We start from the raw sequence: 58522 nt of genomic DNA, 5'->3' as shown, positions 1-58522 counted from the left end.
CAATTTGGCTGAGATTATTTATTGCTCGCCGAACGAGCCCCGAGCCGAGTACGTGTACTCCGCGCGCGACAAAAAGTCAACGCAATCTATTTCGCTCTCGGCCGGCTAATCTTTTTTTTTTGCCTCGGCTCGCTCCCTTATATAGCTATTGTTCGGCGCACGTGTGCGTATGTACAACGCAAAGATTTAAAGCGTGATAATTTACTTGTAGTTATATGAGAGAGAGAGAGAGAGAGAGCCTGCCATAGCGACATCGACTTTTTTATCATCCATAAGTTGCAATTTTTCCCTTGGAACCGATAAATTTCTGGGATTAAATATTTTACAGTGTACAACTTTTTTCATTTCAATTATTTTGAATACGAGTGAAAAATGAATAATGAAAAATAATGCTCTCAGATGTGGTGACTATTTCTATTTTTATGAATTAAAATGAGAAATAACTTGAGCAGTTTGTAACAAAAAAATTGTGCGCCAGAAAATTCTCAAATATTCTAAATTTCATTCTTAAATTCATTCAATGATTTTCAAATAATTCTTTTAATTTAATTTTGATTGAAATAAATGTTTTTAGCAAAAGAGACTGTGTTGGGAAAAATGTTAATAAAATCATTTTTCATGCAGATAATCTCGCTAAATGGCTATTGCTCGTTGCATATAATTTGATTACAATAAATAAATTATTGTGCATGGTGTATATTAAAATTTTGAGGTTCAGCGTGTTTTTGACTTTTAATCTATTATTTATTTTCACAGCTCGAAAATCCAAATAAAAATAAATGAAAATTGTAAATACCAAATTCATCGTTGTATTTCGTTTGAGCTAGAATGTTTTAACGATTGTACTTTCAGTCAAAATTGGAGCGTACTGGCTATTCTAAAAGACATATTTTCTAAAATTACTCTATCCATAATGTTATTCTGAAAATTGTAGTATTATTTACGAAATAAAAATGACAAAAAAATACATTATTGATCGATTGCGAACGATTATTTCTTTTATTAACTGGCTTTTTTATTATATCTTACATTATTATACAATCACGAGCTTTCGTTCGCAGCCACCAAGTAAACATTGTACAAATCTTTGTTCGTGAATGATTCATCGATGATCATTTCACAGCACAGAATTGGCAGTCGGTAGCGCGTCAACTCCAATAACGAATCCAGCGCCAATTGCCGGAAAAATTTTCTGTGAACAATCAAGGTCATCCTCGTCTCCACTACCTTGCGAGATTTTTTTTATTCATCAAGCAATGGACGCACGATCGTGTAGTGCATTTGCGTGAATTTGTTGGCCGCTTCGTCGATTCGTATCCGCATGAGGTCGTAGAGCGACAGCTTCAACGTTACCATTATATCCGTTGCTTTCTCCGTAAAAATCTCGTCGTCGAACCATCGTTTGTCGAAATCCTCCGATATCTCGAACAATCCGTGCTTGTTGAAAAGTGTCAAGATCGTTAGGGTGGCGCGTCGATCGAGTATGTATCCTCTATTCTGTAGATGCCGGACGATGCCAAAAACGTCTGACATTAATTCCAATTCGAATCTTCTTGTGTATCTACAATCAGCGACTTTTAATTTATATAATTTGTATGATTCCATGTTCTTGTCGAAGTCACTCTCGGTGAGAAAAACGAAGCCAGATGGGTCAGCACCATTACTCAAAAGTGCGAAGACGGCGCGAGGCAAAATATGCACTACGGCCGTTTGCAGCGGTGTCCGACCCTTCTTGTCTCGGACATCGACCTGTACCACCCGATCAAATTGTTTATTGATCTGGAAAAATCGCTCCACTTTGTAATCATTCTCGTAATAAAGTTCGTAATTCTTGCAAATGATGTGCAGAGGAGTCGATCCCTTGGCATTGGCTAAATCCAAATGGACGCCATTTGTCAGCAGCAGCTCGATTGCCTTCTTGTTGTTGACCATCAGAGCCGAGTAATGTGGCGGGTTGCCCTGCTTGTCCTGGGCGTTAACCGGCAACGGCCGATATTTTTCGTAGCAGTTCTGGAACAATATCTCCGCGAAGTCACTCATGGAGGCTGCCCGACAAATAACTTGCAGAGGAGTCAATCCACCAACGACTGCATTCGGATCGGCGCCGTTCTTCAGCAGTAATTTGAAAACCGTCTTGTTTTTGTGCATAAGAGCCAAGTGCAGAGGCGTTAACTACCCAACTTGTCGCGGGCGTCGACCTGTATCCTCTTCTGAATATCGCTCTTGATCTCGAAGAATAGCTTCGCAAATTCTTTATCTTGAATATCGCAAATAATTCCCACAGGAGTCAATCCTTCCTTGTTGAACGAGTTCGGAGCAGCACCTGCTCTCAACAGCAATTCTACCATATTCCTTTTGTGATCCTTCAGAGCCAAATGCAGCAATGATTCACCCTTTCCTGGTAAGATGCAATTGGGATCTTGCCCAAGCTCGAGAAATTTTTCGATAACGTCATAAATGTAGTTCTCGCAGGCCACGTGGAAGTGCGAGAGGCCAGACTTGTCGGTGTAAATTCATGTTGAAGAATCTGTAGCATCTGGCCGCATGATGCAGCGGTGTGGTGCGACATGTAACTGGCTTGCCGTCTTCATCAATTGCAGGCTCGTCTGCGTAGCCGCTGCTAACCACAAACTCGACGAATTTTTCTCCTAGATGAGAATTCTCGTCTTTATACTTGTTATTTACGGAATCCAAAAGAAGACGCTCGATCTCTTGAGAGGAAAAAATGTCTCGAAGATCTGGGTACTGTTCATTCCAATCTTTGCACAATAAGTCTAGCTCTCTGATAAAGTTTAATCGCTGTTGTTCTTTTTTCCAATCGACCCTTCTTCGGATTAACTTCATCTTTACGAAAGATTTCTTGTTATCGGCCATTCTTTTATACACTAACGCACAAAAACACGACCGTTTATAATTTATCAAGATACTTTTTAATTTTTTTCACTAAACTACACGTGTTGCGATGAATGCGATCGTCCAACGTTGCGCCGTAACGTACACTGACGATACATGCACCATACGATATGTGTGAAAAGTGAAAAGCTGTACTAAATGCAAGTAATGTAGCTTGAGTACTATGAAAATTAGTAGTTCAACTCGATATAACCGTACGAAAAATCCTAAATCCAGCGTAGTAGGGCCTAGACGCAGACGTTGCTTCCGCCTCGCTTTACTTTCACTTTTTAATTGCTGCCAAATCAAGAGACTCCAACTGTTACACGTAGGTGTCGTTTTACGGCAACCAACATGCACAGACGTGCGCAATAATGCGTTAGAAACGTAAAAATATACGAAACTACAGATGCGTAGCAATGTGGCAGCTTTCATCAAACTTAGAAGGAAGGAATCAAATACGATAGCTATCAAAACTATTTTCACATTCACGCTTTGACTTATACAATTATTTTTAATTTGCCACTTGCAGATTTACAAATAAAGGTACTCGCCATCTAGTGGTAGAGGCTTAAAAAGGTAAAGTGATTGAAAACTGGTCTAAATTGTTGGGAACAATGAAATTGTCATTTTTAACTCGAATAATTTCCAAAAACAAGTCAATTAATGATCATCTATTTTAAAGTATTTCAAATTGACATTATTTGATCACGAAGCCATCATTAATATTGAAAATTTCTACCAGGGATTTTCCAAGTGAATTTTTTGTAGTTATTACGAATTCGATTCCAATTCAAGAGATGCAAAATATTATTTATTCATTGTATGCTATTAATAAAATATCATACCGTTTCAAAATATGCGCGTAGCACATGTTTGTAAAGTTTTACATGAGAAAAATTTAGCTTTTCTCTTTGACTTTAGTGAAGTAATCAATATATGTGATTCAATGAGACAATTTATTACCAACCACAAAGATCAGAATATTCAGAATATTTATTTTCTGCGGAATACATTTAGATAGCACATAGTTTTCTGCTTGCTATGACCTAAAGTATTTTCCAAAAATATCATTATTTGTTTCACGTTCATAATAAATAAAATCTGAAATCGTATATATTTTTGTTAAGAGTTGAAAAGAAGCTTTTCAAAGAGTTATGAGTTCAGTGTAACCATATTTTAGTAGCTTTACATTTCACAACTTTTCAAAATCAATACTACACTCTTACAACTTTGCTTCAAGTATAAGTATTGATTTATTGAATATACGTTAAAAGAAAGCAAGAGAGCAAAAGAGAGCCATTAAAGATTTTGTGGTTGCAGGAATGCAACATCGACAGGTTAAATCAACCAAAACAAAGTTACAGCGGAAGACAAATAATATATAAAATTGTTGTACCAGGAGATTACTGATGAAATAATTCAAATTATTGAAACTGAAAAAAAGTAATATCGTGGATTTTTAGTATTACTATAAAAATGATGATCATAAGAACTTCTTAACGACTGATTTTTGATAGTTGATCGAATATCATGCTAGAGACAAATGTATAATAACAGTCGCAGCTACGAAGCGAGCAACAACAAAAAAATTCAATCGAAATTCGATGAATCAGTTCCGCAATTTAAGAGCACTCGAGATCTGCGATGTGCTTGCTACTGGCTCGCTTTCTTTCAAATATTTTATGTGTGTGTGCGTGTGTAGTCCGTGCACTCTGTAGATGATACATGGCACAAAAAAATACTATTCTCAAGTACGAGTAACCCTTTCTTATAGCCTGAAAACAATATCCTAGGCCAATTTCCTCGACGTATATCTCTACTTTCTTTTGTAACTACCTCCTGCTCGCTTTATTTTTTTTATATTGGCTAGCTGTAAAGCTTCCTGGTTTTGAATGTGCACTACTTCCCCAAAATTTTTGCACTAATAATTTCTCGCGATTCGAACGTATTGTTAGTATCTATAATTGATTTACAAAAAAGTAGCTTACACTACGTGTTCACGTGACGACGAACCTCAAATTACTTTAATGAAATGACATGAAGAATTGTTTTCTCAAATAAAAAGCTTAGCAATTACGCCTAATAATGCTGTTATATTTAGTAATTTACCTCCAGTTTCATTTAAAATAAAATATCTACTGTATGTTAGAGATGTAATGTTTCCTCTACTGAGCATGCAATCATAATGATGCCTTCAAGACTTTTCATGCCAAGCTTTGAAAATAGTAAAAAAATACCTATATTTTTAACATTTATTAAAATAGACATTACCATTTGCTTACTCACTATCTACTTCTCACACGCTTGATTATTCGCACGAATTGTTTTGACAGGACTTTAATATAAGGAACAATAGCGTAGTGTACCGCACCATGAACTATCTTCGTTTATTGTTTCACCTTCGCACAATGAAATTTCATCGTTATTCAATGGTTAAACTTTCAATGCTTAAATGTTATGCATGCGTCCACCTAATTTCGACAAAGCGACGGCAAGTTTTAATGGACTTTACAATCTCCCAACCCTTCTCTCGCACTCCTCTCCCGCCTCTCGCTCTCCTCTCTCTCTTTCTCTTTCGTACGCAGTATCGCACATGAATATTTTTCTTTATTTTTTCGTTTTATTTATTACCTAAAATATATTCTTGAGGATTTTTTGTTTATTAATTTTGCTTTGATCTATTTTGTATCTATTACATTTCTAGGATTTCAATGCACAAAAGATTGTAAAATGCTTGGAACAGTTATATTATTACAGATTACATTTTAAGGTGATCGACCTTTGACTCTAAGCAAATTTGCGACTTTGTACACAGTGTATCGTTATAATTATCTTTACACTTGGTTACACATCTTAATACAGTATTCAAATTGTGATGTCAAGTGTTGGTATAGAAATTTTTTATCTATTTGCGAGAAATTTGGGTTGATTAAAAGCGGTGCAGCTTAAATAATTGCAGAAATAATCCTAAATCCCATGTAAATAAGATATATTAGACGGCGGAGTAATTAATTTTATTCTGAGACCATTATGACTCAAAGAAGTCTATGTCTTGTCCATCATAGTTCAATTGTGGATTTGTCACAAGAGTTAAAGTATATCAGACTCGTGGTTAACAATTTAGCTATATTCAGGCGTGAATTTCCGTACTCGCAACTCCTTTACCAATTCACTATTGAAATAACTTCGAAACTTTTCTACCTCAACTATCAACTTCTGCTTCTCTCTTCATAATCACTTTTATCAATTATCATTTTAACTTAATGATTTATTGTTATCTTTTTTGCTTTCAAAAAATAGTACCCCATAAATTTCCTTGTAAACCAGATTGCTGCTACTATGAGTTCAGAACCAAGATTAATGTTACTATACCGTTCAAATATTTATATTAAAATTTATATTAAATTGAAATTAACGTAAGTGGAGGAAGTTTTTTTTTCTTCTTTTCACTTTACTACTTGAAGATTTACAGATTAAAGTACTCACCATCTAGTGGTGGTTTGGTTGGTGGTGAAATTTGAGTTTTTTAAACAATGTATATTAAAAAAATTTAATTCTTTCATTACCACAATTAATTATCTCAATTTATCAACTTTACTTTTCCTATTGCTAATTAATATTTATTTCCATTTACCTACTTCTTATCGAACCACACAAAATATGACCCTTGACCCTTGACTCCTTGAGTTCTTACTTAAAAAAATTAAAGTAACTTAAATCCGGCATTTGAATTCCTATTTCTAATGCAAAAGTTTATCTTGAGTTTCATCATTCCCACCTGCTAAACTGATAAGTATTATTTTGATAAATTTTTTAAAAGAAATATTGAAAGAATTATAAACTTCCGCAGGAAAAAAGGCGAACGCCTAAAGTGAAAAAACGCGTTACGCGCAACATGGAAGTCAAATTAACATATTTGCATAATAATGACTTTCGCAAGCTAATGGCTCGCAAGCGCGCGCATACACACACACACTTTTATAGGATTTTTAGGAATGAATCACGCGCCGCTCGCTCACAAGCGCGCGTTCCATAAAAACTCAGTTTTCGAACTTTTCATTTGGTGCTTGGGAGAGGAATTGAATTATTTCAGACAAATGCGATTTAACTTTTTAACGTTTAACTTTCGAGAGTTTGATCATACCGCGATGCAGTTAATTTCAATGTTATCATTTCTGCGCGCAAAAGTACACAGACTTTCGATCGACTCGACAAATAATTTTTCAACAGCCAATGATTCGAAAGGTTGAAAAGTCAACCGCAGTAAACAATTGCCCGTCGGCCCTTAAGTAGATTACATCAATGGGCCGATTGAAAATTTCGATCGAGTCCAGGTATTGGCAAGTTCTGGTCGAATAGCCAGCCCCCCCGCGTGCGAGGCGCAGCATTACAAAAGCATCAAAAGAAGTCTATTGCTATTCTCTCGTCTCCCTCTCTCATGGAGCCTCGTGAAAAGCGTCACTCACTGAAAATGCACACACACATACCAAGTCGTTAACAGCTCCGAACAACGCGGCGCGGTCCTTTGACACGTCGTTTTTCTCGCTTACCTTTGAGCAAACTGCAGTGTACGTACTGCAGCAGCAGCAGCTCGGTAGTATATAAGCTTTACTCGCCCATTGACTCGCGTACAGCTATAAAAAGCTGCGCACAAAAAAAAGCTGCTGCCGAATATAGTAAATGCAAAAGAAGTCGAATCAGCATCGAGGCCCTTTATGATGCTAAAACATCGATCAGTCCCTTCGAATATATACTACCCAACTACTGCTGTTATATACGCTCTCGCAACTGATGAAAAAGAGCGAAGAAAAGAAGTAGAAAGGGAAGCGTGTGAAATATAATTTGCGCGATAAAGAGAGAAAATGTAGCGTATACCCGCGCAAAGTTTCAGTGCATACGCCATTTATATTTATATTGGAGCGCGCAGCGAGTCTATATTCTGTGTATGTATGTGAATGTGTGGCAGCTTCACTCGCTCTGTATATTGCAAAATGTCTGCTGCGCGTTGGAATCGAACGAGAGAACGAGCGAGAGAACTCCGACACCGATCAACCGTGCGCTACCCTCTACACATACGAGGAATTCCGAAGAAGACGGCAGAACTGAAGTTGCATTCGAGCATCTGGCTTTGCCGAGCTTGATTTCATCCTTCATCGATCCGCGCCGCTCGAAGCTCGAAGTAAGACGTTTTTTCTACCCCTTTCCTTCGAGCTTCGCTCCTAAGTATGTGTGTCGATGTATTAAATTCGCGTTTCGTTTGTAATTTTTTTTTGGCCATACCAAAAACGAAGAGTCGCAAAAATTTGGCAGTCAGCAAAGAAAATGCCTTGAGCGAGCTTGCGCAAGCACGACGAAAGCTTCGTCATTTTGTCGACGCTGCCTGCGCCTAGCGCGCCTTGACGAGCGAGGAACAAAGACATTCCCTTGGAATCGAATGAGTGAAAAAAAAGCTTAAGCCTTTCGCGAAATCGCGTAAGATTTCTCTCTCTCTCTATGACGTCGTAAAAATTAAAGCCCTTTTGAGATCTTTCACGGTGGGATCCGGCAATAATTTTTCAATGTAATCCGCGCCGTGCGTTAAAGAAGGCAAGAGTACGTAGGTATAGGATGGTCGCGAGCCTCGAGCGATGGAAATATAATTAAAGCCGCGAGTGTGTCGGCGGCGAGAGAAAGAAACGAGAAGAAAATCAAAGTTATGGCGTGGTAGTAGTCGTAAGAAGAAGCTGTGCGCTGCGCGTCGTTTTAAACGAGAGAGAGAGCGAAAGAGCTTAACGTCAGGCTCGAGCTTTCAGCTCCTCCTCCATCTCTTCCGACTAGATATCACAAAAAAAAAACACGAGTCTTGCGCTCGACGTTGACGCGGGGCGCGCGTTGTTCTTTGTTGCTTGCCCTTTGACTCGTATCATCATCATCATCATCCTCATCCATGGCAGTAGGCGGGAGGAGGGCATCACAAAGAGCGCGTCGGACTAAAAGAGAGAGAGAGAGAAAGATTTTAGCGTGTGCTCGCTCGCGTGTGTATTCACCTATCTACCTACCTAGCTACGTGCAGCAGGCAGGCAGGTAGGCAGGCAACGGAGCACTGCGCGCGATTTCAGCGCACCACTATACGTACGTCTCATTTGCAATATTTAACGAAGGCAAAGACTCACCCGTACGAAGCCGACTGTCGCGTACAGGCAAAAGGTGCAAACGGGCAAACGACTCTTTATGGCCATATAGCCAAAGTCATCATAGCGAAAAGAGACTATTTTATAACGATCTTTTTTTTTGGTTTTTTTCCCCGCGTACCTTTTCTTTTCGAAATTTGACGAAAAACCCATGGACGCGAAGCCCTTCTCATCATTATTTTTGTTACCCAACCGTTGTTCAACTGATTCGAGTGTAATACATCCTCCAAATGCAATCTAACGGGAGCACAATTAATCATTGGCAGCCTCGCAATGACTCGGTTGTGTCGACGCTTCTCGAAGGTCCTCCGTCTACGTGGAAAGAAATTTTTTAAGCAACGTCGAGTCGAATACCCTTTGATCGTTGCTCAGTTATCTATTACAAGGCAAGTGTTGGCTACAAGAGACATAACGTGCCATCGAAAGTAGGCTGCGGCCGTTGGGCGATGGCTCGCTTCTGATTAAATATATTCTTAATCAGGGGGCTTGTCGCACGAACACAGAAAAAAAAAGATACGGTCGTCGTTGGCTAGGCGCGTTAATAAATTCGCTCGAAATGAATGTCTCTCCTCGTCGTCGTCGTCGTATAAGGAGTAAAAGCGTGCTAAAAGTACGCAGGCGAAGCCATCAATCTCTGCTTACACGTGTAGCACCAACTAGAGAGAGAAGTGCCTTGGTATATACGCGCGCACGCTGTACTCGGGGGCGAGGAAGAAGTATCGAGGCTGTGAGCTGCACTAGACTCGCAATATAAGGGACTCTGTAGTACTACTCTCGGGGAGCGACGTCGACAGTGACTAACATCGGGTTGCTGCGGCCGAGTACCCGTTACGTCAGCGGCGACGCGACGAGGCCAAAAGAGAGAGAGACTGACTGCCGCAGCAGCACCACCATATAGATACGCAGTAGTAGTAGTAGTAGTAGTAGTTACTGCGAAGGGGTGTGAGGTGGCTGTCGCGCAGCCCGTCGAGCTCCGCTGCTCTCTCTCTGTGTGGTATGCAATTATACTGGCCGATCGAGCTAGCTAGCTAGCTAGCTAGACCAAGACGAAGCCAGCCAGCCAGCCGACAGTCGTGTACGGCGCCGGCGGATGCGAAATTCGCAGGCAGCCCTCGACGAGCAACTTACCCTCACTCTCGCTCTCTCTCTCTCTCTCTCTCTCTCTATCAATAATCACGAGGATAATGCATTTTCAAGCTTTCAACGCGCTAACTCGATTGCGGTGCTACTCCCTTGCAGTGAGTCGAAGAGCTTACATCTTGCGAGAAACGTCGTAAGTTTTCACTCGCGGTAGTTCCGGAGCTGGCACTTCCACGGCAAAGGAAAAGCTCCGGTGATGGGCACAAAAATGAGCTTTTAAACGCCCAGTAAACTAGCTCGAATTCTTCAATTTTATCAATTCTTTTTTTTCAACGTGAGATAATTATGCAAGTCGTTGCAAAAAGAAATTTCGAAAGTCTTGAATAAAATCTCAGGTAGTGGGGCGCAGCTCATGTCGCAGAGCATTCGAGCTGCGCCGGCGTTGTTGAATTAATCAATGCCTCGTTAAGCGCAACCAGCACCCAAAAAGCGAGAAGAGCTGCTGCTGCTGCTACTGCTGGCCATGGTATATACAACCGATATAATTTACGATTGAAATCGAGCGTATAGCTCTGGCAGCACAAGCTCCTTCCTCGCTCGACAAAAAGCTCGCTTGGAAAATCGAAAAAAGCTTATTCACAAGTGCAGCGGCACGGCTGTATATAGATATAAATATATATTTATATGAACCGGAGGAAGCAACTCGTTAGAAAGCGATCGATCTTGTGCTTGCTCTCGCTCGCGCGCGCACCACCGGTACGGCTTGCTTCGTCGTAGTCGTCGTCGTCGTTGTCGTCTGTGAAACGCTAGGCTTTGAAGCCGAAGGAAATGTCGTCGTCGTCGGCGTCTTTCTAGACTCGCTAAAATAGATTAAATCTGTCAGTAAAGTTGCGCACGGGGGAGGAATTTTCACGGCAGCCCCGGCCGCCGGATGAATGCAACTCGACGTACACGTATACCTACCTATCCTACCTTATACTAGCCTCGATGCTGCTGCACCGCTACACTCACTGCAGTATCTTCTTCTTCTTCTTCCTATACTACTTTTTCTTGCGGTTGCTGCTAACTCTGCTTCGGCTCTGAAGGATTTCTCTTGGCTCAAAAGACGAGCTTGCTTTACTATTACTTACGAGCTTTGATGGAGCGTAAGGTATACAATGTGTGTGTGTGTATCTGTGTGCTGAACGTCAGAGGCCGTGCGGTTGAAGCTGCAGCACCTATGTATTTCTTGAGTAAACGAATTCTCTACGCGCTTCCATCGATTATTTTCATGTTCGATGGGATTTCCTATCAAGCAAAATGTCTCTTAAGTGATTCGAGGCTGACGTTGGAAAATAGACAAAAAAAAGGATCTTTGATCCATCCCAGCAGGTAATGGGATTTGTTACATTTTGTTGTTGAGTTGGAGTTTATTTTTAATTAGTTAGAGCATCTGTCGATGTATTTTACTTTTCGATTTGAAAAAATGAGGACGATATTTTAAGTTTCTTTAATTTAGCCAAGAGTGAATAAAATTGAAACTCATTGAAAGGAAGCGAATACAAACGCATCGTAGTAATTTTAATACCTATTCCAAATGGAACGAGTAATGAGTATTTTCCATGGCGCGTGGCTGCTTAGTTTCGCACAAAGTACAATTGTCATTGATTCACGGAAAAAGATAAACGACGCTGATTCCGGCCGAAGGGAGAGAAAAGTCGCAATCTCCTCCGGCAATTAATTCGTGGAATGACAAGTGAATGCGAGCCACTTTTACTGCTCCGAGTGCTAACACGTGTGTGATGCTGCAGATGTATGTCATAATTATTAATTGCTGCTGCACGTGTCGAGAGCTGCTATCGGAACAAAAGACATTTCCATATTTACAACTTGTTACAAGTTATTCGAATTCGAGGGGTGATGTTTTTGCAAAATAATCAACAGATAAACTTTTTGTGTATCGAAAAAAGAAAACTATTTATTCCTTCGTTAAAATTCACAATTTCGCTCTTTGAGCCATTCGCGTACGAAATTTTCTAAAAATATTTTATCCTATATAAACACAGTTTTTTCGTCGATGCTCGAGCTGTGAAAGCCGACAATGTTCATACTCGAGAGTTTGATCGTCTCCTTTCAAGCAAACGAGAAACAAATTATTCACAATTATTAAGGAAGATAAATTATCAAGCGCTAAAACATTGCACATTTGTCCATCTCAAACTTCGTTTCGATTTACAAAGAAACAACCACACTTATACTTTACATCCTTGTAGGTGCGTATTCAACTATATAATATCTAGACGTAACTATACTCGAAAACTACACACTGCTTGTAATTCATAAAACTGTCAGATTGGATAAAATAGAAAATTTAGCTAAATAAGGCTAGTTTTTTTATATATACAAGTAAATATAGTGTATATCAACCTGCTATTAATCTGAAACTTACATATGGACAACAGAGCTTTAAGAAATCCTAATGTCTCGTTGTTGATATGTATTGGATTTAATCCTTTCAGAGCAGGCTATATTCACTGTATATTTAAAATAAATACTGATATGTACAATTTTTTAACAAGTTTTTAAATGAAATTTAAAATCAAGTCTTTTGGCTCTCATCGAAAGTATATATATATACAATTATATATATCACAGCTTGTTGTAGACGAGTTGTCTGACGTCAGTAGCCCATAAAAAGTCGAAGTGATTGAACTTCGGGTCGTCAACTTTGTTAACATCTATAACATTTGGTAATTCTTTGGCCAAACTGAAGACATTCTGCAACAAGAACAAAAAAATTAATTAATTCTTCAATTCTTGATCTCTTAGTCATTTAACATTTTCATTGTAAATACTTACGTCTGGGTAGGCGATGTCGTCGTTATCGGCATACCAAATGGTAACTGGTACCTTAACCTTGGACAAATCATATTTTGGCGGCTTGGCCGTACCATACTTTTTAAGATTTATTCCCACGCCGTAGTCATATGCCGCAAATTTATCTGAAGTAAATAATAATGCAACGTATTTATAAGAAATCATTAAAATGATAATCAAGATAGTAAACATTAATTTAATATCAACTCACGAGTATTATAATTCTGATTATAATGATAGACGGTATACTTGGAAACTCCAGCTGGGAAATGCTTCATTACATGAGGTAGCAGTGTCTGAAATCAGAAACGAATCATTTATTAATTTTTATTTTGTCGAAAAGAAAAAAAATTATTTGAAAAAAAATGTATTACCTGATTGAATCTACTTTTATCGAGTCCAATAGTTGAAAACAATGTAAAGCAGATTGGTTGAAAGAAGCTACTCTCGTCGCACTGTTTTTTACCCAGTTCAGCCGCCATCGCTGATTGGGGTAGCAATTGTTGAAATTTAAAGAACGTAATAAATTCCTGTCGACAGAGGCAAAAATTTGATTTATTTGACCGAATTAACGAGGAATAAAAATTGTGCAACGATCGTAAAATGTGTAAAAACCTTCAGCGCGTCGAATATCACATCCATGACTTTGAGCATGCTTTTCAGAGTCGAGCCCCACTTCGCTACCGGAGCTATGTGGTACATTTTGCTGATTTTCTGATTGTATTCCGGGCGCTGGGACAACAATACGTAACTTATCGTCGTGCCCATCGAGTAGCCGTAATACTCGAGCTTTTGCGAGTCAGTCATGTCGAGTATCGTGTCAATTATGGCTGGTAAGTCGTAGATACCCATCTCGTGATAGCTGTAATCGGGGAAAAAAATTTTCAAATGATTGTTTAATTTAATTTTTCCCATCATGAGTTATAACGACTGTTTGGTCGTTTTTTCGTTACAATGAAATTAATAACTGTAATGTTTCTAATAACGAGACTGATATCCAAACGAAATAAATAGAATTACATCTCAATGTCTAGACCTTAAATATTTCGTTGGTTTTTAAATTTATGTGGCAAAACGATATCGATTCAATTGCTCGTCAGGCTTTGAAAATAGTTTTGCTTTTTCGAATTAAAATTTGATGCATATTAAATTGGCGAGGATAATTTTATGGCAATATTCGTTCACTGACCTGAATTCCCAAAATTGCTCTTCGGCCGGGTCCAGTTTGACATGAGCCCGAGAATACGTATTTCCACGAGTATTTCCAAGCCACACGTCCTTGCCTTGGTCAGCGAGTAAAAATGCTTTAACAAAAAAAAAAAAAAAATCGATCGAAGGTCAGCCTCTCTAAGTTCTACACGAGGAGTAGTGAAAATAAAAGAGAAAAGAGGGAAAGGTCCCAAAACTTACCAAGATCCTTTTCGGGACCCATGAGGATCCAACTGTCGGACGACAGCAGAATGCCGTGCTGCAAATAGACGGCCGGTTTCCCGGGAGCTTTGGGGCTCGATGGGCTGCCGCTGATTCTGTGCAGCGTCAATATATAGCCATCTTTCGTCGTCACTTTGTACTCCTCGGCCGTGTAACCATAATTTTCCGCCAAGCCGATCTGCAAATTTTCCCCGATTTCGAAGGGTTCAAAATTAAAGATAATAATCGTAATATCGACGATCGTTATACAAAGTATACGCGCTTCATCTTGAAGTAATCTGTTGACTTCTTTGCGACTCGAACGGGGCCGATAATTATTTGCTTCGTACTTTTACCAAAAACGCCAGATCCGTATCGTTATTATTGGCTTAAATATAAACTGGACATCATTGTGTCTCGGTCGGCGCGATAAGTCATCTGCGAACGTAATTCGCGCGCGTGGACTATGGAAACTTATTTAAACCCATAAATAACACCAAGAGAGTCTCGGTCCGTTTTAGCATACGAGACGAATTAACAGTTACATGTAACGCAATGCTCGCAGACGGAGATCATTTAAATGTCGACACGTGTAGCCCAGTTCTCGCGCTCTTTACGCGCGAGGCGATGGCTCGAAATTTAAAAAATTCAAAAAATTCGGGGAAGCTTGATTCAGCATAAAAAAAGCAAAAAATGTTGATGAAAATATGTAACTCACAAAATTGATCATTTGATAGGTGTCGGAGTCCCAATCCTGAGGATCCATCATCTCGGTCACGTGCTCGATGGGCATGTCGGCGCAATAAAAGTGGTTGAAAATCGGCACGGTCATCGACCACACTAGTCCCATCGCGGGAAACACGAACCAATTCAATACAGTGAGTTTCATGTTGATTTGCGGATCGGCCCACGCAAGCGATCAATTTTTGTCAAAAAAGTAATAAAATTTTCCTCCTTGGGGTGGGACGACTACGACGACGACGACGACGACGACGGCTATGGACACGACTTACTCGCACGCGGCTGACTGACTGACTGACCGATCTCGGCGGCGAGAGGCAATGTTTTGATTTTCGGACGTGTTTTGGTCACGGCACGCCGAAGCACACAGCACAGAAGCAGAAAGATAGAGAGAGAGAGAGAGCACCCCAGCAGCACAGCTGACACTCTTAAATACTATTGAAAATTTATACAACACGTCGAGTCGTTATAAAGTCGGAACTTGTTGCCACTGCCCCGCGCGCGCGATCCGTAACGATCATAATATTTTGTATTATAATGTATCTCTCTCTCTCTCTATGCTCTTCACTCTCCCTCTTGACGTGCGTGTGAGTGTGCGTTAATACATATTTAATGTGTGCGTCGATATTTACATAGATGTGTGTATGTTATAAAGTCACACAGTGGTGTATAGTACCAACGTGCTGCTGCTGGCGGCGCGTGTGGATGAGAGATATACACACGCGTGCGAACGCATTACCCCCTCTCAAATGTTTGTCTCTCTCTCTCTTTGCCCTCCTCTCTCTCTCTCTCTCATTCTCGTATGTGCTTTCGCGACGGTCTATCCGGTCTTTGCCGTTTGGCTCCTTTTCTCGAGTCCACGTGCGGCTGCCACGGCAGAAAACAGAGACTCGCAAAGATAAGAAAAAAAAAAGAAAAGAAAAAAAGTTCATTATCGCCCGCGCGCGTTCCTATATCGAAGAGAATCGGTATAAGAGAAGGTAGGCCCGTTCGCTAAACGAACTTAAAATATCATATAGGTGTCACTCCGAGCCGAGAGCAGTACGAGCCGGTATCGAATGTGGATAATTATATGCGGGTCTACGTTAGTGCAATTCGAGCGGCTCGCCGATATCGTTACTTTGATATACTTTAATAGCTGTGGACACTGCACACGAGGCATTTTTTTTTTTAATAATAATAATTATCTATAGGTCGAGCCGGGGTAAACTCGCCAATGTGTCTCATTACTGTTTTTGCTACTGCCTCGCGCGCCACGAGGTCTTGCGTAATTTCGTAATTATAACGCCACACGCAGCAGTAAGTAAGTAAGTAAGTAAGTAAGTAAGTAAGTAAGTAATCGGCGATCAGTGTCAGTAATTTTTCCGTTTGATGTTTTGCCTCGACATATAATATAATGCGTAATGCAGTAAGTAATCGGCCACGCGAGAGGAGATGCCTCGACTGCAAAAATATCGTCCTATCTCTGTCCGCGATGCGCACTCGTACATAATGCGCTTGTGCGAATCTATCTCATTCATATTATATAGGCGATGTCGTCGCTCCTGAGCGATGTGCCGCGGCACGTGCGCATCTATACGCGAACGATCTCGACATCCGCCAATCGATCCGCTGCTGCTACCAGTGCACATGGAGAGAATGTGTGTGAGAAAATACAATGTAAATCGAGGCGCGCGTGCGACCTCGATCGTCGATGTGCCTCGATGATGATGACGAAGACGACGACGATAACAGCTGCTGTTACTGCGCTAATCATCGTCATCAATCGCGACTCGACTCGACGACTGCATGTGCGCCTCTTCTCCGGCTGAACTTTATTATTATTTATAGTGTCAACGACTGGTATATCTCGGCTGCTACTGCCGACGCGCATATAAACAGCCTCCTTTACTTTCCACCGAGTATAGATCCTATACGCTCTTTCTTTGCGGCGTCTGTCCGGCCCCGGCGCACGCGTCCATTTTAATTTATTCAAAATGAAAAAAATTTTTTTTGCTCCCCACTGCTTCTTAAGGAATCTGCTTATACAACGTCCGACCAGACAAGACTAACAATACATTTCGTATCCGATACATCATTCTTATTTTAAGATGAGGAACGTCGCGTGTTCTCTCCTCTATACCTCGTAAATAAACATCAAAAGGATATTTTGACCGAAACTTTGTCGCCCGCATCGATGTACGCTGTAATTGCTCCGTTTTTTCACCTATACACTCGAATGCGCGAGTACTTGCGCGCCAAGAAGGTGCGAACGGGTCAATAAACTATATAAACTTTGAGAGAAAAAACCTCTCGCTATATCGACTCACCACACGTGTTATCTCCGAATTACGAGATTTTTCGTCTCGAATCGCGCGGCAGCTCTATTGCCATATTAACGCGTGTGACTCACGTGGAGGCAAGTGTATAGTGTAATTTTTATCGGCACAGCACAAAATGACGTAGGAGCTACTGCGGAGAGTTGAAAAAAAAACTAGTAATAATCGGTTTTCGTCAATATCGCTGACATTTTTTTTTCTTCAAGTCGCTCTTGGGTGAAAATGAGGAAAAATGCTCGAGAGAAGTTACTATACACGTGCTCTCTCGCTGGTATCGAGATACACGTGTTGAGGCGCCCAATACTCGATAGAATGTAGTAAAACATCTATTACGAGCAATTTTTCATTCACAGTCGAAGAGAAAATAACAACGTTCTTTTTATTGCTTACTCTCGTACAATCGCACGTAATCACTCAAGAGTTTTTCAGTTACATTATCATTTATCAAGTGCATGAATGACAGTTAACGATCGTATTTATTCGAAATATCGCGCGAGTGCATCTTTCTTTCCCGAGAGTGGACGTATTTTCAAAACGTAGCATTTGCATTACGGCCACACACACACATTCAAAAGTTCCGTAATACGGAATAAAGTTTTCGGTGCTTATTATCAATTAAAATTCATTTATTACATAACACCGTGGGCGCTCTTAATGCTCTTTTGATGTAACTGCAAAATTTCCGCGCGTACAGTTCGAGTCCGCACGAACGAGCGCTCCATTTAATTAGACTTTGGGTCAGAATTACGCTCGTTCGAGAGTGTGTTCGAAAAAAATTCTATGTAATAAAATTGTACGAAACGTATGAGTTTTTTTTTCACCGAGCACACATACAATAATTGTCAAAATTGATACGATCTTCGTTCGCGGTTGAATTAAAAATAAAATTAAACAAAAACCCGATGATGCAGATTAAATTCCCATTACATTCTGCGCGAAATAATAATTGTGTATGTGAATTTATCAACGAAGATAAGAAAGTAAACATTTCAAACATTGTCGAGAGCTAATTATCCTGAAATAAATCGCTTGATATAAATAACGAAAATAATTCGTTTTTCTTCTGCCGAAAAGAAAAAAAAAAATTTATAACCGATAAAAAAGTGCAACAACAAGAATGACAATTGAAGATCGTGTGTAGCTGTCGCACGCGGCTGCTACTATAATTTGTGAATTTTTTTTTTATTTCGTATCGAAGATAATACGATTTTCGGGCGGCGCGGGTCATTAGCGATAGCTTTTTCGATAAAAGTTTATATTTTGACTGCATTTCGGTAGCCTAGCGTGAAGAGAGACTATTTTTATCGTGAATCACGTTCTAAAATTGCCTTACATCACAGACGGTCAGCAACGCTCGAAATTCAATAAATTTCTCATCCGACGAGATCGAGTGGAAGTTTTGATTTAGACTGTCGATTTTATTTTAATCGAGATGAATATTAATTTCTCACTTGCTCGTTATTGCCCGGTCAACCGCACAAAATCGCAACCGATACAAAGTAGCTTTTTTTTTCAATAACGAGAAAAAAAATGCAAAGTAATTCGAACACCTATTCTTACAAGTTTGTGGAGGAGCTATTTTCAGTTGAAGTTGCATTTTATCGAACCGTTTCTTCTTTTCTTTTTATGCCGCGCGTGAGTTCATCGTGCAAATTATCGTGTATCGCGCAGAGAAGAACTGGGGGAAAAGAGTAACGAACGCTGCGGTGTGTGCGGTTCATTCGTTTCTTTTTTATATTTATATAACCATTATATTAGCATTTCGTGCAAAACAAATATTTGACACATGATATCATTACAATTTTTCTTCTTCCTGAATGAGCTTGTTGAGGCCTTGGCTCATTTCCATGAGCACGTCGAATTCGGTCAGGCCCAGGCGCCTGATGTTGCTGACGTCGTAGACGCCGCCGACGCTCTCGGTGTGCTCGCCCCCGGTGCCTCGTACCTTTGAAAATAAAAAAAGAAGAAGAAGGGGGTCAATTTTTTTTTAGCCTTTCCTTGGATGACAGAGTGGCCGCGATTTTTTAAACCCGAGCGCGCGCGCATGGCATGAGGGAGCTTAATAGCAATGGATGAATTGACGCAAATCGATCACGCACGAGAATGTGTAATGTAGCCGCGATTATGACTTTTTTTATTAATTTTATCGACTTTAATGTTAGAATTATGCCCATTATGTAAAGCAACGTAATGACGATTAAAGTTTATTGCGCAATCGTAGAGATTCACTAGCTCGTAAAGAAAAAAATAATTAATGATTATAAATAATCGGGGAAAAAGTCCAATATCATCGCGCGCAAGTTTCTTAGGCAATCGTCGTCGAGCATCTTTGTCGAAAATACTCGGCTTACTTGTAAACTGTATTGTTTGGCGATGTTCTTGAAGTTGTCCATGTCCTTGGCGAGCTTGGGCAGCTTGATGTGCACCGAGGCTCGGATGGTCGTGCCGAGATTCGTCGGGCAAAAGGTCAGATAGCCGAGGCGATCGTCGTGGCTGAACTGCACCTGCGACTCGAGCACGCCAATGGCGTTCTTGAGGCGGCCGTAGACGCCGCGCAGATCGTTGCCCTTCTCCATCGATATGAGCCTCAGATGGTCCTCCTCGCAGCACCAAGCCAGCAGCTTCTTTTCGGGATTATGAAAGATTCCTCGACCTGAGAGAGTACGACGAAAAAAAAACATAAGAACGCAACACAACTATGAGATATTTAAGCAAAATGATAATGTGCTGCTCTTCCAGAGTTAGAGAGAGAGAGAGAGAGAGAGAGTTTAATGAAACAAAGTGCACGTGACGGAATGCTCTTGGACGAAGAAGAGACTTGGCAATCAATGTTGCGTTTCAGTTTATCGTATCGCGCTGCTGCTCGTGTACGCGCGCGCGCCCGCCTGCCTGCCCTCGGATATTCACCAAGAGCCAAGAGAGAGAGAGAGAACACTGGCACCTACTCAGCTTGATTGAATATTTAAAAATTTAAGATAAAAAAAAAATGAGAGCGATTAAGATTGAAGAGAATGGAAGCCGAGTTTCCCCAGAAAGAGACCAAAAAGGAGGAAACTGTCGGGATGAATAGAGCTAGCTACGAAATCGCTGCTGCTTTGGGAAAATTCACTAATGACACGGCCTGGCGATGATGATTACTCGCGTTTTTTAGGCGGAGAGATGTTCAAATATTTGCTTTTAAACTTGTATGGGGATAAATTAGAAAAAGTCTCGGTTGTGAAAAATAATCAATTTGCTTTTAAAACAGACGATATCGATTAATTATAAGAAAATAATATTGATGCATTAAAATTAATCAAGCGCGAGACGAAAATAGAAATAATCGCTTAAAAATAATCGAAATTTAAATTAAAACTTTATTTTTAAATAATCACTTTTGCACTCTTTAAATAAACATACGCAACTTTTCAAATACAAATTAAAATTTAATTCATTTTACGGGTCAAAATCACCCAATACGCATAAATCACTAGAAGAGATTTTGCGGCTGCCGCACAAAAGCTTTACGTCTCTGTGTTTTTGCCTTTATGCTTTTTTGATAAGCGTGTGCGCGCGCGCGCGTACGCTCGGCGGTGATTCTCCTTGTATGTATGAAGCTTTCGAATCCAATTACTCGTAGCGATTTGCCGATTTTCCGGTTAGTGGATGCTTTTTTCTCTCTCTCTCTCTCTCTCTCTCTCTTGTAATCGAGAGAAAAGAAAAGTCGACCGGAGCTCTCTCTCGAGGAGCGGAAAAGAGACAGTGAAGCGATGATCGGATAATGGATACGATCGTATAGTTATATACAGAGTTTCATAAGAAAAACTCGTGGATTTTTTCCTCGTCGCGCGGAAAAGCTTCGATCGCTTCCAGAATGATAGATCTTCTTTGAAAAGAAATACACGTTGGGCGCTTTAACTTTTAAATATTTGTCCCTCTCACTGATATTTTTCACGAACGATTTTATAAATAAAAATAGCACGATTACGGAGATGACAACAGAATTAAAGCAAATCAAAGGCATTCTCCGCGCGAGATAGCGAAAATCGCTCGTCGAGTTTTCTTCCTTCGATGACCTTGGAGGGTAAGCTTTGCCAACGTTTAGTTTGTTAAGTATTATGAATTATCAGTTGCCGAGGAATAATCTTATCCATTAAAACGTAGAGAAAGAGAGAATTTCTTACCCCCGAGTTTAATCTACCTTATCAGCATCAGAAAGGAAACGCACTTTAAAAGTAATTAGAGATATTAATTTACGAAACAGCCGTGGCCAAAGCACAAACAATACAAAAAGTTTATAGCTTTCTTCGGCTGGGGGGCGGACGGCGAAAGAGAGAGAGAGAGTTAAGCCGGGAGCAAAAGTTTTACATCTTTCCGTTCAATTAAGTCGAGCTATATACGCTTGGCTTAAGCTCGTTATTATCTGCATCCCCGTTGCGTCTCTCTCTCTCTCTCTCTGAAACCCTTTGATACATCTATCGATGGAAAACAACAAATTTATACAAAAGAAAACGTTCGCGTTATTGCGTGAGGTCTTTTTATCATTCAGCTGCTCAATTTAACGACCGTCGTTTCAAAAAATCGTTGAAGAAAGTTTAGATTGCAAAAACGAATGAATGAAACAATCAATTTTTTTCTTAATTGCCATACGCGCAAAGCGGAAAAGATAAATAATAAAAAGTCAGTCATTATTCAGCGAGCCCAAAGTTTCGCGAGAGAGCATTAGAGAGAGAGAGAGAAATCTAAAATTTATTGCTACTTCAGTTGAATATAAAAGCGCGAGGAGTTAAGAGACGATAATGTCTCCGGAGACCTTTGCACTCGATACAACGAAATATCGTGGAGATTCACGTAAGCGATGATTTATTGCCTCTCGCGATAGGAGCGCGGCCAATTAATACTCGCGAGAATTTCATCGCGTTTATAAACAAAAGAAAAAAAAATAAACGCATGCGTAGGCCCCCCTAGTTTTTATACCTTTCGGCCAGAACTGATAGGCGTTGGCGTCCTCGAGGATCTTGTCGTCGTTCCTAAAGAGGAAGTGATCGGCGACCAGCTGCTGGCGCTGCTCCTCGGTCATCTTGTCCAGGCCGTAGTACTCGCAATTCAGCTCGGCCTGCTTCGTTCTGAAGGCGCACTTGAGCTTCTCCTGTATCTCCAGGTAGTCCTGCTCGGTCATGAGCGGACAGAAGGGATAGCCGCAGACGGACCTGGCGCAGCGCACCCTCGTCGAGATGACGTACTTGGACTCGGGGTCGATGCTGGGCAGCTTGGCCGGGTCGCCCCAGTTGCTCGGCGGGTGGACGTCGTTCTTGCAGAAGCCCACGTGATAGTCCGAGATGACGGCGTCGAAGAGCTCGGCGAACACCTTGTAGGCGTGCTGGTCGCAGGCGTAGAGGCCCACGTTGGACTCGGGATGGGTCAGGCCCGACTGGGCGCAGTCGAGCAGGGTGCCGTTCAAACGGGTGAAGTTTTCCTGTGATGCACATGCACACAACGCGATTATAGACAAAAAGTCGGGCGTCGTTTTTCATTGTAGTCGATGTACCTTGATGCGCTCGTAAAGGTCGCGAGTCAGGTATTTTTTCAGCAGCGACTTGCTGTCCTTCGTGAGGAATTTCTCGTACTCGCAGGCCATCTTCTTCATCTTCTGATTGCGGACTTTTTCCTGGTCCTGTCCCTTGTCCTTGGTGCATTTGCACTTTCTCTTCTCGCATCTCGACAAAGCTCCGTTGCGACTCATGATTCTAACGATAAGGTTTCAAAATTTTTTCAGTAAGTTTTAATCTTTTGAGGTTACGAGGAGACTTGAAAATTTAGGATGTTATGCGGCCGAAAGGTTAGCACGAAATGCGTACGCGACCGCCGCTGCCGTCCCTGTGTGTCTCCCCTCGTAGAGGCTCGCGTGTTTTTCGATCGATGTATTTTTTTTTCGATAAAAACAGACGAACGCCGAAAAGTCGCTCGACTCGCTCGAACTGTATATAAAAAAAAAAAAAAAAATTCATCCGACTTTTCGCGCATCGATTCGAACGATGTTTTTGCAAATATCGCATGGGGTCTCGAGCGACTGTCCACAAAACTTGCACGAAATAGAAATACAAGTAAATTTGTATTTTTTTCACAGTTATGCTCTTCGATCGATAGAACTTCTCTGTGTGCGGCTCTTTGAATAAAGAAAGCTTATTTTATGGTGTATTTGTATACCCACGTATCAACCCACGTATACATTTAATGTCGTTCGATTCACGAGCGCGTTCATCTCATTACACACGAGGTGACACTTTTTTTTCCTTCTCCCCCACACGCCTATATTTGAAACAATAATGACGTGAAAAAAGGAAATCATTTTTCTCTTGTGCATCCCTACGTAAATAATGTGTGCACGTGCAGACGCACTCACACACACATACATATTAGCTCGAACGAGGCAGCCAACCGGAAGTTACAATACATCATCTAGGCGACATACTGCGCGTCTTTTTTCTTTCTCGTTTGTATATTCTTTTGAAATATTCGCACGCGCGCACTGCTTTAGATGCAATCGAAGACACAGCTGTCATCAGTCTTACACCAGTCGAACCCGTATATAATGCAGTGGAAAAACATCGCAATTATGAAATTACACTCGAATTAAAGCTCGAATATAAAAAGCTCGACTGAAAAAAAGCACGAGACAAGATGAAGCGGTGTCGAATTTCTACCGAGCAAAGTCACATCGAGTTTTTACAGGTGTACGTAAAAATTGTCGCGTGCTTGTGTCGGATGCCGCGCTATTTTTCTCGTGCGCACTTTCGATGTAAAACGTTGTAAGATCGATCGAGCTGTCGTTAGATAAAAAAAAAGCCAGAAAAAAACTCGTGCATCGTGTACATTCGATGTACACGACGATTCTTGTCAACTTTGACGACAGTAGATTCATAATAATACATTATTTTTATTTTTGCACTTAATCGCCCGAGTCAATTCCAATAAATACGGTTAAAAAATGTCACACGTGCGAGCACTCGTCATAAAAGTTCGTAAGCTTATTTATTTTCATATACATATTTTTTTCGTCATAAACGCGTGTGCTCTCTTCTCTGTCAAAATTGATTAATATATACGAGATATATGAAAATAATGGATTCCGTAAAGACACAATACATACGTAAAATTAATTGGATATCAATCATTAACATATCGCGAATAAACGTCGACTAAATCCCGAAATCAAGTTATTAATTGCCGAGGCGAGACGAGAGTTTTGCGCTTGATGTAGCAGCCAATATTGGGTATAATAACAATTAGCGTAGGGCTATATAAACGACGATGGACCGTCATAACCTTCAACGTCTATTTGTTTATTTATAACAGACGCGTCATGACGTGAGTACGCGATAATAAATTATTCCCACAGGCTAGAAAAGAGTTCAAAATTTTTCGTTAAAAAAAATTATATCACATCGACGAGATCTCGCGCCGTGAGTCAAGTATCATGGACGACAACCGTTTGCACAAATATTACCGGAATCAGGGCTTCAGTTGGCGAACATTGGTGAGATATATTTCGCGAGATCGCAAGCTCGCAAAAGCACTCGTAAATAACGATACGCGAGGGTCAGAGGCTTTCGAGTGCGCACGAGTGAAATTAATTTTCGCTCGGCATCGTCGTCGTGCACTGCAAAGCGACAACTTTTGAGATGAAACGATGTTTTTGCCTCAGGTTTACAACTACCTGCTGACGGATCGATACTTCCGAGAGATATTCCATTTCGGGCCGTACTGCGGCCCGCTGACGGCCATCACCTGTCTGCTCGTTCTTCTGGTTCTCGTGTACACGACGACAGTAAGTATAGCTACGGAAGAATCATGAAAATCGATCGGTAAACGACGTCGTCATCGTCGCTCTTGCGGAAGGCCCAACGTGCATCGGAGCCCAGCACCCTTTTGTGTGTCAATTAAATGTGACGTGCAGAACAGCAAATGACCTAGGAGACACTTTGCAACCTGCACACAGAGCCCCTCGTTTTCTTCTTGCTTCTTTTTATTTATTTTTTTTTTTTTTTGTTGTCGTTGCACAACCAGCGAACGTGAGGAGGGCGAGGAAAAAAAAGAAGCGACAAAATACTCGAAACTCTAATTAATATACACAAGCGAATGCAGTATCTCGTTTTGCGATAAAACTAGGTCGACTTGTGTGCACATCTCGTGCGCTCGGATGCAACGACGACGACGACGACAATTTTTTTCTTCATCTTGCGCTGTACATACATACAACGTGTGTAATACACGCGATACTTTGTCGATACTCGTACTACTGCCTCTCGCACGCGCGGGATAGTTTTCTTTGTTCGAGTATATGTATGCGTGTGCACAGAGAAAGAGAGAGAGATCGATATCGAGCACGCTTTCTTGAATTCTCCGCAATCTTCAAAAAAGGTTCTCTTTTTTTCCGCTGCTGCAAAAGCTCTCTTCCGCAATCGCACAGAGGAGTAGGAGGAGTAGGAGGAGTAGGAGGAGGAGAGTAATGAAAAACTATTATTCCAAGTTTCCACAATGGCAATTAGAGAAATAAAGAAATTTTGCAAATATTGCGCTCGCGCTGATAAAAACTTGAAATTCTAACGAGCTCGCCACTGCCCCCCTTTTCTCTCTCGCATGAGAATAAGAGATCTTGATTAAACTTTAGAGAATAGTTTTATTTTGGAAAAGAAAGAGAGAGAGAAAAAAAAGCAAAATCGTATCGCCTTGGTCCAAAGTGGCGAAACTCATATAATTGGATCTTTCGAGAGACTGCAAAAAACACACACATTGTGCATTCGCAGACACAGGAGTCGTTAAATTGAAAACATCGGCTCACAAAAGTCAGCGCAGCAACAATTATGGAAAATTGAAGGCAGTAAAAGACACAGTTTTTTTATCTGTCATTGCAAAATATTAGATTTACAAAGCGTTCGAATAACACTTGGCCTGCTGTTGCAAACGCAAACACACGTATAATCCCTCTCGTGGTAGCGTGGTAGTGGTATAGACAACGGGAGCAACAGCAGCGGCGCGCGAGTTTAACCGTGCGTGCGGCGATGCACACGAGGCCGGGCGACGTTTATAAGCTATTCAGTGTTCAGCAAAATCATCAAGCCGCGCTGAATGAACTCTGGGGGCTGCTGCTGCTGTATATATGGATGAACAACAAAGAAAAGCCGGTGGCAGCAGCAGCAGCAGCAGCAGCAGCAAGCACACCTCGACGAAAAAATTGAGGCAAGTTTAAAAAAAGAAGAGTTTCATACATCACGAGAGAGAGAGAGAGAAAGAGAGAGAGGCAGAGCAATGGAAACTTTAATACGCCAGCCCTTTTATATGCTGCTGTTGCGACTGCTGCTGCTTGCATCGCTGCTGTAGACGTATGCAACACAGCAGCATATGTGTGTCAACAACTACCTGGTCTGTGCTGCTGCTGCTATGAAAAGGCCGCAGCACTGCACACATACACGTATAACCGCACCTGCACACGTGTGCAATGTTGCGGGGGTGGAAGGCCGATGTTATATTGCGCGCGCGGTGAGAGATTTTTCTTCTTTTTCTTCTTCGTCTTTTTTTCCAAAAAACTCGGCCTTTTTATATACGGCCTCTTATCGCGCCATCGCCGTGTGTCGGTGTGCGCATCGCCTCTTCGTATATATGTACGCAGTATGCAAAATTGCGTATGCGAGGGGGCAGAGAGAGAGAGAGATTTCTTCTCTCGTCTATGTATACGTGAATGTGTCAGACTGCATTTTTAAAAAGTAATATAGCACATGATCTCGTGCGACTAGCCTGGAATTGCCTCTCTTCGCTGGAAAATCTTTCGGGATTAATTCACGCTTCTCTGTGTCTCGCTCGAGTGCAATATACCTTTTTTTAACGATTAGCTATTTAAAAGTAAATGAGAAAAATTTCATCCTTTCGATCGAGTTTTCTTATTCAGTTGCTGCTTTGCTTTGTATTGCAGAGCTGGTCGATCTTCTTGGTCAACGTCAAGAGGTACAACGATCTTCGTGGCAGCGTAGAGAAGGTAATATCGTTACGATCGAGTTTTTTTTTGTCTAAACGTTACAAGCATGAAAGTCTGTCGTTGTCAGAAGGTCCCCACTCAAGACAGTGTGCAGCAGTTGAAACCTGGATACGTTTGTATCAACAAACACGTGAGTATTTTCCAAGCGACGATTGAAAATTAATTGAAATGATAATCGAATTATCGTTGCTAACTTTGCAGCTCATGCAGGCGGGCGTATTTCTCGACAAAACGCAAAAAGTCGTAAGTGAACAACTAAATCGACATTTTTCTAATCGACTAATTGAATTTCGAATCGTTTTTTTACGTCGATACTTTTTATCCAATAACACAGCTACTGAAGGAACAAATGGAAATTGACATGTTGAATAGCCGAATGAACAGCATTTTCGAGCTTCTGCAACCATCGGTAAAAATTTCCCTCCACTTCTTTTTAAAAATAACTCAATGATTTCTAGTAACCCAAATTTTGCATTTTATTCAATTTAATTTATTTTCAAGGAAAAATCCGGCTCAAAATCACACAGAGATATTTATAATTTCGATTCGTCTCTACAAAAAACGGAGTTCATCTAGGTAATGCTGCGAATTAGTAACGATTATATTGTTTTCAAAATGTTTCAACCTTTTTTATCAGAAAAATTAATGAAATTAAAAAAATAAATCATTGAGAAATGCCAAACCTAGATAGACATCGTAAATTTTCCGGAAAGTCTTAGTTTATATTCCCGTACGTTTTCGAAAAACAATAAAACGAAGACCTTTAAATATACTTAAAAAATCACTCAAATTTTAAAATTAATTTTATTTTGCGTAAGTGAAATAATTAGCAAACATATAGGAATAATAAATAATGGAAAAATGTCAGTGGTCAAATTATCATTTTAATGTTACTTTATAATTACAAACGAACAACTTTTTTCCCTTGATTCTTTCAAAGTTGAAATTAAAAAAAACTGAAAATATTAAATCATACTGAAAAAATGCTTATCGACATTGAGAACTCTGATCCTTTGCCGCCAAGAAAATATACCATAAATCTTTGTTCTTGAACGATTCGTCGATGATCAGTCTGCAGCAGAGAATCGGCAACTTGTAGCGCGTCAGCTTCAAGAAAGAATCCAGTGCCCATCGTCGAAAAAAATCTCTGGACAATTTCTCGCACAGATGATCTTCTTCGCGCCAATGTTCTGAGTTCTCAAACAATTTATGCTTAGCAAATAATGTCATGATCGTCGCGGCATCGCTTCGTTTCAGCTGGTATCCATTTTTCTCCAGATACCCGACGACGGCCAGGAGGCAAGACGTTAGGTTCAATTTAAAATCCATCGCATGATCAATTTCGTGAAGTTTCGATACCTCGAAGAGGTGACTCGCCCTGGGGACAACGAATTCAGACAGATCAGCCCCATGATCCACGAGTACATCGATCGCGACCGGCAAGAGATTCGCCACAGCCCATTGAATCGGTGTTAGACCCAATTGGTTCTTCGCATCGACCTGCACCGGCTGATGTCTTTCGTCGTTGATCGTGAAAAATAGATTCATCAACTCAACAGCTTCACTTTCACATTCGAATTGATTCTTTTTAGAATTCTGGCAAATGAAGTGCAGAGGAGTTAGTCCCTCGTCGTTAGCCAAATTGGGATTGGCGCCATTTCTCAACAATAATTCCGTCACTTTTTTGTGGCCATGTTTCAGTGCCAAGTGCAGCGGCGAATCGCCCGTTAGGTAGTCGAGGCAATTCGGATCCTGTCCGACTTCGAGAAATCTCTTCACGACTTGGTCGCAGCCAGTCATGCAGGCCACGTGGAAGTGCGTCAAGCCCATATCATCGAAATAATTCAAGTCGTATCTGTCGTATACTCGAAATAGATCAGCAACGAGGCTGTAATACTCGCGTTTAGCCGCGAGATGCACCGCTGTGGTACGATGTAATAGTGGTTTGCCGTCGCCACCAACGTCGGACTCGCCCCTGTAACCGTTTTCAATCACAAAATCTATGAACGATGAACTTCTGGGCCTACAATGCATCCTTGGGTTGGACTCCATACTTTTGACCATCTCATACTCCTCGATGAGAAGCCTGTCAATTTCTTCCTTTTTAAAAACATCTCGAAGATCTGGAAATTGTCCCTCCCAAGATTTGATCAAGTCGTCGAACTTATAGAGAAGGTTAACTCGTTCATGTGGAATCTCCCAATTGACACTTTTTCGTAGTTTCCTAAATGTTTCTAATTTTGATGGTGGATTTTCCATGATCGTGCTAGCTTGGCTGCGAGTTATGGGCACCTTTCTGCGCACTCACACGCAACAAACAATCGCTTGTAATCTGAGATATTTTTTACTCTTTCACGTAAATCACTCGTTGCCAATAGATGTGATCTCACTTTGTCGTTTGTACTGCGGCGTCGTAACGTGTACTGATCAATGTAATATGCGACTCGCACGAACACGCACAGCGCTACGATGAAACAGGCGAGCGAGAGAGAGACAGACGTATAGTATAGTACGGCATTGACGTTACAAAGGATTGAGCGCCGAGCGCAATTCGTCTAGTCATTTAGAGTTGCGTGCCGAAGTCCGGAGGGGAGGGGAGCGAGCTGACTCTCAGCAATTTAGGCCTTCCATTAATTACGTAAGGGGTTTTTTTGATTTTTCCGACCCCTCCCCCCGTCACGTAAGTGATTTTCCTGCCCCTCACGACATGGTGAGTAAGAAATTTTGACACCCCCCCTCCCCCCAAAGACCCTTACGTAATTAATGGAAGGCCCCTTAGTGCCGAGACCGACCAACTATTCGCGGAGTGAACAGCTTCTTGTGCTTGGAAAATCGAAGATGATTTCATCATTTTTAACTACTCAAATTCTTAACAATTTATCTTTTTTGGATCTTTAAAAAGTGCAGATCCATTGGAACCTACTTTAGAATTTTATTTATTCCATTACCGCAAAAAAGGTCTTGCTGGGTAATTTTTTTCAATTTTCCAATCTATTCTTATGTCTACATGCAATGACCCGATGTACGCACGTGTGACTGATTTTTTTTCTGTTGTATTTTACAGGTGCACGTGCATATTGAAAAATGTCTCGGTGTAGTTGAAAAACTTTTTGCGTTTCTCACTCGAATGTCTCGCGTCTCTCAGCAGAAAAAAAAGTACTTGGCAACGAGTTTGAAGATCCAAGCAGAGGCGACATTTGTCCCATGCGCTGCTGTACACGATAGCCCTCGAGCTTCAGTTTTCTTCTTTTTATTTTCTATAATGTATATTTTTTTTTATCGCGAAATCAAGTTTAGACGTGTTTTTTTTTCACAAATCTCTTCATAACTTTGCAAATTGTACAAATGACGAGTGCAATTTTTACGTTATTTTTTTCAGATGTATTTTATTTTCGGGTATCGTCGCTTCATTTTTTTGTCATTTTACGCAAACAAACAGTCGTGCCAGAGCATAGAAATTCACACGAAAACAACACGCACCGTACGCGCGAACGCAAAAAATCGTTGTAATTTCGTTTCGAAAAACAGCGCACAACAGTCGAAAATAACACTTGGTTACAGGTACGCAGAAAGAAAAAAAGAGAGATAAAAGAGACTTTGCAATGGGTTACTTTATATACCGTACGTGCCACCAGCAGCACCGCCACGAATTCATCATAATAGCTTATATATAGGGGGAATAGGGTTCCGTTGCACACACACACACGAGCGACAAAATTCGCGCACAGACGGAATGCATTAATCGTGAGCGAGCTGCGCCGTTCGAGTATTGGTATGCTTCAACAGTCGAGCTCTGCTGCTGCTGCTGCTGTGTGTGTGTGTGTGTGTGTGTGTGTGTGTAGGTACGAGCCTACCACGTGAATTTGTGCAGAGACGCGCCGCACGAAGAGTAAATCGAGCGAACGGAGTGTGGCAAATTGTGCGCGCGGCACAACCGAATGCAGCGTCTCGGGCAAAACGGGAAATTAGGCGTCGCACGCCTCGATTGCATCCATTCCCCTTCGCTGCCGACGCTGCTGTCAAATTCGATCGTTTACATGGAAGGCTAAAGCTACAGGTATGCATTAATATTTTAGCATTATCATCGTAAACAGATATAATCGGTCAAAAACGATACACGTCTCATCGCCGCAGTATCGTTTTTGTCAATTAGTGCAAAAATTTGGGAACACGTGGACATGCTTTGACAAAAAATTACATTTAGAGTGTTCAGAAAATCCATACATTTGTCCCTACGTCAATTGTTTGCAACATCTTCTTTTATTAAAATCATGGTAATCAAGTTATTAAGTATACCTTACTTCTAAGGTTGAAGTGGGGCGGAAATTAAAAAATTCAATTTTATAAGAGCAGCAGCAAGATGTGAAACTTCTTTTTAACGATAATTCAATTGGTTGATTTGCTTCAGCTTTAGATAAATTGTTCTTCAGTCGTTCGTTAATGAATGTTACATCTTACAGCTGTTCTTATACAGCTGATTTTTTGAAATGATTTGAAATTATTAATTGAACTTGTTTATTTTGTAGAAAAATCGATACTCATTTATTTATTCGTTTATTTGAAAGATACAGAAAATTTGTTACATTTAACAACGTCAGATATCAAAAAAGATACTAATGGGCCATATAGAACATCATCTTTTTTGCTTATGTTATTAATTTCATAATCAGAATAAAAAAAGAACCTTCTTAATTTTTACGACATTCATAGTGCATGCATTCATAGTGGAACTTTTCTAGCTCTCGCGAGCTAATTTTGTTGCACTTGATATTGTATTTTTTCCCTACTCTCATCGCTTTGTGTAGTGGCCGCCAAGCAAATGTGGTATAAATCTTTGTTACTCAGCCACTCGATGATCATGCCACAGCAGAGAATTGGCAGCCGGTAGTGCAAGCTTTGCTCCCAGAAAGGATACAGTGTCCAGCGTCGGAAAAATTCACACAGATGCAAGACACAAGCGACGTGGTGAGGATTATACAGTCCCTTAAACGTTTGCGAGCACTCAAACTTGTAGTAGTCCGTATATGTGAGTAGATTCGCTGCCTCTTTTGGTTTTAATTGGATTAGATCGTAGAGATACAGATTTGGGATTATCCTTATCTCCTTTGCTTTGCTCGTAAACTTCTTGTTGTCAAGTTCAAGATTGACGCTCGTGTCGAACGCTCCGTGCTTAGCGAACAGTTTCATGATCGTCAGGACGTTACCGAGTTCCAAGGCGTATCCTTTTTCCTCTAGGCACTCGACGACGGCCATAGCGCCAGACACCAGTTCGAAATTAAATTTATAATTAAATTTATAAAAAGTATAAGTAGGACAAGGTTTGAATCTCTAGTCGAAGTGACTCTCGGTCGGGAAAACGAAGCTCGACAGATCAGCCCCACGATCGAGTAGTAGTCGGACCACATCCGGCCGAAGACACGACACGGCCCGTTGAAGCGGTGTCTGTCCCAACCCATCCCGGGCGTCGATGTGCACCGTCCGCTGCAAGTCATCGCAGACCTTGATGAACGATTCCGCCACGCCATCCATGCCTTTCGATGTCAGACAAATCACAAATCACGTGCAGAGGAGTCTCTCCCTCGGCATTGGCTAGATTTGGATCGGCGCCCAGTCTCAGCATCAATTCAGCCGTCTTCTTGCAGCCTTCGGCGAGAGCCACGTGCAGCGCCGTCCAACCCTCGTTGTCCCGAGCATCGACCAGCACCGGACGATACCGCTCATTGCTCAGCTCGAACAACATCTTGGCCGTGCTCTCCTTGTAGATGATGTGCAAAGGTGTCAATCCCTGTGCATTGGCCGAATTCGGATCGGCATCTCGTCTCAACAGCGTTCGATGACTCCATTGAATCCGTGTTTCACGGCAAAGTGCAGCGGTGAATCGCCCGTTCCTGGCTGGATGCCATTGGGATCCTGGCCGAGCTCGAGGAATCCTCGAACGACGTCCTGGAGGCCCTGCTTGCAGGCCACGTGATAGTGCGTTAATCCAGATTCGTCGATGTAATTCACGTCTAATCTGTCGTATATTTTGAATAATTCAGCGTCGAATGAAGAAGCGATAGAAAGAAGATGCACTGCAGTGGCGCGACGAACGAGAGGCTTGCCGTCTTGATCTAGCGTGGGCTCGTCCTTGTAGCCGGTGCGAATTGCAAAGTAAATGAACGACGAGGAATGCCTCCACACGGACTCCTTGAGAAGCCAATCGATTTCATCGGGCCGAAAAATGTCTCGGAGATTCGGGAGTTGCTGCATCCAATTTTTGACCAAGGTATCAAGTGGACGGAAAAAATAGCGACGTTCTTCTTCAATCTCCCAGTTAATCGCTCGTCGCATGGTTTGCAATTTCTCCAAACGGGTTTGATCGACTTGGGGCATGTTTTTGCGCAGTATACACGCCAATGCAATCGCTTATAATTTGAGATATTTGCTCCTTTTCACAAGATTCACTCGCAGCGTCGCAACGGACAACTGCTACAACCAAGGCCGTAGCCAGCGGGCGGGGGATTTGGGTGTCAGAACCCCCCCCCCCCCCCCCCNNNTCAGCCCCCCCCCCCCCCCCGAAATTTGGGATTTTACCTTCTGTTAATGGTAACCCAAGCTACATAAGTAACCCGGGTAAACCCCCCGAAAAAATTTTCTGGCTACGGCCCTGGCTACAACTTTCACCGAGTGGGAGAAAGACAGAGATACAGTCGCCAAGTGACAGGAACGAGTGACCGTACAGTAGTCGCGCACGCACGTGTTACCCACAGACTCCCTAGTGAATTACTGCTTTTTGATAAGCTTCTTGGTGGCTCCGTTTGGCTACGTTGGGTTGTCAAAATTATCCCGATGACAACTGGATCTTATTGGATCGTCGCGATAGAAATTAGTGTCGCGCACCAATGAGCGAGATTGAAAGTAGAGGTTAGTAAATTAACTTGGTTCTAATTGCTGTCACTCCGCTTGGGACTAAGGCTCGAACTGAACGCGTCTAATACTTTCACTCGAGACATTAGTAGCGCCTATGCTATGCGCTTCTCGTGGCGCATCGCACATGCGCCGCCCGCGTAAAAAAAAAGATATTTGAAATAACTTTTCAATTAGATGGTCTCTGCGACGAGGCCCACACAAAAAGTCTGATAATTTGTTACATTTTCAATCATTGCGATTTTTTAGCTCGAAAAGGGACATCTTAAACGAAAAAATGCAAAGAACAAAAACGTCTTAGAATTAGTTATGGAATACGTGTACATTTTTTTAGATTCTTTTCAGACAATTTTATGAATTATTAATACTAAAATTGTTAATCATTTTTTTCAACACGTTTTCGAAACAACAAGTTTCATATTTGGATTCAGTGAGTAAAAATACGTCAGAAACCATTTTTCGTTTGCGTGGACCTCAATCGGCCACGGAAAACTCCTCAGCGTCTAGACTAATCCGTATTGAAAAAATCAAATTTTATATTGTTTTGCGAGCTTTCGGTCATGACCCGCTTTCACGAAGGCTCCAAAGTCAATACTTGTTAAAATTATCATTATTGTTAAGTACAAGGGAGCTAACTGCATACTCGCCGCCGCCGCCACTGCAGCAGAGCAGCAGCATTGCCGGAGGCGTAGGTGGATGCACGCGGCATTACCGCGACACGTAATCACTGCGCCGAACAATTAAATCACTTGTGTGTGTGTGCGTCGTGTCGGAGAAATTACAACAACGACAACAACAACAACAACAACAACAACAACGGCGTCAGCGAGAGAGTCCACGAGCAGTTTGCATGATTCAAAGCATACACACATGTACATATCGAAGTCGATTAAATTCACGAAATTGAGATTTTAATCACGCGTCGGGCCCGCGCGAATAAATATTATTCGCATACCGATTCCAGAGATAGATTACATTCGGCGCGCGTTATATACGTGTATTTCGCGCGATAGTCGCGGGATTTCCGGGCTCGTTAATGCACGAGGCCAGGAGTGAAAATTATACGTATGTCTCTGTTTTCGAACTATGAGCACAAAATTACGAATCAATTTTTATTATCGTACTCATCTATTGCATATTCACCAATTAAGACGTTCTACTAGGATTTCCAGGTTTTTTTTTTTTTTTTTTTTTTTTTTGAAAATGGAGAATTTTTTGTACGAAGCTTTTTCCAGTAAAACATCCTCTTCACTCCTACCAGCTATTTATGCCCACAAACAGGGCAATACGTGAGTATGTACGAGAGTGCTTATACGTTCGCGGTATACGATGCAAACAATAACATTACGGCTTATTTTGGCCCCGTAGCACTGAATAGATGCCCGTACGCACTCTCGCATTGAACCAGCTCTCGCGTCGATGCGTATGAAAGACTTCCGAAGGAGAGAAAAATTAGCAGCTCGCGAATACGTAGAGATGAGTGCGTATCGCGATTATTAATTTGCAAGCTGCGCGCGTGTCCATCGATATAATACACGCGCTGCATCGACGCCGCGCATTGATCATCACACCGTTGTTAGGCGCATAAATTACAGCCCTGCTGTCACTAATTCGTACCCTGCACCGATATATTCAAATAAAGCAGCGAATCGAATATTATATATAAAAAGGGGCGAGTCAACATCGCGTGAACGTTGAAACGAATTTCAAATTCTGGATGCAGCGTAGCACCTACCTACATAGCAAAAGCTGCATTACATGCCTTGCGCAGAAATAATATCGCGCGGCGCCGACGACGACGGGACATTGTGCGCGGAGGCGTGTATAATAATAATTACAGTAACAACAATAATAATGACGATAATAATAATAATAATAATAATGATGTTTCGTGTAATGCGTGTGCATGTGCACATACATACATACAAGTTTGCGGTATTGTATATGCACATGTATACACATGCACACCGCGTACTACACAGCTGAAATATACATAGATATATAATACACGCACTGCCGCACGTGGAAAAGGACTCGGTTGGAAAAAAATGAGATTTGAAAGACAGCTGCAAAAAAGTCATTGTTGAAGCTCGTCAACGCGCCGCCTCGTGCGCGTGCACACACACACACACACACACACACACACAAGCGCGCGCACACACATGCACAGACACAGAGTCAGAAAAAGCTCGCTGTGCCGAGTGAGAGCTGCTGGGAGAGAGAGAGAAAAAGCAAAAGTTCAGCAAAAATATACGCGAGCGAGCTGAAATTTTCAACGCATACATTCGCTGCAGGTTTTCCGAATGAAAGAGCAAGAAAAGCTCGCCCGCTAGCTGCTGCTCACTGTCTGAGCTAACCGAGTATATGGGAATTTCGTGCACAGTGTGTGAAATTTACGATGACGACGCGCAACTGCTCTCTCTCTCTCTCTCTCTCTCTTCTATTGGGAGTGGTGCACACACACACACACACACACACACACACACACATACATATAGCTGTAGAGAGAAAGAGGAGCTTTTCATCCGCATATGCGCGCTTGTGCGATATCTGTCGATGATGACGATATTGTTGTTGTCGGCTGTGTGGCAGCGGGGGATTTCCCGTATTATTCTTCGGCCTTGATTTTTTTTGTCTTTCCGATAAACGTTTCACGCTGTGATAATTGTGAGCGGAGCCGAGCCTTTTGTATATATAGGATCTTTCGATCGAAGTTTTCATCTGGGTCGATCGAATACAACTTTTTTCACCTGAAAAAGCTCGCATTCCTCGATCGCTGAAAATACATCGATATATAATTCCGCGATAAGGACGACGAGGGGCAGGGTAACAATACGACGTACTTTATTAACTTTTTCAATACGATGATTATCTTATACTTGTGCGGCAAGATCGCGGGCATAAATAGTATATAATACCGAGTCGTGCTGGTACGCGCGTTATCAATAGCCGAGCTTTGCGACTTGAAATATTAAAAAGGAAACTTTCTTCGGCTCGGCGCCGTTCGGATAATACGCTGTTGCATGACACGAGCGTATTAACAAATAATCAGGCGCCGCGAGCGAGAACACATGCTCGCGAGCACTAGACCAGTGTTTTCTATATACCTATATTGCCGTATACTTATCGATTGCCAATAAATTTCAGATTTTTTTCGTCCCTTGTAATTCGGGTATATAGTCCTAGGCTAAGCTACCGAGAGTGGCCGCGTCCAACCCGTGTGCTGGCAGCTGGGGGTTGGGGCAAACTCGATGGCTAATGGATGAGCCACCACCGCCGCCGACGAGGAAAAAGTCACGTTCGGTAAAAGCGTAATTCGACGAGCTAATTAGCGCCGAGATACGTTATACCGTGTGGAATCGCGACACCCCAGGATTATTACTCGAGAAGATAGGCCCAGGAGATATAGCCCCAGTCATTGCCTAGGAGAAAGTATACGTATGGCCGCGCGGTATAATCTTTTCGACTCGAATAGCTTGCACACACAGATAGATAAGTACAGAAGTGGCTCGAGCAGTCGATATTTCACGTACGCGCGTAGACACGCAAGCTCGAGCTCGTCCTGCTGGTGGAGCGCGTATGTATACGTCAGGCAGGTCTTTAGCCCTAGCGTCGCTTAATATTTCAGTTGGCCGCTATCGGCGCGAGTCTAGCTGTGTAGATATACGTCTACACGCATATACTTCTATCTATTATATATATGTACTGTGGCGAGCTCGTCTGCCAACTTGTACGAGTCGCCATCATCGAGGGCCGCGACCTGTCCGTACGAGGTCTTTGCCTCGAGCAGAGCAAATACATCGCGTCGCTCGGTTGGCTGCCTGTTTCGGCGAGACGGAAGTATAATACACAAAGAGTCGTCGTCGGGCAAGGATCGCTGGCTAGGAAATATTGCGAGCTCCTTCCTAGAGTAGCTCGTGCTCGCGGGAAAACAATAACTCGCCCGAGAGAGCTTGCGCATTGATTTTTCGCTCGTGCCGTAGTACGTGTTCTCGAGCTCGAAAGTCGTCGGCTTTGCAAGCTCTGGTATGCACCTAATAGAGAGAAAAAGAGAGAGAAAGAAAGAGAGCATAATGACACTTTTTTTTGTATAGCTGCCGCGCACAACTACTTACTGGCGACAAATTCATTCATTCACACGTATGCATATTTATAAAAAATGTACTCGCCCGTTTGTACGCGTACATATAGAGCTAGCTGATATACAGATATATAGATAAGTAGCTATATTTATACGTGCATGTGAATGCGCGCGAGGCACGTATGTGTGTATTGTAGCCGCGCGCGTGGGACACAATACACGTGCTGTATGGCTGTGCGTATATATAAGTACGAAGCGAGCGAACGAAATGACTAAAGTGCCTTTTTAGCCAGAAGCTAGTTGACACGCTTTAACTGTAATTTACTTCTTAGTAGGTATACATGTAGGTACGCGCGTGCCACAGCAGCAGCTAGCTCGGCTCGGCTTGCTGTATATTAAACATGCAATACGTATTATTGTGCGCGGTATTATAATAAATTTCGAGGACACGCTCGCATTATTACGAGGATAAGAACGAAGGTATTATTGTATTAGCTGGGGCGTATTATGCGCGCCCGAGACGTGTTTTTTAACACGTGTATGTGTGTATGTTCGTGAGCCAGAAATGCGATTGAAAGTCGTGCATTAAAAAACTTGAGCTTTTTTTGCCTCTCGCGTTTGCTCTCGTTCTTCTGCTCATTTTGACGCGCTAATTTCCGTATACCGCATCGAGGATTTCTCGGTAACTATATCGACGTATATCATTATGGACGAAGATAATTCATCGCGAGCCGCAAAGATATGGATGGCCATTAGCGCGACCGTATAAATCTCGTAGCAATGCCATTTATTTGATCGAGTTTTTATTGCATTATAACGATAAGCCTAATGCAGCTCTCCGCTATATAGCGAGCTAGCTAGAGAGAGAGAGATATTAAAATTTTTTAACCGCGCGCCAAATTGCTTTCGCATCCTCGCTGTAGATATTGCTGGGGCGCAAAACTGGGCTGCGTGGGGGGAAGCTTACACACGCGTTATATTATAGAGCGAGCGAGGCTCGTTTCAAAGTTAATCGCGGCGAAAATTTGCGAATCAATCGCGGTGGCGATGCAGCCTCGCGTGATTATACTCGCGCGCAGCCGAGAGAAAAGGAAGAGCCCCCCGCAAGCTCGCAAGCTCGAGCGTGCAGTGCAACTGTATACGATATACGCGCCGAATCGAAAATAAACAGTCTGAATGGGGGTAGCTGGCGAAGAGAGCTGCTGCTGCTGCTTCTGTGGTGAAGGGGGCGAAGGAGGAGGAGGGTTTGCAAAAATATTGCCACAGCCTGTGCGCCGGGGTCCTGTGTATACACAATAGCCTGATATCGCGCGCTTGCCGAGCGAGCGGGGGAAGAGCCGACTTGTGTATGCACAGCGCAGTCAGCCAGTTTGCCAGCCTGCGGAGCATCCTGAGAGAGAGAGGCAATGTGCAGGACTCGAACAGGGGGGCGGAGGAGGCCTATGTATACAACAAGCCAAGCCAAGCCAAGCCAAGAGAGAGAGAGAGAGAGAGAGAGAGAAGAAGCTTATCTGTCTTCCTCTCGACTCTGCTCTCGCTCGCAGCCATCGAGGCGCTCCTCCAGCATCTCCACTGTACTCTATGCGGTATTAGGCGCATTCGAAAAACGGCTGCTGCTGATATTGCTCCTCGCACAGTGTACGCGCCATAGAAAGCGAGAGAGAGAGAGAGAGAAGAAACCGCAATACTCTCTCTCGTTTAGTAGTAGTGCTAGTCAACGTGCGACGACGCGAGACTCCTTTCCTCCTGCACGAGCGAGGAGCTACTTCTTCGTCTTCTTCGTTCATCTCTCTACATATTCAACGAGCGACGCCGCTCGAGCTTTCTCTCTCCTATCTTTTGACCTTTTTTTCCTTCTTGTACCTCCTTGCACTCCCACACACACACACACACACACGTAGCTACTAGCTTTATTTAACTTGTTCCGCAAGAGCTTTCCTCCGCGCGGTAACATGTATTTATATACGTATATCTAGAAGCGACGAAAAACAAATTCTTCCTTCGACCTGGATTTCGTCGATTTGATTCTCCGACGACAATTATACAAACGTGCTTTTAAAGATTTTTATTGGGAGACGATTTTTAATCAACCAGTATTTAATTAATATGCTCGCTATACATGCCTTGGCTATAAGAGTTAAAATTTCCCATCCGTTGTGTATCTCCAGCTGTATTCCCTGTCGGACAAATAATTATTATTATCGAGGACACCAACACATCTGCAAGTCCACTGCTTCAGCCCTCCGAAGGACGAAATGATTCCGACAGGCTGTTCCTTTGTTGAGATATTAAAGTATTAAAGAAGAAAGCTCGAGGGGGCTTTCAATTCCAATTGAGAGAGAGAGAAAGGTAGGGGAAGAGATCACTGAATGATTTATTAAGCCTTGGCTCTAAATTCCCTCGAGCTCGCGTCGAGCTTCTTTTCTTATTTTTTTTTTTTATTTTGGCCTCGCTAGCTACCTGCTAGCTACCTCCACTCTCTAACAAAGTTTCGATTTTATACGTGCAGGGGATACTTTGAAGATTTAACAGATTATATAATTAGGGAGTGTGCAACTGTCTGTGCGCAACGTCAAGTATTTTTTTCTTTTTGTTACTTTGCTTTCCTTTTTTCGAATCCTTTTCTGTTTCACTTCGCTTGACACTCGTGAGAAAGAAAGCTCCGTTACACGCTGTGTAGCGTATACGAAAACGTGAGTAATTTTTTTTCTATGGCTGGCAATGGTCGTCGTACCGTATATAGTACACACTCACACAGCTCGACTGAAAGAAAGAGCCGAAGACCTGTGTGTGTGAGCGAGGTGTAGCTGTCAAAAAGTTTTTTCTTGCCATATACTTCACGGGGTCGTATAGTTATCATAAACAGTGCATTGTGTGTGCACATAGCAACAGCAGAGAGGCAACACCGCGACACAATATATATATATATGTATATATATAGGGTGGAGGAGTATTGTAAATCAATAAAGCATAATATGTACTGCTGCACAGAGAGCAGAGCAGAGCTATACTACGGGTATAGGCGGCTTGCATCTATGGCAAGTACGCGATAACCGCCGCCACTGCTGCTCTCTCGGTCTAATCAATTTAGCCTTGTCATTTATGGTGTATATTATATGCGAGCATCGATTGTCAGGCAAAGCTCGAGTACTGAACAGAGACCGAATAACGCATATAATAAACTTTTCGCCCGAGAGAGTATGGGCACGTATTCGGTAAATGTGTACACCTGCACGTAACACACAGCGCACGAATAAGTTCGAACTGGAATATTTTCGGCCAGGATACGACGAGGCCATAACACGCCCATCCTCTCATAATATTTGCCCAAATTGACCATACGAGCCCGGCAACATTACGAAACTATGTACGCTTGCGTATTATTTTATCAAGAGCGCATCGCGCGCTAACAGCTATATTAGCTATATTAAGGTTTTATATCTGTGTACATCGTGTTATACCTATCTTTGGTATTGGGTGAATTTCGTAATTTCGTCCCTATTTCACACTGAACTAATGAGTTTATATATTACACCGTGGCAGACATAATCGTGGGTAATCACATTTACTTATACAACTATTTTGACTTTGTCACTTGCAGGTTCATTTAAAGGCACTCGGGATCTAGCGGTGAAGGCTGGATTTAATTTCGGCTCAATCATAATACTCTTTCTAAGCTATGAACGCAAGAACTAAATCAGTGTTAGAGCATTAATTTTCAATCGAAACATTTGAGTATGGAACTGAACCGTTTTCATAAAAAGTAGACGTTAAAAATAATGTATGTAATTGCTTTATCAGACATTTTTGCGCAGTTTGTGTAAAAAATACAAATCACCACTGTCACATCAATTTTCAACGAAGGTTGCATGTAAAGGCACTTAAAATATAATTCAGTATCGATTACTTTAATTTTAACGTCTGATTTTACATGAATCCGCATTAAATTTAAGGCGTATCGAATCGGCTAAAAGTAACATTCATTATGTACAAAGGCCAAAACTCGAGTTTACGCTAGTATATAGCGCGTCGGTACGGTGTACCACAAATATTGCATTTGATGTAATGGAGCCCATACACAACATACACACACACCTATATACAGCTTTTTCTTTCTTTATCGCTCGTATTCTCGCGTCTTTTTTTTGCTGCTACTTTCGCGGCTTGACAAGAGTAATAGCCGTCGGTTTCCCAGCAATAGTTTCTCCCCAAGGCAAGGCTCTCTACTTATACACGTTCGAGAGGCAGAGAGAGAGAGAGAGAGAGAGAGAGAGAGAAAACCTACACAACAATTTTGCGAGAGAGAAAAAACGTTGGCGCGTTCGGTGGCTTCAATTTATTATATTTTAAATGCCTCTTTGCTCGCTTCATTTTTTAAAATAAATATAAGGAATGTTTCACACTGCCGTGGCGACTCGGTAAAAATAATTTTAATTCTACAAAAAGAACTTTTCCAGGGGCTCTTTCTGTCGCGCTTATACTTACCCGTCTATGAATTATTTGACTTCGATTTTTCCTCGCGCAACTTATTACGCTAATTGAAATCGTAAATATTCACAAGTATAAAAAGAAAAATAGCGACGGACTCGTGTCGGACGAATTTCCCGCAAAAATCGCTTTTCACTCTCCGTTCCATTTCTCGCTGTTTATGAACGTAGCATATAGTACACACAAGGGCTCGGGGACAAAGTCGAGAGGGGCGACGCGGCACATCGCAACTATATATACGATGTTTCACGAGTATTATATAGTCGCAAGTTGAAGGTTCTGCAGATTATTTTGATTAGAAGTTTGAGAGGCATCTCGACGTGCTCGCAGACACATTGGGGGACGTGCCGCGCCTGACTCTCGACAGCTATCCATATAGGTATATACGCAAGAGAAGCCTCGGTTCATCAATTATCTCCCTCTCTCTCCCTCGCGAGCTTCTACAGACCTCACCTCTCGATCCCACGCCCTTGTGTTCGTAAATTCCTTCCTTTTTTTTCTGCGTAAGCATATATAAAATTGAAAAGAGGAGAGCTCGAAACTTGACGCGCCAAGTGGAACGAACGCGACAGCAGCGACGAACGTTTTGAAGGAGCCGCGGAATTAAATTAACGCATATCCGAGAGACAATCGAATTAATCGTTCCATCAAAGTCGATCGCGCGGGTAAATGTTTTCCCTCGCATTACACTCACTCTCTCTCTCTCTCTCTCTCTCGAAAGGGTGTGCGGTGTGGTTTGGCACTTTTTCATAGGCAAGGCGGAGATATCGTGCACGAGGCTCACTACAACCCATGCTCTTCATCAATAATATGCGTGGGTAACCGAACAAAAAAGTATGACTGACGTGCCTCGAGTGTGTATATGCTATCTCGCCTCCTCCTCTTTCTTCTTTCTCTCTTTATGCGATATAGACTTCGCCGTGCACGTATACATATACCCGAGGCTGTCCGTAAATAATCGCCAAAGCGTGTAACACGTCGAGAGCTGCTATGCACGAAACGTACGGAGCTATAGCTACATACATACATACGCGAAAAAGTCCTCGAAAGTCTTGAAACGAGTTTGACTGATTCTATTTAACTTTTGCATTTTCAATTGGCCTGACACTCCGGGCAGCGTGAGCAGCAGCAGCAGCAGCAGCTACTAGAGCAGGTAGAGGTATGTAGGCCCTCGCTCGAGCTAGTACGAAAGTCTTACACGTACGTAGCAGCAGCAGTACTCCGGGCTTGTGCGCGCATCAATATTTGAAGGAACAGACCCTGTTTGGGTAATTTTTTTTTGCCTGCTCGCTGGCTTGCGAGCTTGCAGAGGCACATAACTATGTTTCTCGGCAAAAAACTTTTTTCTGCCCAAATAATCTCGATTCCTTGCAGCGACGCCGACGAGGGCGCGCAGGCCACGCGCGTTATACAGGCGCAACTACTCCTAGCTCTTGATCTATAAAAAAAATTTTTTTTTTACTTCCAGGAGTGTATACTTTTTTCTCAATGTGTAATACATAAATTTAAACGTGTGTGGAGATGAAAAATTCTTGAAAAAACTTCCGATGCAAACATTATGTAACTTGATCGAGTATTAACTTTTTCAAGTTTTTCTTTTCCTATGCACACACGCACATATTCCTACGCTACTTTCGATTTTAAAGGTAACGGCAAAAAATTTAAGTTACGAAATGCTTACTTTAGTGATTTCTTTTTCTTTGATATTTATTTAGTTCAAAGCTGTAATCTTTTATCGCTTCTTTGTAACAATCTTTTTTGTGTAATATACGCGAATTGTCATGCAATCTCTTTCTTCAAAATCTCGTAGCTCTTATGTTATGCAGAGCGAAATGCATATTTTCTTCCATACTTCAAAAGCAAAGAAGTAAAAACCCGAGAAGGCTTCGAAAATAAAACACGAGGACTATGAATTTGTCGACTTTTGTTCAAATATTTTACGATAAGTATCGGGAAATTGAACTCGCTAAAGAGAAGCCGTGGTTTGCAAAACGCATAAATTTATGTGTATATACCGCTTGAGAGAGAGAGAGTAAAAAAAATCGCTTGATTTCGACAATAGAAGTAAAGAAAAAAATAAAGAAGAGGAGAGGGAAAGAGTAGTGAAAAAATACCGATGTTTACTCGAGGATAAGTTGTCAAACGCGGCGAAAAGTGAGCTCGATTCACGTCTGACTCGACACGGAGCGTAGCCACGCGTCGAGTTTTCGTACATAGCAACGATCCTCTCTCTCTCTCTTTCGCCCCTTTCTCATTCACATACACATGCATACACACACANCGCGCTGAGTACTCGACTCATTCGTGTACATATATATACGCGCAATGAGTGCTGCTGTATACATTCACTTTGTCCTTTTTTTTCTTCTTTTCCTCGAAAATATATATACGCTCGCGCGCGTGAGGCTATATAAGGGAGCGCGGGCTAGAGGTGACGTAGGCAAAAACATCAACTCTAGAGAAGTCGGAGAAAGAAGAAAAATCTTTTGCTGCTGCTGCTGCTGCTTCGCCCGACTATATATAGTGTAGTCGTCTTTGCACGCGTCACGCACGCATATACTTTTGTCGAAGCTTTTGTTTTCCTCCTCCAGCTGCAGTTCTGTAGTAGTAGTGGTAGTACTACGCGCCGCCTCGGGCTAGGTACTTGCCACCCTTGAACTCGGCGTTGCATACGCACGAGAGCCCCCATAGTTTTTCGGGTCGTGAAAGAGAAAAAAAAAAGTAATACAAAGTGCTCATTACCAGTTTTAAGAATGCCTCTGCGAGAAATTTTCGAAGATTAAAGCTGCTCGTTGTGCTCGCAACAAATATCCTATCCTATAAAAGTGGTGAGGATTTTGGCGTTATCATTTTATACGCGCTGTGATTGGTTGTTCAGTAGCTTGCTTTTGTTTTGTAGCGCGCAAATACGAGTATTATAGTAAGTTAAGAAAGTGGAATATTAACCTATGGACGGCTGAAGACTAATTTGGATTGGTTTTCTCGAGGAGACGCTGAGGTGAAAAGCCGACCTATTGCGTATTTTTACAGTTTATAACATAACGTTTATTTAATTTTTCTATTTTAAATATTGAAAAATGGCAAAACGGAATAAGAAAGAAGATAGCGCGCGAAGCGCGCTGAAAGTCGGGCTAGTACTTGTTTAAAAAGCATCAGAGGAGACCAGTGAAATTTACAAGATAGAAGTATAGAGAAGCTTATTTTCTAAAATAAATTTAAATAAAAAGCAGTTTTGATTTTATTTTTGTTACACACACAATCATTTTAAGAAAAATATTTCAAATTCAGTATGCGTTTACACGGCCCTTAGTCTTTTATTTACACAATAATCATACTAAAGTTTCACACCTTACAGCTTATTCTTATACAGCTGTTTACTGATTTTAAAAATTAGTCATAATTTTTAATTTGAATTTTTTTAACGCGGAATTGGCATCCTCAAAAGTTTCCAAGCAACTAAAATTATATTGCACATTTTATACATTATAAACGTGATAGTCAATCGAGCTTTGATGGTTTAAATTTTTCTTCATCGACTAGTTATTGCTATTTTTTAATTACTAATTTTACTTTTGCAACTATACCCTTTTTTCTGTCTTAAGTACTTTTCGAGATAATTAAAACATACTCAAGCAAAAATAAGACCTCCCAACTATTAGGCATATTTGATGTTGTATTCCAAGCGACAAACTTTTTATTATCGCCAAAAGATCTTTAATAATGGCAGTAACCCTGATACTCAGCATTTGTAATATTTCTGCGTAATTGTGTCTCGTTCGAGCTGGATAAACATAAACAAAAATTCATAGCTCTTACGCACTTTTACATCTTACAACAACGAAGTTTATCGTTCGGTCACTTAGTAAGATATACACACGTTCCGTACAACGCCGGCCCAAATCGAGAAAGATCACACATCGGCCGAGGCGAGTGATTTTTGCGAAAAAAAATCGATACACCTCCAATTGTATACACCGTTTGGCAACGCGTAGTGCGAGAGGATGCGAAAAAAAATTTACAATGGCCCAAAATCAGGTGACAAGTTTTTGGAGAATGTGGGAGCGCGTCGACTGGAACAGCGGCGAAAGCCGTCACAGATTTCTCCGTGAATTGGACTCTTTGATTCCTTCGTTCAACGAAATTCCCAGTCATGGAGACATTTTTCAACGCGGACAGATCGATCATCTTCTCATCGATTGCTTATATTGCTTCTACGATGGCCTGCACCTCCCTCACGAGAACAGAAAACGATTCATCCAATTTGTGATCAAGACTGGCTACAGGGACGAAGTCGAAATTTTAATCGGACCTCGAACGGTACAACGGGTCACGGCGATCCATTCCGCGGCCCTACTCGGCTTCTACGACCTCGTCGAGGACCTCTTTAAGATCTACAACCAGTTCGGGGCGAACTACAGCGACTTCAGCGGCCTAACTCATTTTCACGCGGCCAGCATGTCTGGAGCACTCGATGCCGTTGGTGATTTTATCACGCACGGCCACGACATTGATTGCCTTTGGCCGTTAAACGGCAGCACGCCGATACACCTGGCTCTATACAGACATCACGATGAGGTGGCGGAGTTACTACTTCAATCTGACGCCGATATGTCCATACTCGATGCGCAGGGAATGCGAGCCTTGCTACTCGTCGTCGAAAGAAACTACGAAGATCCCTTGGTGCAGCGTCTGTTCCAACATCTGAGGGGATTTAGCTTGAAATGGACTTTGTCATCTTTGAGGCTCATGACGGGTACCCATCTGTCGATTAAAAGTTGTTATATAGTCGTGCAGAATCTAACGAGCAAAGATTGGTGGAATATTTGCTTGGCCCCGATTGCGGCCAAGTATTTATTGGCCGCAAATGGGACTTAAATAATTATATATTTCTATTTGTAGTATTAAGCTGAAAAAGTGAAAAAAATTTTTTTTCAGAAAACAGGTATAAGAGGCTTTTTCAATACCCCATTTGAAAGTACTTTGTCCAGTTAAATACTTACAAACACTTAAATTAACTGGTATAAGTCTATATAAGCATTTGGGATATCTAAGCTTTTTGCCGTAAGATTCCAAGTATTTGCATGACACGACTAAGTTGTATGTGGTTTCATTTTCTTTTATGGATCATTATCTATTAATGCAACCTCAAGCTAAGCATAAAATCAACTTTGACTACTTCCACATGCGATTTAATAGAATATTTTATTCATTAATGATTATTTTTGATAAATTTTAATAAAATATTCTATTAAATTTTATGTGGAAGTAATCAAAGTTGATCTTACGCTTTGCTTGAGGCTGTGTTGATCGATAAGGATCCATAAAAAAAAAATGAAACCACATACAACTTAGTCGTGTCATGCAAACACTTGGAATCTTACGGCAAAAAGCTTAGATATCCCAAATGCTTATTGCTGAAGGTTTATAGACTTATACCAGTTAATTTAAGTGTTTGTAAGTATTTAACTAGACAAAGTACTTTCGAATGGTGTATTGAAAAAGACTCTTATGCCTGTTTTCTGAAAAAAATATTTTTTCACTTTTCCAGCTTAATACTATAAATAGAAATATATAATTAATGCTCTAGAAATGTAAATGTTGTACATTTTTCGTATTGCCCGTATGAATATATTTAAATGTAAAATTAATTAAATAATATGAAAAAATTCTGATATGATGAGCATATTTGTGATACTTTTTAATGTCTGGTTGAAAATAAATTATGTAAATAATTTTTATCGTATTTATATTAAAAAAAAATTAAAAAAAAACAAAGAAATTCATTAATTAGCTTGAACTTTGGAAGTTATATATTTCAATGTTATCATCAAATATAAAAAGTTTTTATGTACATGGTCCATGGGAAAGCTGACAATGAAAAATATTCAACACGAATGGATTGAAGAACTGCAAACAATTCTTATGTGCAATTCTCCAATGTGTAATTTAATAATAGCCCAATGTTTAAGGTTTTCAGTGTAATCCAACAACTTCTTTACACCAACATGCAATGTTTACAAGAAGCAGGTGTCCAAAAAATGTACCCAAATAGTTTGAAGATAGGTAATAAGTATTTAATACGCTTTATTTATTTATTGCATTATTTTAACGTATTCACTTTATCTATGACTCATAGAACTTATTAACACTAACTAATATAAGAGAATATGTTTTCTAAGTTACCCAAAAAATTTTAGGAAAGATCCATGACCCCAAGGTAAGAAGATCTCCTGTTAGCATTTTCAATATGTCTACGTACATATAATTTTAAACTACTTATAAATAAATTGGAATTCCGGCAAAGTATATTAGTTATAATTAAGTTGTGAAAAATTACAATGAATACTTCATCGGTCACGTTGCTATTGAAATTTTTTTGTTGATACTTTTCTTGAGTTTACTTTGCCGGAATTCAAACTTATTTATAAGTAGTTTAATAAATAATATTAGCCAAGGCCGATCGACATCGAATTAGCACATAAGTTATTAATCGATGAGGAGCTCGAAATTTTCTGAAAAGTGGAAATTCTGAGAGTGAACTATTTTAGTACGGTCACGAAACAGAATTTTCATAAAATTTTTTTTCCTGAGATCTCGGGGTTGACATGAAAATGAAATTTCAATATAATTTCGCGAACATCTGAATTCAAGCAATCTATCATCTATATCGGTTAATTTTTATCCATTGTATATAATAATATAATAATAATATAATAATAATATAATAAGAATGTTCCTTGCAATTGAGTTTAAGGTTGAATTTTATTTTTTTAACATTTTTGAGCTTCTAATGTCTTTAAATTACGCCCATCATACACGACGATTTATATAAGTGTATATAGGCGTGGCTTAGCTAAGTACAAAAAGTACAAGGAAAAGCTGTGCCATACATGTCGCTATTGGACCGTACAGCTCGAGCGAGACAAAGTAAAAAAGAAAAAGAAGAAAGTCGCCTCGGTATACGAAAACGCGCGAAGCTGATATCCAAGAATTTTTCTATTTCTTCGCGCGCGAACGGCTCTCTTCGTTGGGGGAGTAAAACTGAAACTGCATATAGACTCGCGCGCACTTAAATGGTGATTGTTGATCTTATCCCCCCGCATGCATGAGCGTTAGTGCAGCGCAGCGCGCGTGACTCTAAATAGAGACATCACTTTTTCGCTCCTGCGAGCGAGCGAGCGCCCGCAGAGACATAAAAATTTAATAAAAAGAAGAGCTCGCGCGCTATTATATAGCCTCCCTCTCGCTCGCTCGCTCTCGAGTATAATGCCGCGCGGATCTATATCCGGAGAAGAAAATTTGGTTGCTTTTTCTTCTTCTTCTTCTTTTTTTGTTGCTCTCTTTATCTCTCATCTTTTCTTTAGTTTACGATTATACGATATGGCATAAATAATACTGACTTTGCACCTGCAGAGGCGACGACGACGACGACGACGTCGGTGGCAGCAACGGCGCCAGTAGCCTCTCTGTGTGTGCATACATACGTGTGTGTGTGTGATTATATTGATCTGACATGGACGAAGGTAACTGGGACACACGCGATTTTGGCGAGCGCGCGTGAATACTGGCACAGCTCGTGTGGCGGCTGCAGGTGAACGAGCTGCCATGGCTGTATAAGAATAATATATCCACGAGCTAGTCACTGGGAACCCCACCCCCCTCGAGAAAAAGATAGCGTTTACCTTTTATACTTATATAATATTGCCACTTGAACGAGGCGACTCCGTTTCCGTACCTGTGTGGTATTTGCACGAAAAATAGATAAAATAAAGCGCAAGAAAACAATTCGACTATCCGTGTCATCAAAGCGTACCCGTACTATATTTATATAACGACGAGAGTCGATGTACGAAAAAATGTCCTGAGGGTGTGACTCGCTGGCTTTAATCTTGCTAGGATTATAGACGCGCGCGCTTGTGTGCAAGAGTGCCGCCATCGATGCCCGGCTCACCTCCACGGCGGCAAAACGAGAAAATAATAAGATAAATTCGATTTTGAAGCCCCATCCGTTTCATATATATCGAGAGAATCGCGGCGGCGGGCGTCGAAAGTGAAATTCGCTTCGGGTAATAAAGCGTCAAACAAAAACTTCGCACGCGGCTTTCGCAAGTCGCAAAAACATATTGCGAGCTATATGTAGTCGGCTTCAGCTCGACTCGGTTTAACAATTTTTATTGGATATTTTCCGCTTTACAAACTGGACTGCGGTAATTAAGCTTCGGATGTAATAAAAGCACAATATGTATCTCTAGAATTTGCAAGCCGAGCTTCATGGTATAACAAAATCGTCAAAATCGAATTAAGCTCTCGACGGTTCGATCTTTGCCCCACCGCTTCTTGTACTTGCAAACGAGCTGTTCAATGGTACGCAGCAGCTGTCGTGGCATCGTTATTACCCAGAGACAAGTATCGCTCTAAATATGTATCGAAGAAAAATGCACCTGCACTAATGACCTGCCATCAGTGTCCAGCTAAATAATTTTCGACACCCATCAATCGTCTGCGATTCAGAATTAAAATTCAATTCTCTTCTGCCATAAAAAATGAAAATAAAGTCTACATTTTTTTTTTCGCCCCACAGTGTCGTTATACCGCTATTGTATGTCTACGATAATAATCATCGCGACAAATCGATATCGAGGTCGCTATCAGCTCATGACATCCTTTCAAAAGAGCAAAGAGAAACTTTGGGGCTGTGCAGGGGTGCATGCACGATAAGTATAAGCAAGAACAAAAGATCATGGAAGTGCGGCGAAAAAAAAAAATATACATACACAGGAAAAGTAACAAGAGACCCGGGCCAAAAAGAGCTAAGCGCATTCAGCGATAACAGGGGATGATTTAGCTATTTTTATAACCTACTAAACACCACTCGAGAATCTAAGGTAAGTCGTTGTAAAGAAATACACGTACTATATTTTGTTTATGATTTTATGAAAAGAATAAAATTAACGACTGGTTCTGCTCAATCATTTTCAAATTGTATCGTGATATTTGAAATAAACTGATCGACTCGTAAAACAATAACAATACTGTCTGTAAACACAAAAATTAAAATCCCCGCAAGATATATACCTGCACAGCATGCGGTAAAATATATCGCAACAGCCTCGAGGGAGTAATAAGAAATGTGTAAAATACTATTCTACGCGCAGTTCGCTTCCTCGCAAAACTTCATCGACCCTGTGCACTGCGCCGCTATACTTTGTTATTTTAAATCATGTATGCAAACTCGCGAATCTTCGTCGTATCTTATTTTTCAACGGATACAGAGAAGGTAGAGAAAATCCAAATAAAAAAACAATGTTTAAATTTGTTTCCGTTTGCTCGAGCAAGTGGTAAAATATTTGTACTGGGGGAAAGAGAATTAGAGAAATTATGGCTCTTTTTTGTCAGAAACATAATAAACGCGTCGAGTGTATGAATAACTTATCAAGTTCACTGAGAAAGAAAAAATCTTCTACAGACTTACCGTATCCACCACTCTTACGAGAGAGATTGTAATGATCCAAGGGCAAGGAACAAAGAAGTAGAGCGTGCGTTTGTATGTGTATATTATAAAAACAGCATCTCAGAAAACTTGCCGAAAAGGTCGGAAGTTTTTATGTACACGTATACTCTCCTCACAAAGAGAGAAACTGTACGAGCTCTCTTTCTCTCTCTCTCTCTCTCTACGGTCCCTCTTTGTGTCTGCGTAACGAAGGGAGATACAACTCCGCGCGATAAAAGTCTTCAACGGCGTGAACGTGCAAAAAAAGAAGAAAATGACGAAGGGGTCGTCGTCATTGTCGCCAGGGTATGTGTCTGAAGAATGCCTTATTGCAAAAGAAGGAAAACATACAGTATTATTTTTTCATATTTTCGTCAATGCTGCACCGTATGAGTAAAAGAAAAATATTTTTTTATAATGTTATCGTTTTGGTTCTTTCTTTATTTTTTTCTAGTTATGTAACAAACGATGATGTAAAAATAGATTATTAATTTTTTTTACAATTTTTCATATAGTAAAGTACCCGATGCATAAAATAACATACGATACTCGAGACATGAGATGCTTTTTTAGGTATGCCTTCTAAAGCCCTCACTATGCTTCAGTCCCGAATTACCCTCTGCCATACTTACGGTTCTCGCATCGTAAATTACAATTAAAATCTGCAAACTTTGGAACTAATTTAAGTATATGTATAGTTTTATAATATAGTCAAAATCATCCCTAGCCGAAATGCTGAACATAAATAATGGACTAATGAATGAATATTTCAAAATAAATTTACTATTAATTGTTTTTTTTGGTAATTTTTTTTTCTATAAATATCTTGAACGTATTTTAAATTACTCTAAAATGACAATTTAATCGTTTCAAAAAATTTAGACTAGTTTTTAAACGTTTCCCCTGATAATACTTTAAGCCATCGCCAGTAGATGGTGAATACTTTTCATCTGTAACCCTGCATGTGAAAACTTGAAAATAACTATATAAGTCAGAGTATGGTTTTAAAATAATCATACGTTACTTAAATGTTCTGGGACATTTCTACGCGGAGATGTATTTTTATTTTTATTAATAAAAGAACTAAAAATGATACTTCAAATATGTATTTTTATACCGAAACATATTTTGATATGATTGGTTGGAAGTTGTATTAAATAAAAAACTCAATTATAAATATAATAGTTGTTTATTACATTATATGTGTATATACATATATAAATATGTATATAGGTATTCATTACAATATTACGTATATTAAAAAAAATTATAATAACTCGACCATTTTATTGTGAAAACTTTTCCTTTAAAATGTTGCAGGCTTCAAACAAAATAAAACTCCGATCCGTATAATTTTCAGACACTTATTAATACATGAAAAAAAGAGTACAAAAATTAGAATCAGATGATCGTCAATATAAACAAAGTTGAACATAACATAAGTATTTCATTGATTCGCCGTGGTGTACAATAAAGTATTGAATAACTTAACTTTACAGAAATTTCAAAATAAGTTTTCTTCTATAGTTTTAAATTCTATTTATTTGCAATATGAAAAATTTCATTTTATTAACACTTCTCTTACTTAAATGGTAATTATTGGGAACATGTAAACACGCTCGAAAGAATACTTTTTTCACGTACCTTTGATTTTTGCAATTTTTCTTTATTTTGCTAATCGCATGTAAAAATTGGATAATACATTTTTCATCGGGTCTTTTATTCAAACAATTGTCGTTTATACAATATACGTGCACTGTACATACATCAAATTGTTTTTTCTTAACTGTAACTTCGCACTGTTAACTTTTTTACAACAAAATTAATTTGTTTACTTAGATTATTCGTATTATTTACAAAATTATAGTGGCGTTTCATTAAACACTTATTTAAAAAAAGATGAAATAAATGCTCCTTTACAAGGAGCCAAAATTAAAAATTCATGTATAATATAAACCTATTCTTATATTTCTCTTATATCCTTGCATACAATCCACAAGCATGTTTGGATATCATCACTTTTATATACATACACGTTAATAGCTATATTATATTTTTCATTATACTTTAATGACCATTTTTAACAATAATTCTATCTGCGTCGCTATAAATTACAACTTTGTACATTTTTCTATCGAATAACATTCTTTTAGTAATCTACACCTAATTCTTCCTTTTCATATGTATTATTTATTCATACGTTTTTCGAGAGTTTCAATATGACGCTCTCGCACAATATTCAATGACGAACGACATTAATTACAAATCACGTACGATTTTTTTTCGCTCACATCGGTCAAAATACTTTTTATACTCGCTATTAGTTGTTTTTTTCGGAAAAAAACACAGTACGAAATCAGAAGTGTATTATGCAGGGCAAATTGGTTCACTCTCTCGCAGACATTGACACGTATACCATAAAAATTCAGATTCACAAATTCACGTTGTTGTTTTTTTCTTCAACCACGCGGTATAGCACACGCTATTATCGAAATAATTAATCGCAAGTTTTCTCTCTTTTACATAATATATACCGCGGAGTGCATTTTTTGGAAAACGTGTAAGTATACCAGTTGAACGGAGAAAATAAAAATGTCGCAGTGCCGAGCGGTTGCAGCCCCCCATATATGTATGTATGAGATTTTTTTCGATTAATTTGTTATTTACATGCGACGTTTTTATGCGCGCATATACACACACGAACTTGATGCCGCTTTAAGGAACACGCGCACGCGTTCAACTTTCGTCGATGCTTATTTCTGATAGTAGCGATCTCGGCGTCGCTTTCTTATGCGCGTATATAAGTCTCGCACGCGTTCGAGCACGATGTGTATTAGGTTTTACGCGGAGAGGGTTTATTTTTCTTTTTCGCCTCGACAATAAATTCGCTCTTTCGCCTTGATTCCGAGTCAATCGTGAGTTTTTTTTTGCTTCCTCTTTCGGGCAGAGAATAATGAATTTTCACTGTATACGCGCGCGGGTAGTGAGAGCTTTGCATAAACTCGAAAAGATAAGTGATTTAGCTTCGGAGAACTGCTTTATGCGGAGGAGGGATTTCATTGTTGGAGTCGGTATTACACTGATAGTCTTCGTGCTTCGAGCTTAGAGATGACTTAAGAAGATGGCATTTAAGTTTCTAACTTAAACTCTCTTGAATCTTTCATTGTACTTTCCTTTCTAATTTTTTATTCAATGAATTAAGCAAAAAATACATTGAGCTTTGTAGGAATGAAATTTTTTTTGATTTAAAAAAAAATAAACAAAATGTATGCCCACACATGTAAAGTATCATAAAGTGCCACCTAGCAATACGTGTCGTAAACTACGACAAGGAAAAGCAATGAAAAATGTTACTCGATTAATCAGCGCTAGAAGGAAAGAATCTCGAAGGGAAATTTCCCGCGCTTAGAAGCGTTTCGTCGGATAACCCGGAGTAATTGATTTCCTTTAAAACCGAGCAATGATATGTTTTGATATGGAAATGGAAATTTTCCCTCTCGGTAGTCATGTCAATTGAGCTATCACTATTTTTCTTCTACCTCGAGTCAAAATATACAAATAATATACGCGAGTAAATGTATTATGTTTTGATAAAACGACAAGCTGGAAAAACAAGCTTTGTTTTTAATGTACATCACAAGAGGGGGTGTCAGCATTATGTGTATATGTATTTCAGACTTGACTTTTTTTAGATTAAATTTTTTACCTCGGGGTAGTTTTGAATTAATTGAAGCGAAACTCGACTCGGATGAAAAAAAATAATCCAACGAGAACGAGCGCATTAGCGCAGGATGAAAAGCTCACAAGTGTTTTAATCGACTCATTCGCAAACTTCGAGAGAGAGAGAGAGAGAGAGAAGTACACCGGGAGATGGTGGAAGAGTGTTATGAATAATTACGACAAGGCATTGGCGTGTTGATATTAAAAAAATGGCATTCCGCATATTATACTCATTTAGCTGCAGCCGCGCTGCTAACCGCACGAGAGGCAGCAGCAGCGAAAAAAAAATTAGCCGGAAAAACACGAAACACGTAACCTTCAACTACGAAAGCGATCAATGCGCGGCACCACCGCACACGTTGTGTATAATATAGAAAAAAAAGCTGCAAGTGCACGTAATGTATACACGCCGCGAGTGCTTATACGTAGCGTATATATGCGAAAGCCTTCGAACAATCAAAAAGGATCTCGAGCCTCGAGTGTAAAGAGTGTATAATATCAACTCGACACACGCAACGCACGGTCCCCCCCCTCGACTCGCGCTCTTTCTCGCTCGTGTGTCCATGAACTATAAATGAGTACGATGCACGCCGCGCCCGCTTCTACAGTGTACAATACACTGTTTAGCCCTGCGTAAACGAGCCTTGAGCTTTTTTATACGCAGAGGCCTCTCGAAAAGTCCCCTCCCCGCAAGCTCTCGAATCGAATTTCAGTTGTTGCATGGGCACGAGTACCCGTTATAACGTACTGGAGATAAAAAAAAACCGTTGACGTACGGCAACGACTCTCTACTGATCGATGGTCTTGCAAAGATCGAAAGCCAAAAATACCTTCCCTAGACAAAGGATTATACGGATTTGGTCGTGCATCCCGGGGCATCGACGACAGCCCGATGATTTCTCCGAATGGATTTTTTTCGTCTTTATCGCGCGTGACGGCTCATTACGTTGCATCGAAGGTTCGTTGAACTTGTGCACGTTGTAGAGCTTGCGGCGCGGATTCTATATATAGACGAGCACACGCGGATACTCGGAATAGTAATGTGCAGTGCAGCACGAGGCTTCGATCGAGCCGACGTCGACGTCGATGCTATAGCCACGAGCGCGTATATACCTACTACTATATACGCTTGATTAATGGCGCAGAATGGAGAAAAAGACGCGCTGCACCGTAGGCTATATTTTTTCTTTTATCTTTTTGCCTTCGATGTACGTGTATATTTTATACGCGTATATTGTGTGCAGTGCGCGAAATCGCGGCGATACACTGTGTGCGTGTGTGTCGCTGCAATCCGCGAACTTGATAGATGGAGGTACTGCGTCCGAGGACTGCGCGCAGTTCGCAGTTTTTCGCGAATTGAAACGACCGAGCTCTTACCGAGTGCAGTTTGATTTTTGATTTTGACGGTATTGACCCGTCGACAACGAGAGCTTACATAGTTGCGTGAGATTTTTCCACGACCCTGTTAGCATATACTTCTAAACAAAATTCGGAAAATGTCAGAATTGCTTGTTTATGTAAAAGTTTTCGTTTGAAACAATTTAGAGCAGATTTTCATCGACAAAAAGCTTTTTTTTTTAATTCGGCACGGGTTGATTTAATTAGATTCTATTTAACATTTTGGGCATCATTTCTTATGATGTACTAGTAATTTAAGCTGTCCTATGCAGTTGTTAGGAAATAAGCGAAACATGAATGTAGGGCTCTCTTTCTCTCCAAAAAAGTTCTATAACTGACTCAAAATTTTCTTCCGTTACAAACGGATGGACATGACCCCATCTGACCTTACTGAAATTGACAGTTCTAGTGCCGTGTCACAGGATGATACAGACTCAAACCATCAAAAAAGCTCAGCTTCCCAGACCTGAAGGCAAAAACAAAGCATGACCTTCAGAAAGATGGATGGCACCCAACCCACCGAGGTCCAGCTTTCGACCATTGAGGTGAAACTAAATGTCACATTGTAGTGTTTGTACAGGAGTAATTCCTGACCTAGTGAGTAAACTGTCGTGGCACCCAAGGCGCATATAGGTCTCCACATTAGCGTTGGTGCCAGCAATCGAGTGCATATGCAAAAATGGATTCTACTTTATGTCACCCCGCCAGATCCAACAACTTATTTTGGATGCTGGTCATTATTTAATGTTATAATTGTTTTGATAGAATTATATAAATAGATATATGGGCTGAAAATCGCCTAATTTTTTAAAATTTGGTTCAACTTATTTGTATCGCCGAAAGTGTTTCGAACGTTAATCTAGACGCTGCTTTAGATATACATAGAAATCGCAAAAATTAATAACATGTTATTTACACTTTCATCGTATTTTATCAGCCCGTAACGAAAAATCTTAG

General features: G+C 40.8%; 5 protein-coding genes across 6 annotated transcripts; 1 reads left to right on the top strand and 4 right to left on the bottom strand.

Annotated features, from left to right (window-relative positions):
- Positions 1–12074: 12074 nt before the first annotated feature.
- On the bottom strand, positions 12075–15567 carry LOC106648542 (lipase 3-like). The gene is made up of 8 exons (XM_014365493.2): positions 15130–15567; positions 14412–14610; positions 14191–14305; positions 13617–13863; positions 13376–13531; positions 13213–13297; positions 12984–13126; positions 12075–12902 (listed from the first exon to the last, which is right to left on the bottom strand). Exons 1-8 carry the CDS (start codon positions 15298–15300, stop codon positions 12774–12776), a joined length of 1245 nt encoding a protein of 414 aa, XP_014220979.1. The 5' UTR covers positions 15301–15567; the 3' UTR covers positions 12075–12773.
- Positions 15568–19191: 3624 nt separating this feature from the next.
- Positions 19192–23390, bottom strand: LOC106648497 (arginine kinase-like). Its single transcript, XM_014365423.2, has 4 exons — positions 22998–23390; positions 22427–22925; positions 19822–20123; positions 19192–19415 (listed from the first exon to the last, which is right to left on the bottom strand). Exons 1-4 carry the CDS (start codon positions 23190–23192, stop codon positions 19266–19268), a joined length of 1146 nt encoding a protein of 381 aa, XP_014220909.1. The 5' UTR covers positions 23193–23390; the 3' UTR covers positions 19192–19265.
- A 1428-nt stretch (positions 23391–24818) lies between these two features.
- LOC106648572 lies at positions 24819–28206 on the top strand. 2 transcript variants are annotated; one of them, XM_014365535.2, is made up of 7 exons: positions 24819–24986; positions 25155–25277; positions 27420–27482; positions 27553–27612; positions 27684–27725; positions 27817–27891; positions 27984–28206. In XM_014365535.2, the coding sequence occupies exons 1-7, from the start codon at positions 24927–24929 to the stop codon at positions 28056–28058; spliced, it is 498 nt and encodes a 165-aa protein (XP_014221021.1). In that variant the 5' UTR covers positions 24819–24926; the 3' UTR covers positions 28059–28206. The 2 variants fall into 2 exon arrangements, with proteins under 2 accessions (XP_014221021.1, XP_023314239.1); XM_023458471.1 differs by having other exon boundaries at positions 27550–27612.
- Positions 28207–28469: 263 nt separating this feature from the next.
- On the bottom strand, positions 28470–29741 carry LOC106648496 (ankyrin-1-like). The gene has a single exon (XM_014365422.1). It carries the CDS (start codon positions 29739–29741, stop codon positions 28470–28472), a length of 1272 nt encoding a protein of 423 aa, XP_014220908.1.
- A 3229-nt stretch (positions 29742–32970) lies between these two features.
- On the bottom strand, positions 32971–33854 carry LOC106648495 (ankyrin repeat and protein kinase domain-containing protein 1-like). Its single transcript, XM_014365421.1, has 3 exons — positions 33584–33854; positions 33342–33490; positions 32971–33267 (listed from the first exon to the last, which is right to left on the bottom strand). The coding sequence occupies exons 1-3, from the start codon at positions 33852–33854 to the stop codon at positions 32971–32973; spliced, it is 717 nt and encodes a 238-aa protein (XP_014220907.1).
- Between the last annotated feature and the right edge of the window lie 24668 nt (positions 33855–58522).

The sequence above is a fragment of the Trichogramma pretiosum genome, unplaced genomic scaffold (assembly GCF_000599845.2).
Source record: "Trichogramma pretiosum strain Unisexual culture from Peru unplaced genomic scaffold, Tpre_2.0 scaffold69, whole genome shotgun sequence".
NCBI lineage: Eukaryota > Metazoa > Arthropoda > Insecta > Hymenoptera > Trichogrammatidae > Trichogramma > Trichogramma pretiosum.
This window is presented reverse-complemented; position numbering and strand designations above follow the sequence as displayed.

What these genes read in the sequence shown, in the direction of transcription:
- LOC106648542 (XM_014365493.2), bottom strand. Translation starts at nt 15,300, where the DNA reads ATGAAACTCACTGTATTGAATTGGTTCGTGTTTCCCGCGATGGGACTA. An exon ending in CCTATCAAATGATCAATTTT is followed by an intron (nt 14,611 to 15,129) that starts GTGAGTTACATA and finishes GAAAATTTGCAG; the next exon opens with ATCGGCTTGGCGGAAAATTA. An exon ending in ATAAAAGTAGATTCAATCAG is followed by an intron (nt 13,298 to 13,375) that starts GTAATACATTTT and finishes TTCTGATTTCAG; the next exon opens with ACACTGCTACCTCATGTAAT.
- LOC106648497 (XM_014365423.2), bottom strand. Translation starts at nt 23,192, where the DNA reads ATGAGTCGCAACGGAGCTTTGTCGAGATGCGAGAAGAGAAAGTGCAAA. An exon ending in ACCTTTACGAGCGCATCAAG is followed by an intron (nt 22,926 to 22,997) that starts GTACATCGACTA and finishes TGTGCATCACAG; the next exon opens with GAAAACTTCACCCGTTTGAA. An exon ending in CTATCAGTTCTGGCCGAAAG is followed by an intron (nt 20,124 to 22,426) that starts GTATAAAAACTA and finishes GTACTCTCTCAG; the next exon opens with GTCGAGGAATCTTTCATAAT.
- LOC106648572 (XM_023458471.1), top strand. Translation starts at nt 24,927, where the DNA reads ATGGACGACAACCGTTTGCACAAATATTACCGGAATCAGGGCTTCAGT. An exon ending in TTCTCGTGTACACGACGACA is followed by an intron (nt 25,278 to 27,419) that starts GTAAGTATAGCT and finishes TTTGTATTGCAG; the next exon opens with AGCTGGTCGATCTTCTTGGT. An exon ending in TCGACAAAACGCAAAAAGTC is followed by an intron (nt 27,726 to 27,816) that starts GTAAGTGAACAA and finishes CCAATAACACAG; the next exon opens with CTACTGAAGGAACAAATGGA.
- LOC106648496 (XM_014365422.1), bottom strand. Translation starts at nt 29,741, where the DNA reads ATGGAAAATCCACCATCAAAATTAGAAACATTTAGGAAACTACGAAAA.
- LOC106648495 (XM_014365421.1), bottom strand. Translation starts at nt 33,854, where the DNA reads ATGCCCCAAGTCGATCAAACCCGTTTGGAGAAATTGCAAACCATGCGA. An exon ending in GCCCACGCTAGATCAAGACG is followed by an intron (nt 33,491 to 33,583) that starts GCAAGCCTCTCG and finishes ACGACAGATTAG; the next exon opens with ACGTGAATTACATCGACGAA. An exon ending in ATTCACCGCTGCACTTTGCC is followed by an intron (nt 33,268 to 33,341) that starts GTGAAACACGGA and finishes GCCAATGCACAG; the next exon opens with GGATTGACACCTTTGCACAT.